Source organism: Camellia sinensis, chromosome 2 (assembly GCF_055761805.1).
Source record: "Camellia sinensis isolate YWXY chromosome 2, ASM5576180v1, whole genome shotgun sequence".
Lineage (NCBI taxonomy): Eukaryota > Viridiplantae > Streptophyta > Magnoliopsida > Ericales > Theaceae > Camellia > Camellia sinensis.
Genome location: NC_138962.1, coordinates 36,846,418 through 36,918,506, shown reverse-complemented (window position 1 = coordinate 36,918,506; position 72,089 = coordinate 36,846,418). Strand labels below are relative to the sequence as shown.

Sequence of the window (72,089 nt, the reverse complement as noted above, 5' to 3'; positions counted from 1 at the left end):
CGACCATCTAGTTGAAGGGGGCGAAGCAGTTGAGTACTTATTCCCAGATGAGGCCATTTTGCATATCGACGATAAAACTTGGACGATGTACTTTGACGGAGCGTCAAACGAGTACGGGTATGGGATAGGGGTGTTACTGATAGCACCCGACAATTCCCGTATCCCTCTATCCTTCAAACTCCGGTTCAAAGTCTCAAACAACAAAGCAGAATATGAGGCATGCATTGCCGGTCTAGAAGCAGCCCTAGAACTAGGGGCAAAACGGTTGGACGTCATTGGGGACTTGAACCTTGTTGTATCTCAAGCAAAAGGAGATTGGAAAGTCAAGGAAGAAAAGATGATAATGTACCACCAGACCTTGGACCTGCTGATTCCTCGGTTTGAGAAGCTAAACCTCACTCACCTACTAAGAGAGAACAACAGGTTCGCAGATTCATTAGCAACCCTATCTTCCATGATAGACATCCCGTTTGGAATCTGGATGCGTCCAGTCATCATTGACCAGAAGTTTGTGCCGGCATACGAATCAATTGCTGCCATAGATGAGGTTCAAGACGAGAACCCCTAGTATTACGATATTTGGAATTTCTTAGAAAATGAAGCATATCCACTGGGGGTAAATGCCAAGGATAAAAGAGCAATCAGAAGAATGGCCGTTCAGTTCATCATCTGCGGAGGTAAATTGTATAAGAGAGGTCATCTGGGAATGCATAAGCTGTGCGTTGAAGCTGAAGAATCAAAACGCCTGATGGAGGCCATCTATGGAGGGGAATGCGGTGCGCATATGAACGGGGTAATGCTGGCACGGAAAATCCTCAGACAGGGTTACTACTGGTCCACCATGGAGGAGGATTGTCTCAGCTTTGTTCGGCGATGCCACAAATGTCAGATCCATGCAAACCGCATGAATATCCCGTCGTCGAAGCTATACAATATGACTTCGCCATGGCCATTTTCAATTTGGAGAATCGATGTGATCGGGGCTATTACCCCGAAGGGGTCTAATGGGCATGAGTTCATCCTGGTCGCGATAGATTATTTCACGAAGTGGGTTGAGGCCCAATCCTATGCGGTGTTGAAGGCGTCACATGTTGCAAAGTTTATCAGAAACAACATCATATGTCGTTATGGGGTCCCAAACGAGGTCATTTCAGATAATGGTTCCCACTTCAAGAAGGAAGTGATTGACTTGTTGGAAAAATACAACGTGACTTTTCATAAGTCATCCACATACCGGATGCAAACTAATGGAGCGGTTGAGGCCGCCAACAAGAACATCAAGCACATACTGCAGAAGATGGTGGAAACCTATTGGGATTGGCCAGATAAGCTGCCGTTTGCTCTGTGGAGTTACCGGACATCAATTTGAACTTCCACTAGGGCGACTCCGTATTCATTAGTTTATGGGATGGAGGCCGTTCTACCTATCGAAATTGAAGTTCCGTCTTTGCGAGTACTGGCTGAGTGTTAGATAGCCGAAGCAGATTGGCGGCAGAGCAGATTTGAGGAACTCATGCTCTTTGATGAAAGAAGACTGAAAGCACTGTACCATGTTCAAGGTTATCAGCGCAGAATCACCTGGGCTTTCAACAAGAAGGTTAAGTCTAGGAATCTAAATGAAGGAGATTTGGTGCTCAAGGACAACCGAGCTCTCATCCACGACCCTAGGGGCAAGTTCAGACCCAATTGGACTGGCCCTTACGTCATTAAATCTATCTGGTCAGGTGGAGCTGTGGTTCTGATGGACCTAGATGGCCTAGAGTTCTCGCAGTCGATCAACATGGACAAGTTGAAGAAATATTACCCCTGAGAGGCTTGCTAGGCCGAAAACCTGAAAGGGCGACCTAGGCAAAAGTTAGAGCATAGAAAATTTGAATTTACAAAAACTGAGCTCGCAAGGTTGAAAACCCCCAATGGGCGGCCTTGGCAAAAGTTAGAGTGTAAAAGGAGAGTGAAAATACTCGAGTGAACCCGAGCCTGAACTACGTAAGGCTTGATTCCCATCTTTGGGATACGTAGGCAACTTCGTCCTGAAGTTCAGCCATAAACTTTTCCCCGATCAACTTTGTCCATTTGATCATCTCGGCCATCTTTATCTATTCAGCATTCAAGAGTTCAGTTATGATCTCCGGTGCAGTGCTTTTCAAACTAGGGGCAACTTTCCGTTGCTGTGCAGTGCCGCGGTATTATTCAGACTAGGGGCAACTTTCCAGTTGCTAGGATCCGAAGTTGTGCATCTCAGTGACAAATCTCAGGCGTGTCCAGTTCTGATCCATCCCGAAAACGATTTTGAAAAGTTTTGATAAAAGTTGACTTTGTTCAAATTAATCTTTTTACAACTTAGACCATTTTTGGACCAAAGCAAAAAAATTTCAGTACCCACAACCTTCAATTTCATTGATTTCAATACAGAGTTCTCCTACTCTTGCATACAAATTGAAGTTGCTTTTTTACAATCATAAAGAAAACTTGAAAGTACTAATAAAGCAATAAATCCGGGGCATAGATGAGTCAGGTGCTCCTGCGCCCCCTCCCAGAGCTAGTCGAAGCCTCTGATGCCAAAGTGGGCCCTTCCTGTGCCTCTTCATTAAGCCAATCCAAGCACTCATCAGACAAAGTGCAACTGAAAGTGGGTGCGGGGGCCAGGAGTTCTCTCGTCCTCCATGCTGTGGCATATCGGGCAAGCTGTACGCCTCGGACTGGGAATGCAGCTGAGTACTCTATCCCCTCTGGCGGGCAAGTCTGATCATGGCCAAACTGGCGTTGGAACCGGAACGAAAAATAGAAGACACAGTGTGTCATGCCAATCAGTTGAATCCCAGGCTGGCGGGTCATGTTGTAACTCATTGCCGACAGATTGAGCCAAGGACAACGCCAAACAATGCGCTCTACGGACGACTTGCACATCCAGTCGAACCACCATCCCTCATCAAGGGCATCGACCAGGCGTTGTCGGAAAAAGTAGCCGCGAGCTGAGTATGCTAGGCAAGACTCCACAATCTGTAACTTGTCCATCAACCACACCTGGGGAGGGATGAAAAAAATGAGAGAATAAAGAATAGAGAGATGTACGAGGAGGGAAAAGAAAGAAAAGGGGTTTTGTGAAAAAAACCGAGCCTGAGGGCCGAGTGATGTGAGTAATACATATATGGGATTGGGTGGGAAACATTACCTGTAATAGTAGTGGGCTCCCTGCAAGCCTAGCCGTCTCCCGGCGATGAAAAGCGTCTAAGCCCATCAATGTCTCGGCCAATGTCATGGCAATACAGCTCTTGCCCTCCTTCAAACCTTGGGCCACCTCGATCAACCGGACACTGAACCCTCCGGAACCTGAGGCAACCAAGAAATGGGATAGCAAGCATAGGCAAAGCGCGTGTTGCCGATAACCTTGCCAATGATGGTCGCCGCGGTCACCAGCATCAGAAAACCGGCAAACCAAGCTTGGGATGTCCACCCCCCCGTCATGAATCAATGATCGAGCATCATGCAAGGTAAGGCCACACATTTGTCCTAGGGCTTGGACATGTCCAAACCGGAGTTGAGGCAGGATCTCCTCACTACGCCCGGATTCCATCAAAACTTGGAAATCCTCGAAAGTAGGACACATCTCTTTCCCGCTAAAGCTAAAGACGTGTGTTACCGGATTCCAAAACCTTGCCGCGACATGGAGGAAAGGAAGATGCAGCGAAGTACGGCCCAGCGTGAATAGTGCATTCAAGCCGAAGCCCCGGAAGTTCAACTTTTCCGAGCCATCTAGAGAAGCAATCCAAGCTGTGAGATTTTGGATGAGAAACGCCTCCATTTTGGTACAAAACTGAGATGAAATGAATGAACCACGAAGCTAGGACCTTTATAGAGGATAAGGCACTGTTCGGGGGACACGTGTCAAAAATTTGGTGGCTGCCAAGCTAGGTGGTCGGCCGGCCACCTTTTCTGGCAGGCCAACCACCCCTCTCCCCTCCAATGCAAAAAGCTGGTCGGCCAGCTCCCTTAGGTGGTCGGCCATAAGGAGGGAGGTGGCTTTGGTCTTGTCCTAGCTTCTAGAAGAAGATTCCTAGCATTTCCATGCATCGGAAGTGTTGAAGGTGCGAGCTTTCCTCAGTTTTGGATGCGTTCCGTCACCCAGATTGTCCGAAATGCATTTTGCTTATCAAGTTGTTGTTAAGTCTTGCTTATCGAGTTATTGTTTTGCTTATCGAGTTGTTGTTTCGTTTGTCGAGTTGTCAAGTTCATCGAGTTGTTAAGTTTTGTCGAGCCATTGAGTTTTGAGTTGTTACTTTTTCAACATTGTTGTATCTTGTTTATCGAGTTGTAAACTTGCTAAGGTTTTGTTGTTTCTTAGTAAGTTAGGTTGTTTAGTTTGTTGCGTCGGTTCACTACCTGACTTGGCAATTTTCAAATGCACGATTCCATTCAATCTCATTTTGTGTAAAATGATACGATGCGATGCAAGAACATAAAATACAACACTTTTCCAAAAAGCTGTTTCATTCTATCATGCTTCCTTTGTTACAACATTTTATAACAAGGGTACAAGTTTTACAGAAAATAAAACTGCCTAATAAGGTACAAATGTGCTATAACTACTAGTAAAAACGGCAAATAAAGCAGAAACACCTGTGCTCTCAAGCGCAAGAGAAAGAGGCCCTCTTTGTCCTCTTCTGCGAAACAGCCTCAGCACCATCATCGCCATCTAAGTCAGAGCTATCATCCTCAGGATCCTCCTCAGCATCACCTCCGCCCTCGGAACCGGACTCAGAGTCATCCTCTCTGCCGGCGGATGTCTTTGACTGAGGATGCGCGGACTCCTCCTCCTCGCTGGACTCCTCCTCTATGACATGCGCTCTGCGTCTAGCTCGTCTGCGAGACGACTCCCCTCGTCCAGCTCCTCGAGAAGGCCTAGATGGCCCAGCTCCTCGGGAAGGCCTGGATGGCCCAGCCTGTGGTCCAGTATGCAGCGGAGGCATCTGAAAAGGAAGAGTGCAATACATCAGCCAAAGTATGTATATCAGATGCAGATGCAAGAAAACTACATGAAGCGGGTGCATGCAGATACAGTACATGAATGTGGTGTGTGTCAGATGTGCTCTACACATACAGTCAATCAATGCAGTAAGATGTTCAAGTTCGACATGTCCTCAAGAGTATGATACATGCGAGAAAACTAAAGAGTACCTGGAAACCCATGACAGACAGCTGCGCCTCTCTCCGCAAGACCATGTCCTCGAGCGAGGCCACCAATTCGAGCATCCCCTCCATATACTCTCTGGGTGGCTGCAGATACAAGCTCAAATCATCAATGAATAAATAAGTGCCTGAGTATCCGAGTGATAAATGAAAAGTAGTGGGGCATACCGGTGGTGAGTCAGGATCACTGATATATCGGTGGTCGGGCATGGGGGGCTCTATCGGAATCGGGTAGGAGCTCCCGTATCGCCAACCCGTCAATTCAGTCAGAATGTCAGGCCATCCGGCATGATGATAAGTCAGAGGAATCGGGGGGACCAGTCCACCCCCACCTCTCGACGTACCGACTCTGCTAGTGGAAGGGGCACCTGCAGCCCGGGCTAGACTCGAAGACGGTATATCAGCAGACCTCCTCGTGGGAGTACGGACCCCTGCCAATGGAGGCATCAAGTATGTATGACGGTAGGTCGCGTACTCCCCGTCCTCCAAGTATAGCAATGCATCGGTGCCCAACCTGGCGTCAATGACACCCTGGGAAGTGAGCCTATCAGCGGACCGCATACCGTCCGGGGGTGCTTCAGGGACACTCTGCTCGGGGTAGCCCATAGTCTGGCGAAGGAAGCGTTCCCCCAGGAACCAAGCCTTACCGGCCGGCCCCTCAAACAGGACCCTATACCGAGAGGCGGCCCATCCTCTGGCAAGCTGAAATCGGAGGTCCCCGCCTAAACGCACCTAGGGCTGCCAGGTGATCTGCAGATAACCAATGCATAGGCTGATCAGAAATTGTAGATGTACAGAATAAATCAAAGATGAAAACATGGGGAACTGAGAGTTCTAAATTACCTCTGACGACCGCACTGTGTCGAAGTACTGCCGTAAATAGGGGAGAGTCTCTCGGGACTGCGGCCGGTACTGGCCCTCGAAAACGAGTGAGTAGGGGGTCATGAGGGGCACCTCCACCTCGAGCTCTGGCGCTAGTGTGGGAAAGTATGCAAAAACCCATAACTGTGGAAAACATGGCAATAGCCATCAGAATACAGAATCTGAATACAGAATGCCGAGTGCAGAATGTGAGTAGAGAATGTAAAGTGTGCCGTGCGCGCAAGGTACAGATAATGAAAAGCAGAAATGTAAATCAAGAGGACAGAAAGTACCTCCCAAGCTCTCCAGTAGCCGCCAACTATGTTCCCCCGCCCGCGGGAGGTCGCGCTCATGTAGCAATAGAGGGTAGCCAAGCTGGCGCCACCCCAGTCATACTGGCCAACCTGCGTGAGGTCTACCAGGGCACTCAGCAAATATAGCCCAACGGTGTTCCCCCTATCGGCGAACAGAGTGGTCCCGAAGAGGAACATCAAAAACCCTCGAGCGTACTGTGTAATCTCCTCAAGAGTCTCGGGCTCAGTATGCCTGAAACGTGAAGAAAACCAAGTGTACCGGACTCGGCCCGAGGATCGATCGACCGGTAGGCGAGCTCCCAACAAGTAAATCCAGGCGGCCTCCCACTCGCCCATGTCCTCATCATAAGGGATCGCCCTGCCTCCCACATCGAGGCCCGTCAACACGACAAAGTCAAATGGGGTCATGGTCATATCCCCGGCAGCTGAGAAATGGAAGGAGTTGATGGTGTCCCACCATCTCTCCACCAGGGCGCCCATCAATGTCCTGCTAGCTGGATAGCGAGATATCCCGGTACAAAAGGTCCCGAATCCTGCCAGATCAACCCAATCACGAACAGCCTCTGGGAGCTCTGTATACCACTCCCTCGCAGCAATGGAACCATATCCCCGTGAAACACGGGAAGACACTTGCATTCATGGTGAATACAAGTATTCAGTTTCAGAATGAAATGAATAAGCTGCGTGTAAATGAAATGTATGAGCTGTGTGCAAATCAAATCAAATACGATGCTGAGAACTGCGTGTTCAATATGGGCTGTGTGTTCGAAGTTAAAAAACTGCTGTCTTATGAGCCGTGTGTTCAGATCGAGCAATGTGTATGTGGGCTGCGTGTCCAGACTTCAAGATCAGTGGGCTGTGTGTTCATCTCAAAGTTTAAGCCGTGTGTTTAACATCAAGCATTTGAGCTGTGTGTTCAGATTTCAAGATCAGTGGGCTGTGTGTTCATCTTAAAGTTTGAGCTGTGTGTTCGACGTCAAGTATTTGGGATGTGTGTTCAGATTTCAAAATCAGTGAACCGTGTGTTCATCTTAAAGTTCGAGCTATGTGTTCAGAATCGAAGTGTTTAAGCTGTGTGTTCAGATTTCAAAATTAGTGGGCCGTGTGTTCATCTCAAAGTTCGAGCCGTGTGTTCAACATCAAGTATTTGGGCTGTGTGTTCAAATTTCAACATCAGTGGGCTGTGTGTTCACCTCAAAGTTTGGGCCGTGTGTTCAAACATCAAGTATTTGGGCTGTGTGTTCAGATTTCAAGATCAGTGGGCTGCATGTTCACCTCAAAGTTTGAACCGTGTGTTCAACGTCAAGTACTTGGGCTGTGGGTTCAGATTTCAAGAGCATTGGGCTGCGTGTTCTACTCTCAACAAGTGTGTGCTGTGCGTTCACAATCAATTTATGGGCTGTGTGTTCAGAAATTCAAGTGATTAAGCTGTGTGTTCAAAATACAAACAGAATGTTTGTGTCATAGGCTAAAGTATTTAGAACAAGCTGCGTGCTAAGATAAGCTGAAATATGGTGCGCGAATGTGTTCGGAACGAGCAGATAAGCATGCATAGTGAAAGCATGAGACGCACGGAAAATACAGAATATTTTGCAGGAAATGTAAAAAAAAAAAAGAAGTGAAGTACATACCTCCCGTGCCTGATGGGAGAGGTGAGACTCCGGCTCCCGCAATAAAAGATCCACCGGTGCTCGATCATCGAAATCAGTAAAATGATAGAAAACTGCCTGAGGGAGGACATGTGTCGGAGGGTCATACCTCTCAGGAATAAATGGTCGAACCCTCGGAGGCAGAGCCATAACATCTGGATCATCTCCAACGCCTGGAAGACCTCCACCCTGAGGAAATTGACCCGCCATTTCAAGATATCTGCGAAAATGAGCAAAATGAGCCAAAATTGGAAAAAGTCAACAAAAGTCAACTCTCGGAAATGAAAAAGTCAACAAAAGTCAACTCCTGAGAAAATTTTCCAAATGTTGAGACAAACTTACCTCAAGTGGTGAAAATGAGAAAAGAAGCTCCGAAATAAAAAATTAATCGGTTCAAAGTGAAGAGAACTGAAAGTTTTCGCGAAACAACTTTGCGTAGGGCGTTGGAAAACGCGTATAGAGCGCAGATCTGAGAGAGAAAATGGTCTAGGAAGGAGGAAGAGGCAATTTCATATATGAAAATATGAGGAAAAGAGCTTTGGCTTTGTGTATTTAAAGAAATGAGAGCAAAAAGACCAAACTGCCCCGGATTTGGGCTATGTGGTCGGCCGGCCACATTTTCTGGTAGGCCGACCACCCCCTACACTCAAACCTGGTCGGTGGCCTCCCCCTGGGACCAAACCTGGTCGGTGGTGTTCCCAAGGTGGTCTCCAAGGTCTCTGCAAATTTTGGTGATGATTGGAGTCCCCGGGACCCGAGAAAATATAAGGAAAGTGCACTTTTCGTCGCGAAATCCCTCCGCAAGAACTTCAACTCCAACTTTCGATGCGTGTCTCATCGTCACTCGTCAAGAGCAAAATGTATCCTTTTTTAGCATGTTGTGACCCTTTCGGGAGGTAAACCGGAGATCGTGATTGAGTCGCACTCGTCGAAACTAGCATTTCTTTGCTCGTTGTTTCACGTCAAACATGCATTCAAATTTGCACTTATCCCGCGTTGTTATGCATATCACTTACATTCTCATGCATACCACTTGCACTGTTGTGCACATTTCATTGGTATTGTCATGCCTCCATGCTTAACTAGCGTTGTCACGCACGTTTCTTCTCGCATTGCGGTGCACTTTCTCATCGGAATCATGTTTGTCTGCGTTCGATATAGCATTGAGCATATGTTGCTAACTATGTTGTGCTTGTTAAGTCCCTCTCTCTTGCAGGGACAATATTGTATGTATGGTTCATTTGAAGCTGGTGCGACCAGACGAGCCGCACAGGTATTGTATCTTCTCCGTGTGAGACGTGGCGAGGATTGAATAATTCTCCATATTCTTAAACTGCATGAAATGTAGTTGTCGCTCTGCATTCTTGCTTAAAACTGTTGCATCTATTGTGAATACTTGCTTCATTACAGCTTGCTGCTTTGCATGATCATGAGTTGCGTCCGACTTTGTGCATATCATTTTGCATTTTGCCCCTGCCTGCGGGCATGCCTGCGGGCACATCTTTGTTATCTTGCATGTTTGTCTAAGTCTTCAGCCTTGTCAAAAATGGGTTGTCTCTGGGCTTTGACATTCACTCCCGTCAATTATGACTTCCGAGTTCTGTCAAAGAGGGGCAACTGTAGACACCCCATTTTTGACCGACCTTAAGACTCAGACGTCACCGATTGAGCGCTCGATGATGGTGCATATTGTGCTCGTTCTGAGGTTTCAGAGTCTCGGCTGCGAGCCTTGCCTCCGGACTTCGGGGCTCTTTCGTGCTTTGCCTCGATTTATGAACCAGGTCCTGTTTTCTCTTCCCAAAGGGAGGGAGAGGTCTCGTAGACCATCTCTCAGTGGCCGTAGGCTACGTTTCGTGGTCGTAGGCCATTTTTCCCGTTTGGAGCCCAGTTTCCGGTTTTCGGAGCCGTCAGCCGTGCGCCTCGGTTCGGGATCGCTTAACTACCTCCGTTTGCTCCGGTTTTTGGCACACACCTTGCTTCCTCCCTTTGGAGGAACACTGTGGCCCAAGAGACCACCTTCGTGGTCATACGCCACTTCCGGTGCCTAACAGCCTGTTTTCGGGGCCCTAGACTGTGCGTTTTGGCCCCCGAACCTTCGTTTTGCATCCGTCTTGGTCCATTTTTGGTAGGGACCCTATTTTCACTATTAGGGAGGTGGTGGGATGGTGGCCGGCCACCTTTTCCCCTGAAAAGCCAGTTTTCTCATTTTCTCTCTCCAAAAGCCGATTTTTCTTATAGAAAGCTAGTTTTTCTCACTTTTGAGCCACATTTTCTGGCTTTTCATACCAGCATTGTGTTGTACTCACCTGGGAGGCCACCAATATGGGTAGGCCGACCAGTAATTCTTCTTGACCCTTTTGAACCCCTCTAAAAAGCTAGTTTTCTTTCTCCTGGATCACTTTTTCTGGTTTTTCTCCACAGGGTTGTGTTGTGCTCATCTGGGAGGCCACCTTTCTGGGTAGGCCGACCAGCAATTTTGCTTGACCCTTTTGACCCCTGGTCGGCCGACCAGGGGGAGTGGCCGGCCGGCCACCTCAACTGGCCAGCCTTCTTCCTGCTTTTTGCTCTCTCTAAATGCATCACAGCTGTGCCAGCTGTGAGACAATTAGACCATCCTCCATACACGTGTATGGAGGATATGTGAGGCCTCTTGAAGTACTTTAAGGCCTCTCCTCTATAAAGGAGAGGTTTGGGCTTCATTTACAAGGGTTAGACATTTTGGCCAAGGCTTACACCCTTCTCCCTCCATATTCACTATTCCAAGCTCCAAAACCCTAGCTTTCTTGGCCATTTTACACCACAACCCATAGTCTACCACCTCCATCATCCATTCCAGCCCCTTGGAGGTCATTTGCAGAGGTTGAAAGCTTACCAACTTGGTCCAAAAGCTGCTGGAGGTCGGCTCTACAAGGGTAAGCTTCTATATTTCCCATTTTTGCATCATTTTGCTCTATATCTTAGCTCCTTTTTCTTGCCTTTTTGGGCTTCAACCTAAACTAAAAATAGTCTTATTTTGAGCTCATCTTCATGTTTGATCAAGAACTTTTTCTATTTGAAGTCTTCTACTTCCCCCTTGTGCCTTATTTCTCTTTTAGGGCTTATCTTGAATGATATATTAGCCTTATTTGTGGAAATTTCCGGGCTTCGAGCCAAACTGTAAAGTATCTTATTTTGAGCCCCTCTTCAACTTTGTTGAAGGGCTCTTTGCTGTTTGGGGTCTTCTACTACCCCTTGCCCTCTATCTCTCTTTTAGGGCTATTTTTGCATCATGTTTTAGCCCTACTTGTGAATACTTTCGCGGTTTGATATAAACTGGAAAGAGTCTTGTTTTGACCTTCTCTTTGAGTTTGTTTATGGTCTCTTCCCTGTTTGGGATCATCTTACCCCTATGCATGCTTCATCTCTCCATGATTAGGGCTATGCATTAGAACACTTGCATTGGCCATGGTTTGGCCTCTTAGCCACTGAAATCCAGTGGATTTTCAGTGTCTTTGGTGTATTTGTGAGGGCCAAAATTAGAGGGGGGTGACCCCCTCTCTCCTTGTCTTGTTTGGTGGTCTTTTGGGCCCCCCAAAGGGACCCTATTTTGCATGCATCGAAGTCACTTTCCAGGCCTCATTCTATGAGATTTGAGGTCTACCTTGGTGCTGTCCAAGGCCCTTTTGGCCATATTTTATGTCTACAATGCATGTGTAGAGCAATCTCATCCAAGGCCTTTCAAAGGAGCCTTTCTTTGCATGTTCCCTAGACCCATTTCAGAGCCAATTTGGTGAGTTTTAGGGCTGTCATATTTGATTTCTAGAGTTGGTTTTTCCATGCTAAGTGTCTATCTTGTATGTGCTTAACAACCCCTTGCAAGGCCCTTCAAAGAAGCCCCTCATTTTTGCATGCATTGGCTGCATTTCAGTGATTATTTGGGCATATTTTGGCAGGTTTTATTCACTGTTTTTGGTTGGTTTGATGAGTTCTCATTTGCTTCACATACATGCCATGTAAACCATGCTTGCTACCCAATGTTGCATGCTATTTTGGTCCATCATGTTAGCATCTTTTGGCCATGCTCTAAACTAGAAATGTGCATGTTTTGGGACTGCCTTGGCTCTGTCTTTTGACTTCATGATCAAATAATGCTTGCTTTGTATACTTGTGGTTCAATACATGTGCCTAGTTTTGAGTTTCGGGGCTTATTCCATGCATCGGGTGCCATATTTCCATCTTTCGGGACCATTTAGCATCATGTTTTAGTGCTGGAAATTACGTGTTCATAAGTCATCTTTCATCCCTTGCCATGCTTTGGTAGAGTGGTATTTGATGCCTTAGGTTCGGTCCTCGGTATGCGTGCATGTATGCATGCATTTCGGTTGTCTCATTTTCATCTAATGGCTACTGATATGAATTTGGCTGAGGTCCACTCATGTTGGTGTAAGTCCATTATGCATTGTGTATGCCATTTCATAGCATTGCGTATGCTAGGTTGTATGTTAGAGCATTGTGTATGTCATGTTGCATCGTGCATTGTGTATGCCATTTCATAGCATTGCGTATGCTAGGTTGTATGTTAGTCGCATTGTGTATGCCATCTCATTTGCATTGTGTTTGGGATAGGAGTTAGCCCAAGCACGGGAAACGAGGGACGTTTCGTACTCCGAGTGACGGAACGTGTCTCAATTCTCGGTCGCCGACACTCCAGATTACCCATGATGGAGTTTAGGTCTTGTTGTGTTTTCATGTGCATTCATTTCACATTGAGTCGTGCAATTCGACTCCTCGACTATCATGCATCGAGATGCGTGATTGGTGGTACGAGGATCAAGGACTACACTCCCTGAAGAGTAGTCATGCATACATATGTGAAAATACATTGCCATGCCCCTTTGTTGCTCTCTATTGCAGTAAATCAGAAATCAGCGGCCTTCTAGAGCATTGCGCGATATTCCAAGAACAATTGCAAACAGAGGCAAACCAGGGCATCACAATGGATTTCCACGCCAGGCATCTCAAGCATGCATCATTCCATCATTCGGAACAGAGCTGAGGCAGCCTATAGGCTTGCATGCTAGTTTAATGCTTTCCTAGTTAAATTGTTAATTAATTAGGATTTTGTACTTATTCGGACTGTATTATTTATTCGGACCCTCCGAGCGAGGGCAATTGTGTAATAAGTGTGCGTGTGTGTGATGTATGTCTTCCAACCCCACGTCTTTCTCCCTTTTATTTACCAGCTTATGATGGTTAGATTAGGGCATGTTTTAATTAGCATACAGTATGATAGCATGTTTGCATTCATTCATCCGTCTTGTATGCACTGGGCTCGGCGCATCATACTAACTGCATTATATTTCAATTCCGAGTTGAATACGTGCTAGTTGTAGCATTTCACATGCCATTATAGAATAGCCGAGCCTATCGTAGTAACATTTTGCATGTGTTGCATTAGGCATTCCAGCATAGTTAGGATCATGCATGGATCTCTAACATAGCTTTTGTTTTGGCTTGGAGTACTCGGTAAGTTTTATGCTTTAGCATCCTTACATGCGTGTGAGTGACTGCCATGATAGCATGCTTACCATGAGGCTAATTGCTTATGTGATATAACTGCCTGAATGCTTATGGGTGAAGGTTGGGTTATTTGGATTGGAACAATTCATCAATTGTGAGTTTTAAGCCCACTAAATAGTGGCAAAATCATGTTTTCTAAGCCCACCTAAGGGTGGCAAATCCACATTTTCGCCTACTTGCGAGTAGCAAACCGTTTTCAAAACAAACATGAGATGTTTCGTTCCAATTCAGGCGATCCAGTCTATACTTGTATGCTGCGCGCATCACATAGTAAATCTAAGCTAATAACCGGAATAAGAACACATAATGTTTTCAAAACTAGATATCATAGTTAGTAGAGGCCGATCTTTGATCGGGCGAGCGGGGGTGCTCACGAAGTGACCTTCCCCAATCGTACCCAAGTTCCCGAGCCGAGGCAACTTTGGTGATGGCGGACACGTGGCCTTAGGCAACGAGTCAGGGTTTCCTAAATTTCCCCCAAAATAAAATATTTAGGTGGTGACTCTGTATTTGGCAAAGCAATCCATGTTTGGCACTTCTTTCTTAAAAATCAGTTTTCTAAAATAATTTGCCAGATTTGGACTCTTTGACGATTCATCGGTCTTGCATTGTACTCTGCGTGATTAGATACAAGACCGTGACTTTGAGTCCTGAATTGTAGTGAGCCTCAAATGAACAAAATGGGATTTCCCTCCCGGGACGTTCGGGGACGTCTACACCGACGTGCCACTTTTGTAATCTGAATAATTATCCTTCAATGTCAGGTCGAAGTGCCTTCTTTCCTTATTTGAATCCAAGTCTTCTTTTTTGACTAAGTCCTTGAATGCTTGTCTTTTTTTTATTGTCTTGTATGATTCCATACTTAGAATATTCTGCATGTCTTCAAAGTATACCTTAGCTATGCAATTTCCTCGGGGTAAAATACTTCGGGTATAACTGTTGACTGTTTATCTCGGCTATGGCTTAATACTTGAAAACATTTGTAAAAATATTTTCATAAATGTTTATCAAGACTTCTGTCTTCCACTATTTTCCAAGTCTTGGCAACATGGTAATCTCGGCAAGTACATAGGTACTTCTTTCAACATAATTTTGGCATAACTTCGACTTGTAAATTTTTTCTTAAAATTTCAACAAGTGTTAAACCAATCTTCCTTTAGCATGACCTCGGCTTAACTCCAACTTGTAAATTTAAAATTTCAACAAGTGTTAAACCAGTCTTTAGCTTGTAAATTCCAACTCCCAAGCATCATTCTTTCAGCCCTCTGCCCCCTAATGTGAACTTAAGTTCCACTTGGGTTCTCATTAAGCATGTGGCTTTGACCTCATCGTCGAGGTTAGATTCAAACAAAGACTGGCCGAGGTTACTAACCTTGGTCTCTCTGTTAATCTATATACTTAGTTTTAATCTGTGTTTGACTCTGCCAATATGGCAAGTCCAGGTTAATTTCAACTTAGTTCAACTCTATTATATGCAAGTATAATTCAACTCTGTCATATAATAAGTCTAATTTATTCGTCATGTTTCAATCAGAAACATCGCCAACTTAGTTCAACTCTATTTTATGCAAGTATAATTTAACACTGTCATATAATAAGTCTAAGTTATTTGTCATGTTTCAATCAGAAACATCACCAACTTAGTTCAACTCTATTATATGCAAGTATAATTCAACTTTGTCATATAATAAGTGTAAGTTATTTGTCATGTTTCAATCAGAAATATCGCCAACTTAATTCAACTTTATTATATGCAAGTATAATTTAACTTTGCCATATAATAAGTCTAAGTTATTCGTCATGTTTCAATCAGAAACATCGCAAACTTAGTTCAACTCTGTTATATGCAAGTATAATTCAACTCTGCCATATAATAAGTCTAAGTTATTCGTCATGTTTCAATTAGAAACATCGCCAACTTAGTTCAACTCTATTATATGCAAGTATAATTCAACTCTGCCATATAATAAGTCTAAGTTATTCGTCATGTTTCAATCAGAAATATCGCCAACTTAGTTCAACTCTATTATATGCAAGTATAATTCAACTCTGCCATATAATAAGTCTAAGTTATTTGTCATGTCTCAGTCAGAAACATTGCCAAGTGACTGGTCAGTCATACTACACAAGATTTAAAAATCAAGCTAAGACTTTATTATTACTTCGGCTAATAATAAGAAACTTAAAAAACAAGAAATCTAATGATAAAAAAACTTCAGATTGCAAGTATTCCAGGGTCTTGGCAACTCTTTGCCTTCACTATCTTCAAGCCGATATGCACCATTGCCCAAGACCGAGATGATTCTATAAGGTCCCTCCCAATTTGGGCCAAGCTTGCCCTCTCTGGGATCCTTCTTGTTACCAACGACCTTTCTTAGGACGAGGTCCCCAACTTGGAACTCTCGTGGGTTAACCTTTTTATTATAAGCCCTGGCAAGCTGCTGCTGGTATGACCCCAGCTGAATTGTTGCCTTCTCCTTTCTTTCTTCCAGTAGGTCCAAATCTTGGGCTAAGAATGCATCATTAGTCCCGTTCTCCACTCCCTAAGTTCTGATCCCTAGGATGCCGACCTCTAATGGGATTACTGCCTCTATGCTAAAAGCCATAGCAAATAGGGATTCCCCAGTTGATCTTCTCGGCGTAGTCCGATATGCCCAGAGTACACTGGGTAACTCATCCACCCACCTTCCCTTAGCTGCTTCCAGCCTGTTCTTGATCCCATCCAAGATGACCTTATTGGATGCTTCTGCTAGACCATTGCTTTAAGGGAAGCTTGGAGTAGAGTAATAATTCTTGATCTTGTACTTTGCACAGAAGCTCTTGATTAGCTTACTGTCAAACTGTGTACCATTGTCTGCTATTATTGCCCTTGGGATTCCAAACCTGGTGATGATGTTCTTTTAAATGAAGCTCTTCATATCAATATCTTGAATCTTTGCGAGGGGTTTAGCTTACACCCACTTGGTGCAGTAATTTGTTGCCACTAGTAGGTATTTCCTTTGTCCAGTTGCTTGAGGCAATTGTCCAACAAGATCCATGCCCCATTAGGCAAATGGCCAAGGGCTGGACACTGGGTTCAAGTCCGCTGCTGGTTGGTGTATCAAAGGTGCAAACCTCTGGCACTTCTCACACTTCTTAACATAAGCTTCAGCATCTTTCTGCATGTAAGGCCACCAGTACCCCTGAGTAATGGCCCTATAAGCAAGTGACATGCCCCCTACGTGGCTTCTACATACTCCTTTGTGTATCTCATACAAGAAATCTTCAACTTGTGAAGGATGTACACACCTCAAAAAGGGTCTAGTAAAAGATCTTCTGTAGAGATGTCCTTCTACTGTCAGGTTGAATCTTGCCGACTTTAGTCTGATCTTGTGTGCTTCTTTATGATCATCTAGCAGTTTTCCCTCTTTAAGGAATACTATTATTGCATCCATCTAGCTTGGTCCCATTTCCACATACATTGTTTCATGCTCTATGTTCAGTGGTTCTATGCTTGGACCAAACAAGTAGTCCACCATTATCGTCCTTGCCTCTCCAGGTTTTATTGCACTGGCCAGGTTGGCCAGAGCATCAGCATGGCTGTTGTCATCTCGGCTAACTTTTTGTAGTCGGCAATTTTGGAATAAGGCTACCAGTCTGCCCACCTCCTTTACATAGGCCGACATCTTTTCATCTCAGGCTGTGTATTCGCCTGTTGCCTAGTTGGCGATAAGCTCGGAGTCATAGAAGACTTTTACCTCGTCAACTTCCATTGCTACTACCAGCTTTAATCCTGTGATCAGTGCTTCATACTCTGCTTCGTTGTTTAAGGCTTTAAACCCCAAACAAATGGATTGTTCCAGTATCTGCCCATTTGGAGATACTAGCACTACTCCTGTCCACGCTCCTTGTCGGTTTGAACTCCCATCAACAAACAGCCGGAAGGAGTCACCGATGTAAATACTACATGGCCTGAGTTTCTTTTCCTCCCTTTGTTCTGCTCTCCCTAGCTAGGTTTCTCCTTGTTCACTTGGACATCGTATACCTCAGCTCAACGGAGCCCGATGTATGATGGCGCCTGGTGTGAACTCGGCCACAAAGTCGGCCAAAACTTGGCCTTTGATTGCTGTTCTGGGTCTGAATTCTAGGTCATATTGGCCCAACACCACTGCCCATCTGGCTATTCTGCCTGTCAGATCTCCCTACTGCAACAAGGACTTCAAGGGATGCTTAGTTAACACCACAATTTTGTAGGCTTGAAAGTAATGATTCAGCTTCTTGGAAGCCATTACTAAGGCCAGTGTTAGCTTCTCCAAGGGTAGGTATGTGGTCTCAGCATCAGCTAGGGTTTTACTCACGTAGTAAACTGCCCTTTGCTCTCCATTTTCTTCTCTGATTACTACTGCACTCATTGCATGCTCTAAAACTACCAAGTATAAGAACAGCTCCTCTCGAAGTACTGGATTTGAGAGAACTGGAGCTGTGGTCAAATACTTCTTCAAGTCGGCCAAGGTAACTTCGCACTCTTCTATCCATAAGAAGTCCGTGGCTTTCTTCACTAACCTGAAGAAAGGTTTAAATTTGTCAGAGCTTCTACTTATGAATTTATTCAGGGCTGCAGCCTTTCCAGTCAACATCTGCACTTGCTTTGCCGATGTTGGGCTCTCCAACTCCAAAATGGCCTTGATTTGATCGGGGCTAGCCTCGATGCCCCTTCTGGTAACCAAGTATCCTAAGAACTTACCAGACCCAACTCCAAATGTGTACTTCGATGCATTACATCGGAGTCGATATGTTCTAAGGATGTCAAAAACTGCCTTTAAGTCTTCCAGATGATCCTCAGGTTCCTTGGTGTTCACGACCATGTCATCTATGTATACCTCCACTGTTTTACCTATTAGATGCCTGAACATCTTGGTCACCAATCTTTGGTAAGTTGCTCCTGTATTTTTCAACCCAAACGGCATCACTCTGTAGCAATACATCCCTTTTGGGGTGATAAATGCAGTCTTCTCCTCATTTTTGGGGTACATAGCTATCTGGTGGTACCCCCTGTATGCATCTAGGAAGCTCATCCTTCCATACCCTAAAGTGGCATCCACCAATTGGTCAATCTTGGGTAGTAGGAAACTATCATTAGGACAAGCCTTGTTTAGGCTGGTGAAGTCCACACAGACCCTCCACTTCCCATTCTTTTTCTTTACAACCACCATGTTTGATAACCATGTCAGGTAATTTACCTCTTGAATGGCCCTGGCCTCCAGAAGTTTATCCACTTCCTCTTCTACTGCCTCGACATGCATCAATGTCGACCTTCTTGCTTGTTGGATGACAGGTTTGGCCGACCTATCCACATTCAGTCTATAACAAGTGACCTTGGGGTTAACGCCAGACATCTCATACGGCGTCCAGGCAAACACCTCAATGTTTACTCTCAAGAACGCCTCTAGCTCTTTTTCCTCTTCCTCGGCCAAGCCCGAGCCGAAGAAGAAGAAGCACTCTTCATCCCATTGCTGGACAAGGATTTTCTTCAGGGCTTCTTCACTCTTCTCGGCTGGCTCTTTGCCGACGTCATCTAGGACTTCCATGTCCTCATCTTCAATCTCTGTGGCTTCTGTTTCTCGTATGTTGCAGGTGGAATCCAGGGTGCCATGAAGCAATTTTTTGCCTGCACTTGATCCCCTCTGACCTCCTCAATTCCGTGCTTTATTGGGAACCACAACAGCTGGTGCAACGTTGAGGGAACAGTCTCCATTGCATGCAGCCATGGCCTTCCCAGGATAGCATTATAAGGGGAGGGAATGTCAATTACTATGAACTTAGTTTTTACCTTCTTGGTCCCAGCCTGCACCACCAAACTTACTGCCCCCAGGGGCCACGTCGACATTCCATTGAACCCAACCATTAGACCATTGGATTGTTCCAGATCATCTTGGTGAAGGCCAAGCTCCTTGTAACACCTGACATACATGATGTCACAAGAGCTGCCCTGGTCAATTAAGATGCGCTTCACTTGGCATTCTCCAATCTGGAGGGATATTACCAAGTCATTGTTGTGTGGATGCTGTACCATCTCTAAGTTGTCTTCAGTAAAGGACACCACTGGTCCCTGGCATTCGTCTGCCCTAGGTCTTTTCTGCCGGACCTGGTACACATGCTGCAAGTGTTTTACCTTCTGAGTCTCCCCTCGTATTTCATTCTCATTGACCTTCGAGTGAATCACATTGATCACTCGAGGTCCGCCTGCCTGTGGTTGTGGTGCTGGACTAGGCGGTGCTACCGGTGCCTGAGGCAGTCTTGCTTGCTCTTCCCTTGTCCTGGCCTCGTCTACAAGGTCCCTTAAATGACCTTGTCTTACTAGGTCTTCCAGATGTGCTTTCAGCGCTTTGCACCCTTGAGTCAGATGCCCATATTCATTATGGTAAGCACAGTGCTTGCCAAGGCTTCTTCCCATAAATTTGCCCGGAACCCTTACAGGTGCTCTGTAATAAGGCTGATTTTGAATTTTTTTCCAAGACTTTGTAAACCGGGATTTGGAATACGGTTGTGACTGCCTGCGCAGCCCTTAATCTTGTTTCTGACTTATTGTATCCGCCATTACCTCAGCCTCGCTTCGACCAGCCATTTCCCTTCTCTGGTTTCGACGCTTTTGTCCCCAGCGTGTCTTTCTCGGCCCTCGCATACTTCTCAATTCTGGCCATCAGTTCCTCCATACTTTTTGGCAGTGTCTTTGCCAATGATTTTCAAAACAAACAATTATCTTTCAGACCATTCTTAAAAGACACGACTGCCACCTCTTGGTTGCATCCTGGTATCCGGTTGAATACCTCATAGTACCTCTTGGCATAATTCCTAAGGCTTTCATCCTCACTGATTCTCAGAGCCATCAGGGAGTCCACCCTTAATGGCTGTAGCTTGTTTATCACAAACCTGGCCACGAACATCTCGGCCAGGCCTTCTCAGGTTTTCACAGTTCCTTTCGGCAACTTGTGAAACCAGTCCGATGCAATTTCCCTGAAGGACGAGGGGAACACCTTACAAAGCAATGGCTCGTTCCCGGTGTATAGTGCCATCGAGTTCAAGTACAAGCTGACGTAAAAGTTGGGGTCGACTTACCGTCATATATCTGGAATCTCGGCATACTGAACCTTTTTGAGGCCTCAAATTTGTCCAACTCTACCGAGAACGGCATTCTCGGCTTAACCGGGGAGGTTACCTTGGCATCCTGTCGCTTCCTTTGAAGGTAATCCCTCAGATCCTCCTTGGTCCGTCCAGGAGCTCGGCTATCACTGAATTTCAGCCTCTTTGGTACGCTACTTCCAGTGTCATTATGAGTCCTTTTGGACCTCCCTCCATTGGTTGTGTCAAAACAGAGTTCCTTCCCTTGAACATCCCGATGTTCTTTGGCGCATGCTTCTTTGGTTCGACTTGTCTTTTGGGATTCTCTTCTCGTTGATTCTCCATGTCTGTTCTCCCGTGAAGGCCGGTGAGACTGCCCCTTGGTCCTGTGGTGCTATGGAACTGTAGGAACTGTTTTCTGCCCCCCTTTACAGGCATCCTTCTTGGCCGCTGGAATCGGCGTATCTTGTAACGGGAACGGTGGCTGCATGACGTTGTTCTGCATTATGAAATTGACGACCGTTTGCAGGTCCGCCAATTTGTCTCCATTTCCTTCATCTCTTCGTCCCTCCACAGGCATCTATCTTTCTATACCTGGAGGTCGTCCTCGTTATAATACCCGCTTCGGTCTGATTTCTTTGGTACGTCGCCTTCCTTGCCGACGTTTTTCTTTCCGGGATTCGGATCCTAAGTTTCTTCGTTGCAATTATCTTCCTCGCCGTCAAGGTCAACATGTTTACCACTCCCAGTAGGGATGTCATCCCAACCTTTTCTTTCCGTCTGTCGTTGGCCATCTATTCTTCTTTCGTTCCCACAGACGGCGCCAAAATGTGTGTGTCAATTTCCGACCACACTGCCAAACCGGTACTCAGCTGGAGAGCACCGGCAGAATAGATTAAGCCCGAACAACTTGTCACAGAAATGTAAGATTTTGGCAGTGGTTCATCCACCAGGCGGCACTCCGACGATCAAGTTAATTATCTCTCAAAGATAGAAAAAGTGTTTAACTCACTATTTAGAATACAAAAAGTGTACCTTAGACCCACGAGGGTGCCTTACTTTTATAACTAGCATAGACCTAATCCCAATAGAAGCCTTGCTTCAATGGACTCTGGCTCAATACTAATCCTAGACTCCCAGTTAGATTAGGATAAACTTTCGAAGAGTCTTATCTTTATCCAAACTGAAGTCCTCTCTTATTCTAGGACTCTTGTCCCTTATCCGCTTATCTCGGACTCCAGTATCTCCGCAGGTAACCCCAACCTAGCCGAGATCACCTCGGCGTCATGACCAGGACAAGTGGCACCTCGGCTGGCACTTCGGTGCCACCTCGGCCATGTGTTGCTGCCCAAAAAATATGTCCCCATAATGATGATGATGATGATGATGTGTTGTGATTGTTGGTTGTTGTTGATGTGGATGCTCTCTCTCTTTCTCTCTCTCGGTTCCCCAGCACCCTATTTTCTCTTTCTTCGTTTTTTTTTTCTTTATCTTCTTCATCTTCAAAAAATAAATAAATAAATAAATTCCAAAACGACGTCGTTTTGGAATTCGAGCCAGTCGGGCTAAAGGCATTTCGAGCTACCTATTTTATATAATACTCGTGACCATGGGACCTAAGTGGGAACTGGCCCAACTGACTTCGTTTTGGAATTTTTTTTATTTTTTCTCTCTTTTCTCTCTAGAGAAAATGAAGAAGATAAAAATGAAGAAGAGAGAGAGAGCGTATCAACATCAACAACACCACATCATTATCATCATCATCATCATTAACACCAGATGATTCATCATCAACAAAGCAACCTAAGATCATTATCATCAACATCAAATCATCATCATCATCATCAACACCGAATGATGCATATTTCCTAATCTACAAGACATCATCATTAGCATCATCAACAACACATCATCATCAACACTAGATCTGTGTGTATACACAGATCTATACACACATCTATATATACTAGCAGCCAGGCACACACGATGCGTGTGCAAACTCATTTGGAAACTCAATTGATAAAAATTTTAATACATCCTCATTCAATTTTTTTTTTAATTTATATATTCAATTGCATAATTTTTTTTTTTTTTGAATTTAATATGATATATATGCACACATTCTCATATATTTTTGCATTATCTATATATATATATAAGAGAGAGAGAGAGAGAGAGAGAGAGAGAGAGAGCCACCCACCCGCGCCACTTTGGGTATTCAAGCCACTTCGGGCCAATTTTTTTTGAGCTACGAAATATTATTTTTTTTTGCTAAAATTATAAAAACCAAATATAAAATTTCACACCATTAGAAAGATCATTAATATAATTAATCCTACTTATATTATTTTAGATATTCACAATACTGGAAGGGAATGAGAAGAAAGGAAACGGTCCAAGTAGTTGACGGAGAGAAACGCCGTTACGGGTCTGAAACGATAATGTCCACGCGCCTGTATTCACCAACATCATCAATACAGATCGAAAAAAATGTATCTATACACACAATCATAGAGAAACTGTATTGGATTTTAAGCATTTAATTTTACTCTGAGGATCCAGTGGATGGAGTCTTGGCAAGTGGTTAGATCAATCGAACGGTCTGTGCAGCAGCGGAGATAGTTAAGTTGGGGCATGTGATGGTGTTCGGAATCGATGAATCGTTTGATCAAACTTTCATTAGGCAGTGGAAAGTGATCGGATGGTTGCAAATCGGAGATCCTGATGTCAGCATCGGAGACATCACCACCAGCGTAGAAGTTAGAGGTGGAGTGATCAGGAGAGTAAGACATTGCGGCGGCGGAGATCGAACAGGGATACGGTGATTAACGGTGGAGTAACGGCGGCGACATTGTGAATACCAAGAATCGCCTTTGGTAGGGAGGTGAGATTGGTGGAGAAAGAACCCATGCCGCTTATGGTTTGGGCAGAAACATATTTTTAGCGCTTTTCTCCCTCTCTCTACTACACTCTGATTTCTCACAGTGTGTCTGCATCAATTAATATATTAATTAACACTAGTTATGATATTATTAATCCTACTCATTAATCATATTACCAATACCAAAAATCTCTTAAATTATGTCATATTATCAATTGGTACACTAGTTAGTATACTAATTGGTGTATATAGCATTATTCGATTTCTCCACACTCTCTCAGTAAATTGCCTCACTCTAAAGAGAGAACACATGGAGGACGTTGTAGCGTGGGCTCAGAGATGGGGGATATGGACGGTTGTGATCTGCCTGTTGTGATTCATCTGATCACCACCGCTCTGTGTGGAGTATGTATGATTGATGATTGATGATGCCTATGATTATTCATGTTTCTTTTTTCGGTTGCGCTATGTAGCTCGAAAACGAGCCCCCCGAATTGCCCGAAATTGATAAAGGTGGTTTTTGTAATGTTTGGCCCAGTTACAACATATTCAATTGACACCACACGCGTTTATAAAGAAAGAAATACATAGAAGTAGAGAGAGGAGAGAGAGAGAGAGAGAGAGAGAGGAACCAGTTGAAGAAGAAGAGCTGCGATTTAATTGGTTTACAAACCCGTATCATTCGGATCTCTCATTCGGAGCTACGATTCAAGGACTCAAAACTGGATTTGCGATTAGTTAATGAGTGTTTTTATCTACTGGGTTGGGCCATTAGTAGAGGCAGTGAAGGGATTGCAGAACATTTTCATGAACTTATTCCTAATATGGCACTTGAATTTCCTTTTGAACTGGATAAATTCCAAAAGGAGGTATTGATTGTTGCAAAATTTACATTGCCATATGTTTGCACTAGTATGTTAGTTATCATTGGGTTGGAGTAGGTGATTGGAACATAGAACAATAAATTTGCATCTAGTTTTAAAGCACTGTAAAATACACTTATTGTTTAATCTAAGACATGTTTTTTGGGACTTCCTCTGTTTATGTAGATTAATTAGCTGAACTCCACGGTTATGAAGATTGAAAACACAAAATCAAAAAAAGATGGAATACAGAAAATAATTGAGTTTTTAGAAGAAAAAAAGTTGTGAATAAAATTAAAATTAAAATTATTTTCCCCACTGTTCATTTCGGTAAAACTTAGTGTTGTGTTTCTAATTTCATTACATCAACAAGAACAAACATAGATTCAGTTTCATTCTTAACCACTACATTACATTTCACATATATATAGCACAAATGGAGAGTTGAGAGAGAAGAGAGAGTGTTGGGAATGAAATACATATAGAGAAACAAAAGATAGAGAGAGATCGTGTAAGAGGAGAGAGAGAGTTGGGAATGAGATAAATATATAGAGAAAGAAAAGATAGAGAGCGAGCGTGTACCGTTTTCGGGTCATTCGGGGGGACACAATTCAAGCTAAAAATCATTTTCCTTCTTTTTTTTTACATATATATTTCGATCTTCGGGAGGAACAACTGTCTTTAGCCACTGTTCACGGGATGGGAAAATTATTCTCAGTTACTCATTAATTGACTTGAGTTTGCCTTGCTTTGCTCCATCTTGTTTTGCACATATTTGCTGTGTTTGGTAGAATTTTGTAAAATTAACTCTATTTTTACACTCTAATGTTATGTTTGTTTTGAGTTTTTAAATTATAATTCTAAAATAATTTTAAAATATATTTTGAAAATATATTTAGTAAAGCAGACAATTTTTAAATTTTTGGTTTATCCGGTCGTCCACCCGGATATCCGACCGGTTGACCGGAACAGTACTTTTTTTTTTCAATAGCCAATCACCACCTATTATTTGGGAAAAAAAAATTTATATTTATTTTTGATATTTTTTAAATATATAAATTATTTTTTTAGACCAAAGTGATTTTTTTTTTTTTTTGAATTGAATTTTAAAAAGAATTTGGTTATGAGTTTTGAATAAAATTTTTAATAGAGTTTTGAGCTGTGTGTTTAGTTATGAGTTATAAATATTTCAATTAAGTTTTGAAAACCCTTTTCAAAACTCATAACCAAACAAATTTTCTCATTTCATATGTCATATCAAAAATTCAAAACTCTTTTTAAAACTCATAACCAAATAAATTTTCTCTTTTTAAATCATAATTCCAAAACTCACAAACTCAAAATATAATATTCTATTATCAAATCATAATTCTAAAATTCTACTAAACACTACCTTTGATTTTCTTAATAATTACATTTGGGTGCCGAAATCACAAAATAAGTTGTTTATGGAGAGGTGATATTTTGGGAGTATTTAATAAATTTTTATTATTTCTTGGTTTATTTGAATTATATTATTTTTTTTTATTTTTTTTCACGTCTTTTTGTAATAGGTAAAAAAATAAAATAAGTTATACTCTTTTCGTCTCAAAATATTAGTTTTTTATTCTATTTTAATAAAATGCTTAAGACATTTAATTTATTATCCCTAAAAATTACACCTAATGATATGTCTGACAAGTGTCAAATTTTGATTTGTTAAAGATTCTATCATGTGGGGTCTAACCTTAATGTCAACTACATATTTGGCTAAGGCCTCATTTGGCAACTACATGATTTAGTAAAAAAATCAAAAAATCACTATAAGTTTTCACATCACTCTCTTTATTTTTATGCACATCTTTTTGTAAAAAATTATAAAATTATTAAAATAATTTGTTCTCAAACGAGGCTTAAGTGTACACTGAAAATTTTTCTATGCACATTGTATTAGTAGATTTTATCATTTATGCGTAATTAAATTCATTTATATCTATTTATTTTTGGTGTAAAAATGCGTACCAGCTCTACTCATTAATTATTAGGGTTGTTTTGGGAAATGTAAAAAATTAATTTTTTTTTGCTTATTATAAAAAGACACACAAAATTAGAAGGATGATATGACTCAAATAAGTCAAAAAGTCAATAAACTGGCTTTTTTTGCACTGTTAGCTTGGCTCAATGGCATTACTATATCGAGCTGGCCATTTTAATTTGAGAGAGTTTGAGATTGATAGGCCCATTTGTGGACATCATGCCTTTTTAGGTATAAGGCGTGTTTCCACCCAATATTGTACCAACTTACTTTCAAAAGTCGCCACTTAAGCCTATTTTGGGAAGCGGGTTAAAAACTACTTCTCAGTTTTTAACCCATTTTCTCTCTCACATAAAAAAATCAAAAAAATAAAAAGTCAACTTTTAATCATCTTTCCAAAATACCCCTTAATTTTTAAAGAAAACTAAGAAACCTTTAACAATAAAAACTAAACAAAAGACCAGTCTGTCACAACCAAATAATCAAGATTCGAAAACTTAGATACGAGAATGGAAGGTCATTACATGATGAACGACTTCTTGCTCAATCACATGATTGGCCTCTACTCATTTCTTATCTTATGAGATTAAAATAATTAATTATTCTACAAAATTGATAATTAACCCTAATCATCTACTAAACCTAATCAACTAGATAATTTGAATAATATAAACACCACTTAATTTAGATTAATAAATGAATATAGCCATATCTTTTTCATAAACTCATGATTTTCCAACAAAAAGAGAGTTTTTAAATCATATGGCTATAAACACAACCAAACTAAGCAATATTCATGACAAAGCATCCAAAACAACAAACTGAGCACAGAAAGCACTTAACTTGCATTATTTAAAATAACAATGCAAATACACAAGCAATATGCTATAAAGATCAAGAAATTTACCCGGATTCCACCGCAAAGTGTCCAACATGCAAGATATGAATAAATAAAATACAATGATCTTAGACATGCTACTAAACACACTGATGCAAACCTAAATCCAGTTTAATGGCTACTAACATGATTTAATGCAAACAAGGCAATTAACACATAAAAATAAATATGTAGAATATTAGACTGGGTATTATGCATGATCACATCATGAATAAACTAACCTAAACATGCAACAAGTGTACATCTAACTAGAACATGCAAAGCAAAAGCGAAAAACATGCAAAACTATTAACCTACATAATGCTCCATGATTACTAACACACTAACCATGATCTAATAATAAAAACACGATTAAAATTAAAATACATAAAAAGAATAACTTACTTGCTGGTCTGATTATCAAACTGAAGAGCAACCAAAAAGGCGAGAAATCTTGCTTGAAAGCTTCCCTGAGGCTTAGGCTTTTGATTTAATTCACTTTCATCAAAACCCTAGCTCTACTTCCCTGAGGCTTAGGCTTTTGATTTAATTCACTTTCATCAAAACCCTAGCTCTACTTTTAGTTGTAGAGCTGTTGTATTGAAGTTGTATGATGTATTTTTGGTTTTGAGGTTGGGGGTAGAGAGAAGACACTCCAAACTCACTTAAAACACTTTAAAATTATCTAACAGCTTGGTCCCTCAAGTACGGGGTAGGGGTCTTATTTATAAGCATTGAGGAAGGTTATGGAACACCCTAGGGTTCCTAGGATTTCTCCATTGCTTTCTCCTTGCACCTCCCAATCAATTCACATCCAAAATTCACTCTACACTGTCGATAGGTTGTGCGGCCGCACAACCTACTCGCTTAACTTGTGTAGCTGCGCGACCCATGTGCGGCCCGGCGTACGGCCAAGTCACTCCTCCATGCATGCATTTTATAAATATGTGGTTTTAGTCTTTTGGACCCTCCTACTGCCTAAGTAGGTCTGTGTAGCTCTCAATTGACATTTTTGCACAAAATTGGTCAATATTTTTAAAAAATTCATCAATTTGAATTCATCCTGACTCCTTACCTCTAAGTGAGATCAAAAAGTTAGGTTTGGGATAAAAATGAGTTCAGGAACAAAATGGTCATTTTTGCAAAAAAAAATATTTTTGGCTAAAACAAGGTAATACAGCAGCTCATATCAATTTTAAGCATCTCTAAGAAAGAAATAATCACCATTTCATCACCGAAAAGTCTTCAAACACCAAAATCTTAAGGTCAGTCAAAAATGGGGTATCAACACCATTTTAGAACTGATTTTGGTGATCCGAATCATTCACTCTTTAGTACTCGTTAAGTAGAAATATTCGTGCAAAAAATCAAAATTATCGGGCATTGATAACTGTATATTTTAATCAAATTTGTATTACAAAAAATGAATGGTTATTCTTAAAATTATATTTGTCGTTTATTTTTTAAAAAAATCAATATTATTCAAACATATAGTTACTAATGTCCAATTATCTTATTTTTTGCATAAATATTATGCTCAATGAATTCTAAAAAGTGAACGATTTGGATTACCAAAATCAGTTTCAAAATAGACTTATCAAGCCCAAACTTTCTCTCAAATTGAAATGAGAACTTAAGAAAAGCTAAATCCTTAATTATTATATACATGTATGACTATTATTTATGTATATATTATAATTGAGTGAAACTTTTTTTAAGATCAAACTCAGTTTCTATTAATCAAGTTGTAATTTATACTCTAAGAAGCTCAGTTAGAATATAGAAACGTAACGTTAAAAAAAGAATATAGTAACATACAAGTTATTAGTTAAATTATTCATGAATAATTCTATTCATTTGTAGCACTGCCATAGTGATTTAATGAAAAAAATCTTGATTTTGTTAGGAAAAATCCGAGATTCCCCACAAGTAAATCAATCAATGGGAATAAAAACTAATGCGGAAAAATTAAATCAAAGGCAACACAAGAATTTTTACGTGGTTCCCTCAATGTGAGGTACGTCCACGGGATCGAAATCCGATTCCACTATCAACCAAATAATTCCAAACGATTACAAACGAGACACTAATGGTCTCACAAAACACCCTTAGGTGAATTCCAAATAATCACAAATAAACAAAGAGGAAAGACCTCACCAAATAGAAGAACCAAAATCTTCTGAACCAAAGTTGAAGAAGATCCAAAATAATAACCCAAACCAGCTTTACCAAAGCTCCCAAACAAAGATGCACCAACTTGAATATACACCCAAGAATGAAAGGAACCAAGTACATCAATGTTGCTGTAGCTTCGTTCAACTTCGGGAAAAACCAAATTAATGATCACGATTTGCTGCCTTCGGAAAACTAAATAAGGAGGCAGCCCTCTGTCCTTTTTTTCTCTTGGGAAAAATAATACACCAACAAAATTGTGAATCTAGGATTTTGTAATCAAACCCTAATTATATCCAAATTGAATTGGGTCTTCTCAAATATAATATATAAAAATATATTATACTAAACCAAGCCAAATTAAAACTCTTTTAATAAATCAATTGGGTCCCACACTCCAATAAGGAGGTATACCCAACAATTCTCCCCCTACCGACTTAGGTGGAGACATCAACCATACCCGCCAAAGTTCGACACTTTAAATGTTTGTCCATCGACAAAGTCTTCGTCAACATATCTGAAATATTATCATCTGTGTGAACCTTTTCGAGTTGTAACAATTTCGAATCTAACACATCACGAATCCAATGGTATCTCACATCAATGTGTTTCGATCTCGAATGAAAAGTAGAATTTTTACTCAAGTGAATAGCACTTTGACTATCACAATAAAGCACATACTTTTCTTGCTTCAAACCCAACTCTTGCAAAAATTTCTTTAACCATAACTCTTCTTTGCAAGCTTCTGTAATAGCAATAAATTCAGCTTCGGTAGTTGAGAGAGCAACACATTTTTGTAATTTAGATTGCCATGCCACAGCTCCCCCTGCAAAAGTCATCAAATACCCCGAAGTAGATTTCCTAGAATCAACATCACCAGCCATGTCAGAATCTGTGAACCCATCAAGCATCGGTTTACCATCCCCAAAACACAAACATACCTTCGAAGTCCCTCGAAGATACCTTAGAATCCATTTTACCGCTGCCCAATGTTCTTTACCCGGATTAGAGAGAAAATGACTCACCACACCAACGGCGTGAGCAATATCCGGCCTTGTACAAACCATGGCGTACATCAAAGAACCAACTGCTGAAGCATAAGGAACTTTCTGCATCTCTTCCTTGTCTTTCTCACTTGTAGGACATTGATTCGAACTAAGCTTGAAGTGACCCGCAAGTGGACAACCAACCGGCTTTGCTTTATCCATGTTGAACCTCTCAAGAATTTTCTAAATGTAGCTTTCTTGAGATAACCAAATCAGCCCCTCTTTGCGATCACGAACAATTTTCATACCAAGAATTTGCTTTGCCGGTCCCAAATCTTTCATAGCAAAAGACTTGCTTAACTCCAATTTCAACCTGTTTATCATGGTAGAATCTTGACCCACAATTAACATGTCATCAACATAAAGCAAAAGAATAATAAATTTACCATCTGGAAAATTTTTCACAAACACACAATGGTCCGAAGTGGTTTTAGAAAAACCATTATTCATCATGAAAGAGTCGAATTTTTTGTACCATTGCCGCGGGGCTTGCTTGAGGCCATACAAACTTTTCTTCAATTTGCAAACAAATTTCTCATTCCCTTTTTCCACAAATCCTTCCGGTTGCTCCATGTAAATTTCTTCTTCAAGGTCACCATGAAGAAATGCGGTCTTCACATCAAGTTGCTCAACTTCAAGGTTCATACTTGCAGCCATGCCAAGTACAACCCGAATAGAAGACATCTTTACAACCGGTGAGAAAATTTCATCAAAATCAATACCTTTCTTTTGCCCAAAGCCTTTCACAACAAGACGTGCCTTGTACCTCAGATTCTTGCCATCATTCTTCAATTTGAAGACCCACTTATTTTTCAGAATTTTCCTCCCTTTAGGCAACTTCACTAAATCATAAGTGTGATTTTCAACTAAGGAATTCATCTCCTCTTCCATGGCCTTTTTCCAATCACCTTTCTTTGCATGCTCAATTGCTTCTTGGTAGCTCTCAGGCTCCCCTTGATCAGAAATCAACACAAATTCATTGGGAGGATACTTTCTTGAAGGTTGTCGGTCCCTTGTAGATTTCCTCAACTCAAGTTGTGGTGACGATACTTGAGTTGGATGCTCTTCCTCAATTTCTGGCTCAACTTCATTAGGATTAGCATCATCCTCCACATCTTCAATAGGTGACTGCACATCTCCCCCGTTTTCATCATCAACTGAAGATGAAGGAGATGAATCCATGTCAATGAGATCACTAGTTTTTGGTTCCGGTTGATCACCTTTGCCAAACTCTTCAATTGTTTGGTCTTCAAGAAACACAACATCACGGCTTCGAATGACTTTCTTGTCGACCGGATCCCACAATCTATACCCGAATTCATCACGCCTATAGCCAAGAAAAATACATTGTCTTGACTTGCTATCAAGCTTGGACCTCTCGTCTTTTGGAATGTGAACAAAGGCTCGGCAACCAAACACTCTCAAGTGCTCATAAGACACATCTTTGCCGGTCCAAACTCTTTCTGGAACATCACCATTCAAAGGATAGGAGGGTGACAAATTGATCACGTCAACCGCTGTCTTCAATGCCTCACCCCAAAAGGATCTTGGCAATTTAGCTTGTGAAAGCAAACACCTTGTTCTTTCCACAATGGTGCGGTTCATCCTCTCGGCAACTCCATTTTGTTGAGGAGTCTTCTTAACTGTCTTTTGATGCCGAATACCTTGGCTACGACAATACTCATCAAATGGCCCAATGTATTCACCACCATTGTCTGATCGGATGCACTTCAATTTCTGCCCTGTTTCTCTTTCAACCATGGCCTGAAAATGCTTAAATACTTCTAGAACTTGATCTTTAGTTTTTAGTAGAAAAGCCCAAACTTTCCTTGAATAATCATCAATGAAAGTAACAAAATAAAGTGCACCACCATGTGTTCTAACTTTTAAAGGACCACAAACATCCGAATGAATCAACTCCAAAACATTTTCTTTTCTAGAAGCAACATTTTTATGAAAAGAAACTCTATGTTGTTTACCCGCCAAACAATGAACACAAGTTTTAAGATGTGTACCTTTCAAACCGGGTAGAAGCTCTTTCTCGAACAAAACTTGCAGCCCTTTTTCACTCATGTGGCCAAGCCGTTTGTGCCACAATTTGGTAGAAGTATCATCTTGAAGTGCATTGACAACACCTTTACAAATTTTTCCTTGCATCGAATAAAGTGTATGTGTCTTCTTACACTTAGCTACCACCAAAGAACCCTTTGTGAGCTTCCATATTCCATCACCAAATTTGTTGTTGAAGCCTTCATCATCTAGCTTCCCAGTAGAGATCAAATTGAGGCGAATGTCGGGAACATGCCTCACATCTTTAAGCAACAACTTGCAACCCAAATTTGTTTCCAAGCAAACATCACCCATACCAATAATCTTGGACAAACCTTCATTACCCATTCGAACAGAACCATAATCTCCTGCAGTGTAGGTAGTGAAGAAATCAACTCGAGAAGTCACATGAAAAGAAGCACCAGAATCAATCACCCAATTGCTCTCTTGGCCCACAAAATTGATACAATCATCTTCACAAACGACCATGAGATCAGCATTGGTAGTAACTGCCGTTGTGTCTTCTTGCTTCTTGTCCACACTTTTGTCACGCCTTTTCTCCTTATTCTTGAGCTTTCGGCATTCCCGCTTCATGTGCCCTTTCTCATGGCAATAATAGCACTCAATATCTTTCTTTGAAAAAGAACCATCTTTTATCTTTTGACTTGTCACGGCTTTGATCACGACCATGAGGAGTCTTACTTCTCCCCCTTGTTTTGCTTCGGCCTCTCACAACGAATGCTTCCGAATGAGAGGAACCCGCTGATTTTCTTCTAGTTTCTTCATTCAACAGGCTACTAGTGACTTGGCCCATTGTGACAACTCCATCGGGTGCTGAATTACTGACGGTCACAACCAAAGTCTCCCAACTTTCGGGCAAAGAACTAAGTAGCATCAAAGCCTGCAACTCATCATCAAAAACAATTTTCATAGAAGCAAGTTGGTTAACAATACTCTTTATTTCATTCAGATGTTCCGGAATAGGGCTGCCCTCTTTATATTTTAAATTAACCAACTTACGAAACAGAAAAGCTTTATTTGTGGCTGATTTCCTATCATAAAGGCCCTCTAATTTTTTCCATAAATCATGTGCTGAAGTTTCAGTAGCAACATGATGAAACACACTGTCATCAATCTATTGACGGATAACACCAACGGCTTTTCGATTAAGCCTATTCCATTCATCATCTTTCATACCCTCGGGTTTGCCAGAATCACCCTCAATGGGTCCATATAAATCTTTACAAAATAATAGGTCCTCCATTTTAGTTTTCCAAGTTACCCAATTACTTCCATTGAAGCTAGACATACGACCCACATTCCCCTCCATTGATTAACACAAATAAATAAATCCAAATAAACCGTAAGCTCTGATACCAGTTGTTAGGGAAAATCCGAGATTCCCCACAAGTAAATCAATCAATGGGAATAAAAACTAATGCGGAAAAATTAAATCAAAGGCAACACAAGAATTTTTACGTGGTTCCCTCAATGTGAGGTACGTCCACGGGATCGAAATCCGATTCCACTATCAACCAAATAATTCCAAACGATTACAAATGAGACACTAATGGTCTCACAAAACACCCTTAGGTGAATTCCAAATAATCACAAATAAACAAAGAGGAAAGACCTCACCAAATAGAAGAACCAAAATCTTCTGAACCAAAGTTGAAGAAGATCCAAAATAATAACCCAAACCAGCTTTACCAAAGCTCCCAAACAAAGATGCACCAACTTGAATATACACCCAAGAATGAAAGGAACCAAGTACATCAATGTTGCTGTAGCTTCATTCAACTTCGGGAAAAACCAAATTAATGATCACGATTTGCTGCCTTCGGAAAACTAAATAAGGAGGCAGCCCTCTGTCCTTTTTTTCTCTTGGGAAAAATAATACACCAACAAAATTGTGAATCTAGGATTTTGTAATCAAACCCTAATTATATCCAAATTGAATTGGGTCTTCTCAAATATAATATATAAAAATATATTATACTAAACCAAGCCAAATTAAAACTCTTTTAATAAATCAATTAGGTCCCACACTCCAATAAGGAGGTATACCCAACAGATTTGTCATAGGCAATGCTACTATGATAGCACTTCCAACACATAGTAGAACTACAATGCTTAAAAGTCCAGTCTCATCAATCAAATTACCACAAAAGAAACTCTCATCGATGCAAACAACCTTGTATGTTTTTGGGAGCAGTGTTATTGAAGCCAATACTGAACTTGAAATAAATTGCCGTGTCTAGTACTGATTGATTAGTGCTAAAGTGTGCACATAGCTTTGAACAATCAATGCTCAACACATCAATTAGTTTCTGGGTTCAATAACACTGCTCCCAAACACATATTGTGAAACTGGGTTGCCCAAACACATCATTGAGCAATCAATGACGTGTTGAGCAATCAATGATGGGCAATGAACAATCAATGCTCAAGCACATAGCCAAAAGTAAGCATATATATCATTTTTCATTTGTTCAAATTCAACTAAGCGAGAACCCAATTCATATATTCTCTTTATTCTAATCTCTATGAATGTTCAACTAATAGGGCACAGATCCATCAGGTAATGTTATTAACTTCTGTTTCATTCACTTAAACATAGCATTCCAAATTCCATCATCCGGGCACACTTACAATGACCAAACCCCACTTGTGATTTAGAGCATTTGAAAGCATAAAACCAATTACAAAAGAAAATTGGAACAATATCACCAAATAGAATGATACACAGCATTAAATTCATTCATATAACTTTGTCCAGAACTTCATCGTTTACATAGAAAACCTAATTACTATCATCAGAAGTTGAGAACTCATTTTAGACCACCGTATCTTAAAAGGTTGTCAATACACAGAATTTGTATCCAAGATCAAGTAGGTTTCTCACTCTCTCCACTCCTATATGTATATGTCGATATACTTTTCATTTCTTGATTTTCTTCCTGGTATTGAGAGTTCAATGGAAGAATGAATTTTAGTAATATCTTCTGTTTTTTTCAACAAAAAGAACTCCAGATGCTAGATAGATGGGAAGTACTTTGTAAGGCCCCCAGGTAGCGAATAAAATTCTTTGGTCCTGGGATCCGTAGCGAAATACCTGAACTTCTCCCACCAGTGCCTGCCACTGTCTGCTCGAGTTGAGCCATGCTTATGAGCAACAGTGCGGTCCAAGAACACAGCGATTATAGCTGCCACTGTGGCCGGGGATGTGAAAACCACTTGCATAGTTTTGTTCAACTGAAAATCATGTTTAAAAAAAAAAAAAATCAGATTTAGTTTCTCCAAACATAAAACTCTCCCAGTAACTACAAAAAACCAATTAATCAGACGAAGCTAAATTTCATCTATATACCCATGCTGAACCAGAGTGAACAGGACCGCGGCCAGAAGTTACCACGTACTCATTGAAGTACTGTGGCACTGAGAGACCCATGAAGATTGAAAAACCAATTATGAACTTTGTTCTGAAGCTGTTGAGGTTGCAGAATTGAAGCAAACCAAGACCAGCAGAAGCTGCACCACCATGGATACCATATTAATTTCCAAATTTGTATTAACAATTAATTATTTGCATATACAATTTTTTTTCAAAAAAAAATGCAATTAAAAAATTCTAATAATGGCCAGAAGGACATTAAAAAAGGCATAAAACTTGTCAAATGCAATACAAGGTTGCATAACAATTTTAAATTGTTCTGAGCAACAGAATTGATGATCAATTATCACTCAAGAAATCAGTACCAACAAGACAGTTTCAGTGCAATAATCAAGTTTCTGACTCCAGCTACAACATTCTAAATCTTTAGCACCCAATGATTTTCTCTCAATTCCGGCAACACAGTTCTTTCTTTTTGATCTGCCTCCCCTCGTATGTCATATCCAGAGGACTGTAATGCTGTGTTTGGTTGGAGGATTTGGAGAAGGATTTGGAAAGGGAAAGGGAAAAGGTGTGTGAAACTAGGTGAAATATAGGTATATTTTATTCACATTTCACCTAACTTTTCTCTTTTCCTTCCAAATCACTGCTCAAATTCTCTAACCAAACACAGCGTAAGGGATTATCCTGGTTGTTCTACATCATCTTTGAAGCACTCTGAAAAGTTGTTGACTAGAAATTGCAAATTATCATAATGATGACCAACTGGAAAGTTTATGTTTGGCCAATTAAATAGCTCATCTTTCAGAAAAGCCCAGTGCAGTAGGAGCATGCTTGTCATACTTTATTCAGTGATAAAAATTTTGGTAGTTGATTGAGGGTGTGAAGCAACATAAATTCAAAGTAATACATTTATTTTTCCTACATGCCATATGATGTTTGTGTCTCTTTATCTTAATGTGTGGATTGGAATAAGAATATTCTATTAGTGTCCAGTTCACGCTACGAGTATATTATTATGTCTGTCTGGTTAGAATGCATGATTAGGGGAAAAACGACAATGCTACGTAGCTTAAATTTTATGGCTCAAAAGTGGCTCAAATGGCCAAAACGATGTCGTTTTGAGTACAAAACAACATAAAAATAGCTAAAACGACGTCGTTTTGGCCATTTGAGCCACTTTTGAGCCACAAAATTTGAGCTACGAGACATTTTCCGGGGAAAAAACTATGGTGGTGGTTTGTGGCGGAGCCAGAAAATTAAATCAGGAGAGGTACTTATTAATTACAGCTTTATTTATTTATTTATTTATTTATTCATAACTAACAATAAGAAAATAATAATAATTTTTGAATTAATATTAAGTACAAAAAATTAAATAAATTGTTACAAAAGTATTTCACATAAAATTTTACAATTAATTTCGAGTAAAATCGAAAAGAAAGTATTACGTATAACTAGTGTATCATGGACAATGTAAAAAAGTCATATTTAAGTCCTAAAATAAATTATATAATGGTAAGATAAATTAAATTTTTACAAAATTTGAGTAAAATTTTCATATAATAGTGTTATCACGTCATTATTGAAATATGATATCACCAACCAATAGTAAAACAACATATGAAGGGTGAACTCCACATGTAAAAATAACTAACACTCTAGTAATTTTTACGTATATAAATATATATAGTGAGATTAATTATATTTGCATATCAATAATGATAGATATTATCTTTATATTGAGATTTTTTCACAAAATTTTTATACATAAAAATATATTGTGTTGTAGTCACTTCATTTTCAATAAAACAATCACTATTGTTTTCTTAAATTTAAAAATGACCTTAATATTTTATTCTAAATATTATTTTTGTTTAAAATTTTATTTATATACATATGTAAAAAAAATAAAAAATAAAAAATCTAAAGGGGGCACGTGGCCCCCTAGTCCCCATGTGGCTCCACTGCTGGTGGTGGTAGTTTTGTTTGAATTAGTCAAACCCAGTAAATTTGTGTTAGCTTGAAACATGTGATTTCTACTGATCAGGTTTGATTGCCTACTGATGAATTGAGCCAAAAAACATGAAAACGCTCAATAATTTCACCAATGGAGGAAAATAAAATTTGGTTTCCTGATGACTAGGACTCATTTGGCAATGGTTCCAAGTCTTCATTTTCATTCCACAAATAGATTGTAGCACTGGATTATTTAAACATTTATTCTTTCTATTTTCTGGAAGTATTCAAATGTTCTCCGTTGAAAATCGGAAATGCTTCTTTGTCAAAATCCCTTGTTAGATCATAAAAGGTATGCATTAAATTATGACCAAACATAAAAATTAGCAAAAAGAAATTTCAGTAGTATTATCTCCTAAAAAGAGAAAGGAAACATACACATGTAGGCAAACAAGATGCAGTACATAGCTCCAAAAATTGGCAATGGTATAGACGCTAGAATAGCCCCAAATTTTCCTGGTTATGGACAAAAGAATGACACGAATAAGCCCAACCAACAAATACCCAATTTTTCGTGGTTATTAAGGATGCTAGAAGATTGATTTAAACACACCTAATACAGAAAAGAAAAGCATGAATACTGCTGATATTTGAATCACTCTTCGGCTTCCAACTCGTGTTAGTGCCAAAAGACCTACATTTTCACTAAAGACATTGCAAAATATAATATGATCCGGTAAATAGACAAAGGAAAATGTTTAAGACCGCTAAAAATCCTCCCCTAATTTGACCCACAATGACATGGCATGTCAACTTTTGATTTGTCACAAACTCAACCATATAATGCCCAACTCCTTTGCCACGTCATTGTGAGTCTCTAGCATTTTTGGACAGGCAAAATAGATACTTGGATCGGGACATCTACTCATAAGTGGACCCAGCTGTGAGATTCATCTAAAGATTTGTCAGAGTAAATTTCTACTTCACAAACCAATTAATCCAGATGATCTACACATGGGCATCCCACCTGTCTTTTATTTTTTGAAAATCCGTTGCGTATGAAAAAGTTGAGTAAACTAGATATTAGAGTAACAGATGTCTTCATCTAAGTAACCTCCAGTGCAAGCGATGTTCAGTCTTCTCAGTTCAAAGATTAAACTTCTTACACTGATGCAGTGGAACCACTTGCAGCACCAAACAAACCATCCAGCAAAAATCCGATTCCCTAACTCACAAAAAAAAGGAGTGGTGAGTCAGATTTGTGGAACATATGACATCTAGAAACAAAAAATAATAATCTATCGAAGGATCCGTTGTTACCAGCCACCCTGCACCACGGCTGAGAACAGAAGGCGGTGGAGGTGTGGCACTCCCATATCTTGATGCTGCTTTAAATGTGCCGGTAGACTGCAATAACAATAATCAAAGAAATAAAAAAAAAAAAAATAGCATTTATTGAAATAAGTTCAATATGAATCCCAAATTCATCTCCAAAAGTAAAGGAACAACAATCATATCACATGGACAGAACATGAGGAAATAGTATGGGGGTAACTCATTAAGGAGTCCTAACATTAGAATCCAGCTCATCCGTTATATAAATACACAACAAAGATAAGAAATTTATCTATGCTATTTATTAAACGCTTGCACCCTCATTCTACTTCCAGAAAAATATAAAAATCAAGACACCAGCTATATATAAAATCAAAAGACTTCAAAAATTCACTAGAATAAATCAACCTCAACAAGAGCAATCATAGCTGCAGCAATCATTATAAAAGCATCCGTAGCATTTACAGTGGGAGTCCCCCATTGCCATAGATGTGGAAACCTTATCCTGCATGTTGAGAAGTAACAGAAGCCCTTATAACAAGTGAAGCATAAAACCAAAGTTGGCAGGGGAAAATCATTTGCAGTGCTTAAATAATGTTCATGTCCCCCAAGAGCATGATATGAAACAAACAATTCATCTTTTGACGTCAGAATTATGTATGTAAAACCTTGACCAAATGTAGAATGAAGAAAAATATTGGAAGTTAAATAAAGGGACACTTAGGTGCCGTTTGGTAACACTTACGCTTTCAGTTTTCTGTTTATATTTACAAAAATTTAAAAAACTCAAATAAAAACTTATTTGGTAAAATTTTTGATTTATAAATCAGTGGCCTTAGTTTATAAATTTGACCAAAAAATGTGTTTTCATTTTGAGTTTTCAGTTTTTTTTTTTTTTAACCACCCAACACTAGCCACCACCTGCCACCATTTTCCACCACCGTCTTCCGCCACCACCACCCACCCCCCACCTGCCACCACCACCTGCCACCACCACCTGCCACCACTACTCACCACCCACTTGCCACCACCACCCACCTGCAACCACCACCCACCAGCCATCCATTCGCCACCACCACCCACCCACCCCTTGCCACCACCACCACCACCACTAACACCCACCATCCACCTGCCATCCACCACCCACCACCCGCCACTACCATCCACCGTCCGCCACCACCACCCGCCATCTACTTGCCATCACCACTCACTACCCACCTGTCACCACCATCCACCACCAGCTACCCACCACCACCACCACCACCATCACCCACCACCCACCCGCCACCTACTTGCTACCACCACCCACCACCACCACTCACTCGCTACCACCTACCACCCGCCACCGTCACCCACTCACCCACCCACCACCTGCCACCCACTTGCCACCACCACCAACCACCCGCCGCCACCACCACCCACCACCACCCGCCATCCACCACCCACTTGCCACCACCACCACCACCACCACCCGCCATCCGCCACTCACGTGCCACCACCATCCACCACCCGCCACCACCACCACCACCCACTCGCCACCACCCACCACCCGCCATTGTCATCCACCCATCCACTACCAGCACCCGCCACCTACCCGCCATCCGCCACCCACCTGCCACCACCACCCGCCATCGCCGCCATCACCACCACACACTCGCTACCACCCACCACCCGTCACCGTCACCCACCCACCTGCCACCACCCACCACCACCAGGTACCCACCACCCACCGTCACCATTTTCCACCACCCGCCACCGCCACAACTAGGGGTGTTCGCGGTTCGGATTTGGACGGTTTGCGGATCGGTTTGGACCCGCCCGCATTTATGCGGTTTGGGGAAAAGACAACCCGCAACCGCCCGCAGTGCGGTTTGCGGTTTGTGCGGGTAGGGTTCACGGATGTGCGGGCGGTTGCGGGCGGTTTGCGGATTGGACTTTTTGCTTCAAAAAATTATTTTTGAGCCTTATTTTTTTCTCATTTTGTAAATATTTATTTTGGGTCATTTTCTCCCCATTTTCTAAAATGCTCCAACATTAATAATTAATGAATTAAAACTTATAAAATTAAAAATACAACAAAATCAATTTGTAATACAAACAAATCATTCAAAATCTTAAATCAATTCATAAACTAACACAAGCATATATTTCAAAATCCTAAACTATAACTCCATATTCATTAAGGAATTTAAAATTTCAAATCACACTTCATCCGGGACAAGTTCAGTTATATAACAATAATAATATGATTAGTATTTATTCAGTTTCAGTTGATATAATATTATTAGCAAATATAATGCTAGAGTAAGTTTAAAAAATAAAGGGTGTTTTGTTTTGGACAAAAATATTTAGGTGGGATATAAAAATGAAAACAATAGTTAAGATAAAAAAATAAATAAATAAATAAATAAAGTGCGGGCGGTTTCTTGCGGGTGCGGGTTAAACCCGCAACCCGCCCGCAACCCGCAAAAATGTCATATTTCAAACCGCATCCGCCCGCATTGTATTTGCGAAACCGCCCATTTGTGTGCGGATTGGGCGGGTTGGGCGGTTTTTGCGGATCGGATAAACCGTTGCCCACCCCTAGCCACAACTACCACCCACTCGCTACCACCCGCCACTGTCACCCACCCACCCGCCACCACCCACCACCACCAGCTACCTACCATCCACCGTCTTTCGCTGCCACTTGCCACCATCGTCTTTCGCCGTCACTTGTCACTACTTGCCATTTTTCATTCTTTTTTATATTTTTTAAATTTTGCAAACATTTTGTCAATTACCAAACGCATTTGTAGTTTATATTTTTTTGAAAATAAACAAAAAATAAACAAAAAGCAGTTTATAAAATTTTTGTAAATATAAATTGAAAACGTAAACGTTACCAAACACACCCTTACCAATCAATCCTATTTACTGGACTTATTTACCTACAAGTCCTTGCAGATAAATTTATCACTTTAAATTTATCAATAGAAATTAATGGGTAATTATTCCCAAAAGTAGGACCTATTGGTAAATTATCATTAAATATATTAGAAAGTAAGAAATCAAGAATATCGTGCTTCAAATTTCAAAATTTAAGACTAACTTAAGGTGTTCTAGTACTAAAAGAAGAGGGAGAAGAACGGAGAGGCAGAGAGAGAGAGAGCACTTTCCGACATTTAGGCCTCGTTTGGGAACAGTCTAATTTAGTAACTTTTTGGCTATTTGGCTAAAATATGAGCTAAAAAAAATTAATATGTTTGGGATGACTTTTTGGCTTTTTACGAAAAGATGTACAAAAAGTAGAGAGAAAAGAGAATTTTTGACTTTTTGGTATGAGCTGTTGGCTTTTTGGCTAATTTAGTAACTTTTTTACTTTTTAGCTAAAATGAAGGGTTCCCAAACGAGGCCTTAATGCTAGTTCGGCAATTATCATATTCATAACATAACTTTAGCCAACAAGTTAATTTTCAGCCAAATCTTATTTGATCATAATAGAAGTAGATACATAGACTGAACAGCACAGCCAATGCCCCTAGTAACGGCGTTTCTACCCTATATTAGTATTGGTACCATCACTCCTGCTCCAATTGTCCCCTTTTTTTTTTCAATTTGGAGTATCTTAGATGCATGGAGGAAAAATTAACAACAAACAAAAAATTTTAATAAACCACACACAACAACAAAAACACACAAAAAGAAGGAAATTATTCAATTTTATTCCTTCACACATTTGGTTACTGCAGCAAATGACAGATCAGTACAGAGTTTATTATTTTTTGAAAAACGCAAGTCTTGAATTTGCTAAATGTTAGATTCCTAGTGCCCACATTGCAAAACAATTTAACATGAAATTCATCAACACATGCCTAGATATCCCTGATTCATAGAACTGAATGAGCATTTTAAGTTTTTAGTAGCCAAGCAAAGTCAACTAGAATAACTGAAAATACTTCATAGCATACGCCCATGCCATAACATATTGTGAAACTGGGTTTTAGGAAGCAAAATACCAAACTGAATAATGCACGAGGCCTAAGATTAAAAGAGTGACTAAGTGAAATGCAAGTTTAGGAATGATCATACCAAGAAGCGCCTTCAATGAGCCGAGAGCGGTCAACACGGCAACTAGACTGAGTATTTGGGGGTCTATTTGTATATGCACCTGCTGCAGTCAGAAGTGCTGCATATGGCCATATAATTGCTATCGATAAGAGGACTGCATATCGTTCGAAAAAACGCTCATATATGGCTCCTTTGGTTTTAAACCAATGAGGAATATACTGCAAAAGTTTTGGTCACCCAAATCAAATATAACCTCAAGAAATTCACGTTGAAGTCTATCTTAAGAAACAAAGAATTAAAATAAATCAGCAATTTTATAACCAAAAACCAAATCAGATCCCTTACAAAAATGGGTTAAATCATGGGAGAACTTATTCCAATCACTAAACTGAAAAGTGCAGCGAGAATTGAGCACGGGAGCGGATTTTGAAAGCCAATCTATACTACATACAGCTCAATAGTTCCTGGTGAAACAAAATCCATCCATGACTATAACTATTCCAATCTTTCTTCAGGGTTTTGCTCAAAAGATAAACCAAACTGAATGATCATTAACCTCAAGTCCATTGGCATTTTGTTAATATGTTTCACTTTCCTTCTAAAAATTGATTGATCAAACTTCCTTTGTAAAGTGAAAAAGTAAAAATAGAAACTTCCATAGTGTGCTTCGTCCAAGGCCCCTGTTCATGCAGCATTGCTTTCTGGACACAAATTTCAATCGACTAGGAAAGCAAATAGAACCATCCACACATAACATAGCATTCGGATAAATAAATACATGTGTAAATATGTCATGGCATCTCAAACTACGGGAAATTAAATAGTAGTCGGATGAAATAAATTAGTAATCAAGAACCAGCTCACCTCAGCTAAAATAATTAGTACAATCAACTCTGGAAGCCCAATCTCGACACAATGCGCCAGCTACAACCATCAGCAAAAACGAAAAGCACAGAGTAAACATATGAATGCCTTTATGAAACAGAATACATTATAAAAAATGTTATTTAAGTAACAGCAGCAAACAAATAGCATCGAGTTCAAGGCATTACAACATGTGGCATAATATACTCCAAGCCAACTTGCAGTAAACTTGCACTGACAGCCCAACCAGTAAAGGCTCCTGCTTATGGATTTTTGGGCCTAACTATTCAATTAAATAGATGACCTGAGGTTCTATATCATTTTGGCCAGCTTGAAAGTTTAAGGTCAATGAGACGGCTATCATGATGTTAACTACTACAAATCGAGTTGAATAGAATAACCAGCAATACAAAATAGGTGGTTCGTAATTGATGGAAAACCCTCTTCCATGGTTCACACTTTCACTACTACACCCCTATCTGTATGCAACAAGACTAAAATATCTTTGATCAGTTAGAAACTAAGAGTTCAATCCTTGGGCTGGCCAACTATTTTTGTGGAGACATCTGCAACTGTTCCTCCCAATAAGATCTAGCCATGACCAGTTTCATTATTCTCAACCGAAGGAATGGATCATCAGATTTCCTTTGGACTAGCAATGAATAGTACTTCTAGGAGACAAGGTTTCCCTAATTGCAACAACTATGATGGTTAGGTCCAATTCTAAGGTTTTACATGAAATATCCCGTCTCATCAGCGTGATTACAGTGCTCAAATCAGTCTAGCTGACTAGGAGACAACCACAAAACTATCATTAAAACATAAATAGAACAACTTGTTGAATTAAATAACCACCATCCATATTTTGTGACAATATAATGAAGGCTTAAGAATTCCTACCTGTGGGAAACCATGCGTATAGAGCCCAAGACCAACTAGCGTAATAAGGGGAACCGAAGAAAGAGGAGAGAGTAACCTATAGCATTATCAGACAATTGAAAGTGTAGTCATTAAAGTGAATTAAACATTGAACAATAATTTGCTCTTTCACCACGCCATTTCTGCAAAATCCTACCTCACAAAGATTCTCCAGACACCCAGAAAACCAGCTAATATAGGGAGAATGGATGCAATCATGAGAGCTCCTTGTATTCCTCGCATAGAACTTTTAAACCTCTGAAGAAATTAATCACACACCCAATGTAAGGACAAGAATGAACAATTATTGAAATACAATCAGAACTCAAAAGAAGGGGAATGAGAATGACTAGACTCACATCATGAGGATCGACATATACGCTATACCTATCAGCTAACACAACAGAAAGTATAGGAAAAACAAATGTGTACGAAGCCCCTATCACCACTGGAAGCCGAGTTCCAAACAAAGTCTGTAATAAAGTGTTCACTCCCGAAACAAATAGCAAAGTTTGTATCACTTCAGCCTTCTCTCGCTGCCACAAAGAAAAGAAGAGAAGAACCTTAAATTGAAACCATGGAAATACTCCAAGAGGAGAAAAGAAAGTGAAAAAATGCAAGTGTACAATGAAGTGTCACAAAGTTATTACATAGCCACCACCCATCTGAGGAACGATGCTTGAGGGAATGATAACAGTAGTCCCAAGCATTACCACATAGTGCTGAAAACCCAGAAGTATGGCCACAGCTGCATTAAGTTAGAAGATGTTAGAATCCAAAATTTTCCGCTACTGGACTTCGATAAAAGCTCATAAAACATATACATCCACTCAAAATGAATTGACAAAACTAATTCACACAAATTAGAGGTAGATATAGTAAGGCTTGTGTTACTAGATCTAGAAAACACTAATCCCTAGCAAGTTACGTTTGGGAATGTATGTTGTAAAACATGATATACTTTCATTTTAAAAAGTTAAATTTAGTGATTCAAAGCTGTCCTAAAAGTTGGTTCTAATATATTTTCCCGAGGCGGTATTTAATTCATGAATTTGAAAAAAAAAATTGAAAAGACAAAAAGAAAAGGTATACTTTTTCTTTTTTCTCTCTCTTTTCAAATTCTTACCCAAATTTATAAACTAAATACAGCGTAAATATTTCGTTACGAGGGGAAGAAATCAAATATGATGAACCAAAATCTAAAATTAGTTAAGTTTTGATAGGAAAAAAAAAAGGGTCTTAATGCTCGTAAAAATATTTTGCTACATGACAAATTTGAAGAAAAATAAATAAATAAAAATACATTTAATTCGATGTCTAATTGTTAAAAACAATTACTTTAGAATTACATTAAATATGTAATCAATATTTTGAAAATTGAGTTTTTTGTTTTTCGTATTTTTTTATTTTTAGTAAATATTTTTAAAATTTTAAGCATTTTTTTTACTTTTTTAGATGCATCTTACTTAGATGTGTCTATATCTAAAAAGTAAAATATTTGTGAAAAAATATTTTAAAAAATTAATAAATACACAAAATATAAAAAATGTATTGAATTTTAGTGTGCAGTGGGGAGAGAGAGAGAGAGAGAGGGGCATAAATTTGGAATTTGGACATGGAGATTTGTTCATCCTTGTCTTGCTTGCTTGAGAGATGGATTTGCCTAATTTCTTAATATTTCTATTAAATTAATACAACTCTCATTAAAAAATAATAAATAATAAAACTAATCGCTCATATGATATTATGCAGTTTTGTCATCCCTTTTGGTGCTTATAATTTTTTTTCTAAATTAATGGTGTTTATTTTTTTTCCTTTTAGAATTGAGTCTCTCCCGATTCAATTATTCGAATCATTTATTTTGTAAATCTCTTTGTCTATTAGTCATGAAAAAAATTTAATTTAATTTAATAATTGTAGTTTTTTATTTTATTTCGTTTGTCTCCAACAAAAAAAAATATATATATCTATTTTCAAAAGAGAAATTTAGCCGAAACCCCTCCATTAGACCTTTATTTGGTGAAAAAGGCATTCCAATTTATTTATTTTTTATAAACTCACTAAGGAGAAAATACATAATTGAGTAAAGATAAATAAAATATATTTTTTTCTTTCTTTCTTGGACAAATTGCTAGAGTGTTACTGTCAAATTGAATAATTGTCAAATAGAGTAACATGTTATTGTTACGATTTACATCAATTTCAACAGTAATAATTTTTTTTTAAAAAAGAATTTTATAGTCAACATAGATCTTATTTGATAGATCATGATAAGAAAATTCTAAAAATATTAATTTTATTAAAAATCGATGTTTACATCAAAAATTATATTATTTTAAAATTTAATATTTTGATAATAGTGATATTTGTTGGACTTTTCAAGGAAAACTTTTTGTGCTTGTCCTTAATGCATTAAAATTTTATTACGAGAGGGTTTTGATCAAATCCCATGAAAAAATACATTTGTCGTTTTTTTTTCAAAGATAAATATGATAAAATACAAATGATATAATTATCGAATCGATTTAATTTTTTTCATAAATAATATATATAGAAGACCTTACAAAATAAACAGTTAAGATCATCAAAACACATCCGTAGTGAGCCTTATGAGCCCAAACAATCCCAACTTTTTTTTTTAAATTGAAACTTATAAATGGATTAAAATTTTATTTAAAAAAAATAAATGTTGGATCAAAACGGACATTCACATAGAAAATAATTTTCACCATATTTAAAAAATAATGTGACTCGTCAAGATACATGAAAAATCACATGGGAGGCAATTATTTCAGTGCAATATTCTCATAATAAAAAACAATAATCGATTCACAATGTGAAAAATAATTTTAAATTTATGAATAAGTCATTGATCGTCCAATCTAAGTGAAAATTGGCCTATTTTAGAAAATAGATTATAAGTCAATTTTTTATTTTTTGAAAAAATGTAAAAAAAAAAAAAGTAGAAAAGTGATATAACCCAAAAAAACTAAAAAAGCTAATAAATTGATTTTTAACCTAATTGCCAAAAGAGGCGGTTGTCATTTGCAACATAATTCGTATTACCTTGTATTTTAATAAATTTGTAATTATTTTTTATTTTCATTAATTTGTAATTTTTTTATTATTGTATTGTTAATTGATTTGGTAGGAACATTTGTAACTTTGATTGTAATAACTTCGAACATGCACCTGGGATTATGAGTTCAAATATTCATCAAGAATCAAATAACGTTAAAAAGAATTAAAATTTTAATGTGTATTTTTCATGTATTTTTTTAATTTTAAAAAATATTTGAATATATATTTTTCAATTGTTATATCGTACATACCTCTCAAAAAATATAAACTATATACACCTTATAATTAAAGAATAAAATGACATAATTTCATATTTTTTAAGTCATAATTAAAAAAAAAATATTCATAACTAAACAATATATGATATATAATAAAAAATTTCATGAGTCATAATTAAAATAAAATTATAATTAAAAAAAATTAGTTATAAATAAAATTATAAAAAAAAAAAAAAAAAACATACCTTAAAGATACCTATGATGTAAAATGTGGAGTGAGCATCTCCAACCCACTTGGCATATAATGCTTGTTAGTCAAAATGCCTATTGTGACTCACTTTTTTTAACTCTAATGCACTAGGCATATAATTAAACATTTTGGCTCAACTCACATTCACTAGCTACATATAGCTAACTTTCAAGGCTAGACAAAATGTATTTATTAGGATCATTTTCCTTCATCTTTGTTGCTGACATAGTATTCTATAAAGTTAATAGTATTTAGATAAATAGCTAAAATAAATAGCATAATTGGAGTAGAAATATGAAACATGTGATAGACAAAATAAAATATATAGTTTATAGTAATATTTAGATAAGTAAAATGCCTACTACTGTTGGAGATGTTTGTCAAATATTTTATCAAATATTTCACATAAGTGTGGGATCCACATAAAACTTACATGATGTAAGTCCCACACCATATAAGATATTTAATAAAACATCTGAAATTCTTAGTCTTTGTTTGACATTGGCTTTTTTGTGTTGACATGTCTTTTTTAGCTTCATTTAGTTTGGTTTTTTTAACTTTTGTGAGGAAAAAAAAGTGTAATAATTATGGTTTGGATGTGATATTTTATCTTATTAACTTATATAACTAATTTTTTCTTTTTATACTTTTTTAGCCAAAAATCTTTAGCCAAACATAACCTTAATATTTTTTTAAAATGTGTATAATAAAATTTTAATAATCAAATAATTACCGTCCTCCCTTTTCAAAAAAGAATAATGATTGAGACTTCTATCTTCATAAGACCCTCACAAGACTTTATTAAATCTAAATTATTTATGATGTGAAATCCAAACATATATGAGTGAATCTCATATAAACATAAGAGTAATGCTACGTAGCACGAAATCAGCCCCCCGAATCCCCTTAATTTAAAAAACGACGTCGTTTTTTCATTTTTTTTTTTTTTTTTGTTGAATCAGAAACGAAGAAGAAAAGGGAAGGGAGAACTGGACAGGAGAGGGCATAAACCAGGGGAGGAGGTGCGGCGGAGGCCGAGCTACTACGACGATCGGCGATCGGCCGACGATCGGCCGAGCTTCTCTCCCTCTCTCTCTCTCTCTTTACCTCTCTCCTCTCCTCTCTCTTTCTCCCTCTCTCTCTCTCTTGCATTCACCCTCTTTTCTCCCTCTTTTTTCTCTGTTTCTCTCTGCTTCCATTTTCGGAAGATTGAGCTCCCAAGCTTTATCCTAAACATAAACAGTCAAGATTACTTAGAGAATGTGAGGAGCATTCCCGAAAGCGTCTCAAACATTTCTCTTCAAAAAAATAGCTAATCCAAAGTCTTCGTTGGTCATTTTGGCTTAAAAACCTGTCAAGATTCTCTAAGATTAGACATATGATTTGTCTGGAAATAACAGAGATTCACTGTATTTTGACAATGATTAGAGTTGTTTTAAATTTTGTTTTTTTTAAAAAACAAAATACATGTTACGTTTGCTAGAGTTTTGTAATTATAATTTGAAAGTATGAATTGTATTTTAAATTTATGAGGTTTGAAATTATAATTTGAGTGTGAAAATTTTGTTTTGAAAATAGTTTTGATTTGAGTGTAGAATTATTGATGTGACATTTGATAGTTAATACAAAAATTTACAACTCATAATCAAACATATAACTCAAAATTATTTTAAAGCACATAAACAAATTTAAAAATTTCAGAAAATATTTTTTGAAAAAAAAAAAAAATCACTATTCCGATCAACCGGCCGGACAACCGGTTAGGCAAAATTTGCAAAAAAAAATTTTTGCAAAGCGTGCCTAAGACAGAGTTCTCTGCAGAGTTTTGGAAACGTGATTCCAAAACTCCTACCAAACATCATACTCACATGTAGGTGTGGAATCACGTTTACAAAACAAAACCAAACGGAGCCACAATCTTGAGATTTGTTTAAAATATTAATTACCTTTTATGATTTAAAAAATTATAAATATTCCCTTATTAAAAAATTTTATTTAACAAAATTAACTAAAAAAATGAAATTCATAATTGTTTTCTTATACAATAATAAAATTACCTAAATTATTAATTGAAATATATTTTTAACATCATTAAAAACTGTTAATTGACTAGATGATTTATTAATAAAAGAGACAGTTTGTTATGAAATTATAAATTTCAAGGGTGGAATGTAATTTTTAAAACGGAAAATGCATTTTACCCCCAGCTGGGAGTGACACCCAGTGAGGTGTCAGCTGGGGGTTGGTCCGAAAAAAACAGTTTTTCTTTTTTTTTTCTTTTTTTTTTGATTTTCGACCAGTGGGGGCGCGCCACGTCACTGGGGGCGCGACCCCCACTGGGTGTATGAAGCAAAACCGTTTTAAAACTATAAGGAATGATTTGCGTTTTAATCAAATCTCAAGAAATATATTTGTAATTTACCCTCTTTTTTTTTTTTTTTTTTTTGAGTTTTTTTGTCTTTGAAATTGTAATGAACGATCAAAACACAATCTCAGACCACACCACACCACACCACACAAATTGTACAAATATATTTCTATAGATTTATTTTAAATATGAAATATTTTATGTAATTTTAAAAATTAAAAATAATTTTTTATTTAACAAAATTAATGAAAATGAAATAAAATTTTTAAGTACTATCTTCCACAGTTATAAAATTATTTGAATTGTTAATTAAACTATATTTCTTTCTTCTTCTTTTTTTTGTTACTAATTAAAATATACATTTGATATCATTAAAAATTATCAATTAACTTAATAATCTTTTAATGAAATGAGTCAAACTTGAAAGGGAATGATGTAATTTTTAAAATTACATAGAATAATCTATATTTTAAGTAAATCAAAAAATGTATTTATGATGAAGCCAAAAACAAAAAAGTTAATGCATAATAATTTTAACATGAACTTAGTTACAAGTATTTAATAATATTTTTTTAATGTGATATGAATTGTATAGAAATTCAGGCACATATTAATGAATGTCTTGAGACATTGGTTAATATTAGGATTGAGCTAAGAAAACATTTTGAAAATAGGTAAAAATATTAGAAAAAATGTATTAATTTTAATAAAAAAATACTTTAAATTCAATGAAAAATATATCATCATGCTCTTTATTTTTTTTATTTGTGCTTTTTTTGTACTCTATAAATACTTGCTAGCAAAACCTATAAAGTTAATAAGTTATGATTAGTTATAGATTTGATGATGTTGAATTTCATTGATGATTCTCCCCTTAGTTAAGTGGTTAGATATTATGAGTAACTTCATAAATATCACAATTGGATTGAAATTCTCTTCATTATAATAGGAAAAATAAGCACTTCAAAAAGATATTAAACTTTTTTTTATTTAAGTTGAACCCACAACTTCATACTATAACGTTAGTTAATTTTGAACCAAATCATGGTCAAGGAAATAAAATAAAATAAAAAAATTGGATACAGCTTACTTACAATTGGAAACTAATTGGATTAACTCAGTTAGTTATGGCTATACACTCTATCTAAAAATTCAACTTATTAAAGACAAAGATTGATAATTCTTCTCCTATTATGAAACTTTGTTCAACTGGTTTTTTCCCCCCTTCTATTATGGTGCTAATTATTGGACTGATGTATATATAATTATTTGATTGTAATTTTTTATATTATAAAATACCATTACCAAGTGCTAAAAGAGAAGTAATTGAATAGTGAAGTCTTTATCAATAGAATATCTGTTAAACAAGTCATTTTTGACTAGTTCAGCCGTTAATACAACAAAACTCACATGAGTAGAAAATTTTTGAACCACTAATCTTCTAATGAGATACATGAGTTGTAACTAGTTTCACATATCACGCCAATTTAACCTCCCACATATTAATATATAATTATTTCTACCTAATAAATTAATAATAAACAACTTTTATTTCTTAATATTTTCACCCTTTTGCTTAATAGATAAATAAATTATTGAAGGCGACTTATTAGCTAACTCGAGGGACTTTTTCACTTGTTAGTCCTTGTTCCCTTTTTCATATACCTATATTAATATAGATCTTGAATTAAGGGAAATAGAATAAAAAAAAGGAAAAAAAAAAAGTTTAGAAAATAAAGTGGACTATGCCATTTTTTTTTTTTTTTTAAAGTTAGAAAAATAAAAAGAAAATGAATAGAGATTTGTAATAATAATGAAAATAATAATTTATCCGATTACCATAAAAAAGATAAAAATTGATGAATATGTATATGGGTCTTTTTACTTTTATTTCATTTCTTTTTTGGAAAATAAATATTACAATATGTTAAAAATATGGACATTTATTCATAAATTCCTCTTCACATACTTATATTTCACTTAATTTAAATTATTTTCTTATGTTCTAATAAGTTTTATGAGTGACATAATTATCAAACTATTTCTAATAATAATATTCATATTAACAATGTGTCAATGTCAAAAATCACACATCAATATTCACACTATAAAATATGAATGTTTACATCATCAAATTGCTAAGCGTTTAAAAAAATATTTGTAAATGTAAAATTATCTATAAAATATCTGAAATATGAGAATTACGATTTATTGAATTAAATATCTAAATAATAGGCTTAAAAAAGAGCATATTAGGACTTGCAAATGAAGGCTATTGCAGGATAGTTAACAAAAGCATATTTGGGATTACCTTTGTGCTTATGGGTGACGTGGAATTACACAATCTAGAACAAGTTGAAAGAGCAAGAGTAATGCTAGAATGATAAGCAGAAGTAGAGAGTTTTTAAAATATATAAAATAAATAAATAAAAAATAACAAAAAAAGTTTTCTTAAAGTAGATTATTCCATAATTTGACAAACAAAAAATAAGATGATTGTTACTTTCTCTTCTCTTTTTGACTAGTCTTCCTCTTAATAAGTTAAAAGTTGATTTTTTAATTTTTTTTTGTAAAAATGTATAAAAAATAAAAGAAGTGATATAACTCAAAAAAATGACTTTTAGTCGAGTAGCCAAACAAGCCATAAAATGACTTATTTCAGTACAGAAGAATCATCCAATGAAATCACTTTAAGCACTTGCAATAATATAGAGGGTGCAACCATGTAGCCATTTTCTAATACTATATAAATTAATAAATTTTATTAAAAAATTATTATTTGTTAATGTGATACTTATTACATTATTGAAGTGGGTAATGTTTTATATTTTAAATTTTTTTTATTGCATGATACATTGGTTACTAACAAAAAAATTATAAAATTTATTAATTTGCATAACAACTGTGTTACTTACACCTAACACAACTGTATTATTTTTAAACTCTACATTCATTTTTTTTCACTTTGAGATTGAAAATTATGTTTCATATTTAACTAATTTTAAATAATTTTATTATTGGTATTATAAAATTTTTTTATTACACAATTTCAACCATACATGTCTTTTTAAAAGTTATACAGGAGTAAAAAGAGAGAATGTGTGTGCCTGCGCCCGATTTGATAGAGAAAAAGTGTGATGAGAAGAACATAAAACCAAAAAGGGTAAAAAAGGTCCATTAAACAAAGAATGATGTAGATTTTACCGCCAAAGCAATATGTACAATGGGGTCTTTTGAGAATAATGATAAAAAGTCAATTTTTTAATTTTTTAATTTTTTTAATCAAAAAAATTCAGTTTTTTTATTCAAAACAACTCAGTTTTTTGTTAAAAAAGTTATCAAAAAAATCAAAAAATTAACTTTTTACTAACTTCTCAAAACACCATAATATAACCATTTTAATACATAGTTTTTACATGCCATTACTAATAGAATTTCAAAAAGGTTTTGGATCTATAATTTGTGAGCTCTAATAGCTCTAATGTATATATAGGATCCATCTAATGTAATGTTTTGACTTTAATTTTTTTTTTTTTTTTTGACTTTTCATCTCACTAGAGCTCAATTAGAACTCTAGTTTTAAAGGGATATATCATTGTTGTTAGAATTTTGTGAAAGTTACCATTAACTTCCCCATATTCTACTGAACAATAAATTCTCCTTTAAAATAAAGTTGATCTATTATCGCCAAAACAATAGGCATAATATAACATTGTCAATGCATTAATAGTGATACATTACTTTAACAAATAATGTTAGGATACCAAATTTTCTATCAAATAAATGATCAAAAGTAGACCCCACACTCATGTGAGACATTTGATCATTTGTTTGGTAGAAAATTTAAAATCTATAATATTTTTCTTACTTTAACAACTGCTATAAGTACCTGAAAATGGACTCAATCCTTAAAATACATAATACCATTTAAGTAATATACATTTAGCTAGCTTGTTTCTTTTCCTTCCATGATTCATCAACCTTTTTTTTTTATTTTTTATTTTTATTTTTTTAATGGAGTAAAAATGTGGTATCCCTAGCTAGCGTGTTGATTCTAAGTCAAGCGATACAACATGAGCCGCAAATCTACAATGGGTCCATTTGGGAAGGGAGATTTGAGACTTTTTTTTTTTTTTTTTTTGACTAAAACAGTTACAAAAAAATAAAATGAGATTTTTAACTTAATAAGACAAAACATCACATCCAATTCATGATCATTACATTCTTTCTCTTACAAAAAATTAAAAAAGCCAACTCACTTTCCAAACTAAGCTTTTTAGCCTAAGACTAAAATAGTCAAAAAAATCAAAATACTAGAAAATCAACCTACTTTCCAAACGAAGCCTATATATATACAGGGTCGGCCCTAGCCTAAGGCCAGTAAGGCCTATGCCTTAGGCCCCAAAATTTTGGCTCAAAAATAGGGCCTCCAAGTTTAATAAAATGTTATAGGCCTAATTTTTTTTTTTTTTTTTAGGATCAATTTAAAGGGTCCAAAATATTTTATTAGGTTCCCAAAATATTTTATTGGGTCCATGTATATTTTAACCCATATTTATTTATAAGTGTAGTTTGGCCCATATTTATTAAAATGAAAATATATATTAAAAAAAATATGTTTTGACCCAAGAAGAACAATACGTAAAATATATGAGCCCTAATTTATTTATTTATTTTTATCCTCGTGGAATAAATAATTTTGCCCTAATTTTTTTACCTAGGTTTTCATCAGTTCTAATTGAATAATTTTTTCCTAATTTTGTTTCATTAAATTGTTTGTTTATAATTTTAATAATTATATGTGCAAGTAAATTTTTTTTTGGCTACAAACAAATAAAAAAATTGTAACTTATCGTTTTATCTATGTAAATTTTTTTTTTAATGTAAGAGGGGCCTCTATTTTCAAAATTCGCCTTAGGCCCCTAAATCTAAGGGTGCAACTCGGGCAGGTTTGGTCGGGTTGGGAGGTTGTCCAAGCCTAGCCCAAGTTGTGCTGAGACCTGCCTAGGCCGGCCCAAACCCGAATTGTAACCTGAGGTTTTCTGTCCAAGCCTGACCCGAGTTAAACCCGAATTACTCGATTTGCCTGAATTGTAAATGAATTTCAATTGTGTGTGTGAGAGAGAGAGAGTGCGCGCGCATACGCAACTGCTTTATTAAATTATTAAAATTTGACTTTATCTACATTTTTTTTATATAGAAAATCATTAATACCATCAAAACAAATAATTTTTATAATGTAAAAAAGATGCCGCTATAATAGTTCTTGCAATTTATGAGTGAAAATAAATTTTAAAAAAAAAGAGTAAGATTTTATGTTATTTGTATATATAATATATATTCAATATGATTTAATAATTTAATTTACTTTAATATCATGTAATGACTAATAATTTATATGTATATTTAATATTTTTATATATCTATATATGTATAATTTGAGTTTCGGGTTGCTCGAGTTATTCGACATTTTTGTCTAAACCCACCCAAATTTAATTCGGCCTTCTAAATTTTTGCCTAAGTCCGTATCAAATTTAAAAATATCTTGTCAAAGCCTTAAAAAAATTCGAACTATGTTTGAATTGCTTAGGTTCAACTCACTTAAGTTGCACCCCTACCCGAATCTCAGGGCCGGCCCTGTATGTATATACATTTACATGTGTGTACAAATGCCCTTGAATATACCGAAAATGCAACATTAACATGATCAGCAGATAGACAAAGGGCAATGAGAACAGAATAATAGTTCCAAAAAAAAAAAAAAAAAAAAAAAAAAAAAAAAAAAGAGAAATGCTTAGAAGAATCTGCTATGTTTGGTTTGTGTGATTTGGAGGGAGAAAAAAAAAAAAGAAACAGAGAGATATATATATTTTTTATTTGTTTGGATAACTTAAGTGAAGAGAAATGGAGAGAAACGGAAAGAAACTTATTTCTCATATAACCATTATTTTCAATCTTTTCAAAAATGGAGAGATTGGGAGAGAAAAAAAATTAATATTTTTATAATATCAATTTTGTTTTTGTAAAAATAAAAGAAATAAAATGATTGAAAATATAAAAAGGTTATTTTGGTAATCTAACATAAAATAATTTCTTTTTTTTTCTCTTATGAAATTTAACCAAACAAGAAGGAGAAATCATAATCATTTCTTTTATTTTATTTCTTAAGGCTCGTTTGGGAAATGGGTTGGCATTTTGACTTAGGCTCCGTTTGGCAAGAGCTAAACGGGGCTTTTTTTGCTATTTTAGCCATAAAAGACAAAATAGGCTATTTTAGCCACAAAAAATAAAATATCACATCCAATTCATAATCATTACATTCTTCTCTCACAAAAAAAATCAAAAAAGTTAAAAAGCCAAAAAGTCCTTTCCAAACCAAACTTTTTAACCCAGGCTAAAATAGTCAAAAAAAAGCCAAAAAGCCAACCCACTTCCCAAACGGAGGCTTATTGACTATTTTAATTTGGGGCTAAAAAATCTCGGTTGGGAAAGATTTTTTTAATTTTTTTTGTGAAAGAAAGAATGTAATAATTATGAGTTAAATGTGATGTTTTGTCTTATTAGGTTAAAATAGTATATTTTATCTTATATGACTATTTTAGTCCCAACCTATCTTCCCAAACAAATCCTTAGTTATATAAACAAAAATGAGAGAAATTATAATCACTGTGTTTGGTTTGAGTTTTCTGCATTAAGTTTTTTGAAAACTAAGGCTCTGTTTGTTTGTATTCCCAAATCAATTTTCTACGTGTGTTTTGGAGCATCATGTTTGGTTACGTTTTCAAATCAATTTTCTACACTCTCTGCAGAGAACTCTGCGCACACAGGCGTGTTTTCTGTCCACCGGATGACCACCCGGTAGACCACCCGGATGACCACCCGGTAGACCACCCGGATGTCCACCCGGATGTCCGGCTGATTTCCAGATTTTTTTTTTTTTTTTTTTTTTTTTTTGCAATTGATTTACATAATCGGGACAAATATTTTCTGAAAATTTTTAAATTTTTTATGTGCTTTAAAATAATTTTGAATTGTATATTTAGTTATGAGTTGTAAATTTTTGTATCACATATCAAATGTCACATCAATAATTCCCCACTCAAATCAAACCTCTTTTCCAAAACTATTTTCAAAACTCTTTACCAAACAAATTTTCTACACTCAAATCATAATTCCACAACACACAAACTCAAAATATAACTCATACTCTCAAATCACATTTACAAAACTCTACCAAACGCTACCTAAATTTTTTGATTTTTGTGTTTTTTTATTTTTAGTGAATATTTTTAAAATTTTAAACATTTTTTTTTACTTTTTTAGATGCACCTTACTTAGATGCGTCTAAAAAGTAAAAAAAAATTGTGAAAAAAATATTTTAAAAAATTAAGAAATACATAAAAATATAAAAAATATACTAAATTATTGTATTTTTTTTATATTTTTGGTATTTAGTAAATTTTTAAAAGATTTTTTTTACAATTTTTTTACTTTTTAGGTGTATTTATGTTAGGTGTGTTTAAAAAGTAAAAAAATTACATAAAATATTTAAAAAATTCAATAAAAATAAAAAAACACGAAAAATAATAGTGTAGAATTTTCTAAAAACTGTTTTTAAAAAATAGGAACCAAGCAAAATAAATATATATTTTTTTTCTTTTTCCCTCTTAGTTCCCAAACATAGTGTAAGATGTATAGAATATATATATATAGAGAGAGAGAGAGAGAGAGAGACGCACGCCATGAGGGATTGCTGTTAACACAGTAGTCGACACCAGGAAGTTGTTCCTTGAAGGGTGTGGAACAAATATATCTCCCCCTCCCCCCCTCCTCCACCCCACGACCCACCCCCCCAGGATCCACCCTCTCCTCCCCCACCCCAGGGCCCACCCTCTCCTCCTCCACCCCAGGATCCACCCTCTCCTCCCCCACCCCAGGATCCACCCTCTCCTCTCCCACCCGAGGACCCACCTCCTCCTCCACCCCGGGACCCACCCCCCCAGGACCCACCCCTCCAGGACGCCCCCCAGTATCCACCCTCTCCAAATGATCGATAATAGCGTTCAAAAGATCGCGAATAGAGACCAAAAGACCGCGAAAAGCCACTGTCCCTCCCCCACGATACAAAAGATTGGTAATAGAGTGCAAAAGCTTGAAAATGGGGTACAAAATAGCGTCAGACCCTAGCCCACGAATAGTGTCTAACGCACGACCCACAAGATCGCGAATACCGTCTGGCATATCTGTTAGCAGAAGGGGAGAGAGAGAGAGAGAGAGAGAGAGATATGAACGAATATATTTGGAAATGATGGAGATGATATATATAGAGACAGAGGGAGAGAGAGAGAGGGGGGAGGTGATGATGATGATGATGGAGATGTGTAAATGGAAGATTAGGCGAGGGACGTTGGGACTAAAAGAAGCTCCCCGACGACCACTTATATTTTGTTTTCTAAGCAGTTGGGAAGTCTAATATCTTTGCGAGTGGGTCTCTCTCTGTACATTCTTCGGAAAGCAACCTAACATCAGCAATAAACGTGACTTCCTCACCCCAACACAAATACAGGTTTTTGTGTGAAACTAGCAACAAACTTCTCTTCTTTCTCTCTCTCTCTCTCTCTGTTGCACATGATTGATGTAACACTAGTGTATATTTCCATCTCTGTAGTGTGCAGTTGCACTTGATTAATGTAACACTAGTGTATATTTCCATCTCTGTAGTGTGGAGTGGAGAGAGAGAGAGAGAGAGAGCACAGGCATAAATTTGGAATTTGGACGTGGAGATTTGTCTTGCTTGAGATATGGATTTGCCAAATTTCTTAATATTTCTATTAAATTAAATACAACTCTCATTAAAAAAATAAATAATAAAACCCATCGCTCATATGATATTATCCAGTTTTGTCATGCCTTTTGGTGCTTATAATTTTTTTTTTCCTAGTTTAATGTGTTTATGTTTTTTTTCTTTTTGAATTGAGTCCCTCCCAGTTTAATTATTCGAATAATTTATTTTGTATATCCCTTATTCATGAAAAAAAATTAATTTAATTTAATAATTGTGGTTTTTAATTTTATTTCGTTTGTCTCCAACAAAAAAAAATGTCTATTTTAAAAAATATATTTGCCGCCTTTTTTTTCAAAGATAAGCATGATAAAATAAAAATGATACGATTATTGAATCGATTTAATTTTTTTCTATAACTGATGTATATAGAAGACCTTACACAATAAACAGTTAATATCATTGAAACGGATCCGTAGTGAGCCCCATGAGCCCAAACAACCCCAACCTTTTTTTTTAAAATTGGAACTTATAAATGGATTAAAATTTTATTTTAAAAAAATAAAAAAGTTGGATCAAAATGGACATTCACATAGAAAATAATTTTCACCATATTTAAAAAATAATGTGACTCGTTAAGATACATGAAAAATCACATGGGAGGCAATTATTTCAGTGCAATATTCTCATAATAAAGAAACAATAATCGATTCACAATGTGAAAAATAATTTTAAGGTCTCGTTTGGGAATATGATTTTTTAGTAATTTTTTTAGTTTTTTGACTAAAATATTATGTAAAAAAAATTAGTATATTTGGGATGACTTTTTGACTTTTTATGAAAAGATGTGTAAAAAATAAATAGAAAAGAAAATTTTTGACTTTTTAGTATAAATTGTTGATTTTTTAACTTTTTTTAATAACTTTTTGACTAAAAAAATCACATATAAACAAGGCCTAATGCCAAGTTTGGGAAGACTAAATAAGTGCACTTTTTATCTTTTTAGACTAAAAAGTTGAGGTTGAAAATATGAATGTTTGGGTTAACTTTTTGACTTTTTATGGAAAAATGTGTAATAAAAAATTGTAAAAATTAGTTTGTAAGAGAAAATTAGAATTGGAAATTGTGTAGCCGTAATTGTTGACTTTTGGTGAATAGTAATGACTTTTTAACTTTTTGAGTAACTTTTTGACTTTTTGACTTTTTTTAAACTACCCAAACTTGGCCTAAATATATAAATAAGTAAGTGATCGTCCTATCCAGGCAAAAATCCACCTATTTTCGAAAATGAACTAAAAGTCGATTTTGAAATTTTATTTTTATTTTTTTAAAAAAATATATAAAAAATAATATGACTTAAAAAACTAAAAAATTAATAAACTGACTTCCAACTTTTAATTGCAAAAAGAGGTGGTCATCATTTGCAACATAGTGCCATTTTGGGAACATGATAAAAAGCCACGTTTTTGGACAAAATGTCCAAAAACGTGGCTGCCAAAAACGCCAAAAAAGTCATTTGGCAAATGCCAAAAACGCAGCCCTAAAATTACAAATTAGGGCCTATGAAAAATAAATAAAAAAATAACTCTCTTATGTTGGGTAAGGTTATTTTGGTCATTTTAATTTGATTTGACACCATAAATAAATATTAAACTAAAAAATAAAAAGCCAACTTTTTACCAACTTCCCAAATCACTTCCAAAAAAGCCAAAAAACTTGATAAAACGCTAAAAGCCAACTTTTTACCAACTTCCCAAAACAACCTCTAATAAAATAGCTAATCCAATAATCACCGCCCTCTCTTTTCCAAAAAAAAAAAAAAAAAAAAAAGCTACTCCAATGTCTTGTTGGTCATTTTGGCTTAAAAAACTGTCAAGATTCTCTAAGATTAGACATATGATTTGTCTGGAAATAACAGACATTCACTGTATTTTGACAATGATTAGCCATCAGGGTCAGCAGCATAGAGTTTTTTTTTTTTTTTATATATATTTTATTTACGGTAATGACACATCCCACTAAAAGTGGTACTTTAAAGCACCACTAATTAGTTGGCAAACACTTTAAATAAATAAAAAAAAAAGAAATAAACAGTAGGCCCCATCTACTGCCACATCACTAGTGGTGCTTTTAGAGCATCACTTTTAGTCATCTTAAGCATTATTGTTTTTTTTTTTTTGTGAGCGTTTTTGCCTTGAGGCGTGCTATGTAACTCGACAAAAAAGCTCGAATGACCCGAATTCCCCCCCTCCCTTTTTCCTTTCCTTTCCTTTCCTTGCCTTCTACGTAGTTTCCTATCTCTCTCTCTCTCTCTCAAAAAGAATTCCATAATCTAAAATCAATCCCAAAATCAAAATTAGAAGATGAAAAGAGAAGAAAGAGAGAAGAGGAAGAGAGAGAGAGAGAGAGAGAGAGCATTAACATTAACAACAACACATCATCATCAACATATTTGTTCTTGCTCTGTTTATTTTTTCTTTTTTTCTTCCATAACTTAGAACAGAGAGAGAGAGAGATACACACAGAGAGAGAGAGAGAGATCTATACAGAGAGAAAGAGAGAGAGGTATATAGATCTGTGTATACACACAGACGATAGCGGTGCCTGTGATGGTGGCACCGGTGATGGGTGTTCTCTCTCTCGCTTCCCCCTCCTCTTCTCTCTTCTCTCCCTTTCTCTTCCTTAGCGATATAAGAAGAAAAAAAAAAACTGTTCCAAACGACGTCGTTTTGGGCAGTCGAGCCATACGGGCCAAAAGGAATTTCGAGCTACGAAGGATTATTCTTTTGGCTTTGAAATTGTATTGAACAACCAAAATACAATTGCAGAATTTTCACACGACACGATACGACACAAATCGTACAAATATATTTCTATAGAATTTTTTTTTTAAATACGAATTATTTTATATGATTTTAGAACTTATAAATAATATTTTGCTATAATTTTTTATTTTAAAAAATTAATAAAAATAAAATAAAAATTTTAACTATTATCTGGCACAGTAATAAAATTATTTGAATTGTTAATTAAACTATATTTCGTTTTTTTTTTGTTACTAATTAAAATAAATTTATGATATCATTAAAAATTATTAATTGATTTAATAATTTTTTAATACAATGAGTCAAACTTGAAAGAGCGAAATGTAATTTTTAAAATTATATAAAATAATTTGTATTTTAAATAAATCACAAAAAGTATATTTACAATGTAACCAAAAAAAAAAAGTTAATGCGTAATAATTGTAACATGATCTCAATTACAAGTATTTAATAATATTTTTTAATGTGATATGAATTGTATAGAGGGCACATATTAATGAGTGTCTTGAGACATTGGTAAATATTAGGATTGAGCTAAGAAATATTTTGAAAATAGGTAAAATTATTAGAAAAAAATGTATTAATTTTAATAAAAAAAATATATTAAATTCAGTGAAAAATATCTCATCATGTTCTTTATTTTTTTTATTTGTGCTTTTTTTTGTACTCTAGAAATACATGCTAGCAAAACCAATAAAAGTTAATAAGTTATGATTAGTTATAAATTTGACGGAGTTGAATTTCATTGATGATTCTCCCCTTAGTTAAGTGGTTATATATTATGAGACAAATGTTTATATTTAACTTCATAAATATTACAATTGGATTGAAATTCTCTTCATTATAATAGAAAAAATAAGTACTTCAAAAAGATATTAAACTCTTTTTTATTTGAGTTAAACCCACGACTTCATACTACAACGTCAGTTAATTTTGGACTAAATTTTGGTCAAGGAAATAAAAAAAAATTAGTTTTCTATTTGGATACAACTAACTTCTAATAGGAAACTAATTTTAACTCAGTTAGTTATGGTTGTACACTTCTATCTAAAAATTCTACTTATTAAAAACAAAGATTGATAATTCTTCTCCTATTATGAAACTTTTTTCAACTGCTTTTTTTCCTTCCTTATTATGGTGCTAATTATTGGAATGATGTATATGTAATTATTTGATTGTAATTTTTTATATTATAAATACTTTTACCAAGTGCTAAAAGAGAAGTAATTGAATAGTGAAGTCTTTGTCAATAGAATATTTGTTAAACAAGTCATTTTTTACTAGTTCAGTCATGTGCTGGGCCTTTTTCTAGAATTTTACCTCTGTTTTGCATATAGGCCTATTCAACTATTCCACATATCTTGCTTCTTCTTTTTTTATAATCTGTTTCATTCATAAATATAACAATAATTAATACAACAAAACACACACGCCGGTGGAAAATTTTAAACCATTAACCACCCAATGAGATCACTACAAGAAAGTACACATTTGATGATTACTTTTGCCAATTAAAAATATTTTGGTTGTCAAAAGTTATAGAATTGGCAACCAAAAATTATGTTAGTCAGTAAAAGTACAATATTTAGCTACTAAATTTTTTAAGTCCGGATATATTAATTTTTGGTGACTGAAAAACAATTTAGTCTCTAAAAATCTCAAAATTGGCGACTAAAAAAATATTTTACTCGCTGTATAGATAGTTTTGGCAACTAAAGTAATTTAGTCTGTGAAAGAAAAATAAAAATTTACTTTTTATCTTCGGTGACCAAAATTTTGGTCGGCCAAAAATGTAATTTCAACGATTAAAAAATGTTTTAGTCTCTATATAGATAGTTTTGGCAACTAAAACAATTTAGTCGCTGAATGAAAAATAAAAATTTACTTGTTATCTTTGGTGACCAAAATTTTGGTGGGCAAAAATTTAATTTCAGCAACTAAAAAATATTTTAGTCGATGTATAGATAGTTTTGGCAACTAAAATAATTTAGTCGCTGAATGAAAAATAAAAATTTACTTTCTATCTTTGGCGACAAAAATTTTTGGTTGGAAAAAATTTAATTTCAGCGACTAAAAAATATTTTGGTCGCTGTATATATAGTTTTGGCAACTAAAATAATTTAGTCGCTGAAAGAAAAATAAAAATTTACTTTTTATCTTTGGCGACCAAAATTTTAAACGGCAAAAATTTAATTTCAACGATTAAAAAATATTTTAGTCGTTGTATAGATAGTTTTAGCAACTAAAATAATTTAATCGCTGCAAGAAAAATAAAAAATTACTTTTTATCTTTGGCGATCAAAATTTTGGTTGGCAAAAATGTAATTTCAGCGACTAAAATATTTTTTAGTCGCTGTATAAATAGTTTTGACAACTAAAATAACTTAGTCGCTGAATGAAAAATAAATATTAATTTTTTGTCTTTCGCGACCAAAAGTGTAGTCGGCAAAAATTTAATTTCAACAACTAAAAAATATTTTGGTCGCTATATATATAGTTTTGGCAACTAAAATAACTTAGTCGCTGACAGAAAAATAATAATTTACTTTTTATCTTTGGCGTCCAAAATTTTGGTTGGCAAAAATTTAATTTCAGCGACTAAAAAACATTTTAGTCGCTGTATAGATAGTTTTGGTAAATAAAATAATTTAGTCGCTGAATGAAAAATAAAAATTCACTTTTTATCTTTGGCGACCAAAATTTTTGTCGGCAAAAATTTAATTTCAGCGACTAAAAAATATTTTAGTCGCTGTATAGATAGTTTTGGCAACTAAAATAATTTAGTCGCTGAATGAAAAATAAAAATTCACTTTTTATCTTTGGCGACCAAAATTTTTGTCGGCAAAAATTTAATTTCAGCGACTAAAAAATATTTTAGTCGTTGTATAGATAGTTTTGGCAACTAAAATAATTTAGTCGCTGAATAAAAAATAAAAATTCACTTTTTATCTTTGGCGACCAAAATTTTTGTTGGCAAAAATTTAATTTCAGCGACTAAAAAATATTTTAGTCGGTGTAGAGATAGTTTTGGCAACTAAAATAATTTAGTCGCTGAATGAAAAATAAAAATTTATTTTTTATCTTTGGCGACCAAAAGTTTGGTCGGCAAAAATTTAATTTCAGCGAATAAAAAAAAATTTAGTCGCTGTATAGATAGTTTTGGCAGCTAAAATAATTTAGTCACTGAAAGAAAAATAAAAATTTACTTTTTATCTTTGGCGACCAAAATTTTGGTCGGCAAAAATTTAATTTCAACGACTAAAAAATATTTTAGTCACTGTATTGATATTTTTGGCAACTAAAATAATTTAGTCCCTGAATAAAAAATAAAAATTCACTGTTTATCTTTGGCGACCAAAAGTTTGGTCGACAAAAATTTAATTTAAGTGATTAAAAAAAATTTTAGTCGATATATAAATAGTTTTGGCAACTAAAATAATTTAGTCGCTGAAAGAAAAATAAAAATTTACTTTTTATCTTTGGCAACCAAAATTTTGGTTGGCAAAAATTTAATTTCAACGACTAAAAAATATTTTAGTCGCTGTATATATATTTTTGGCAACTAAAATAATTTAGTCCCTGAATGAAAAATAAAAATTCACTGTTTATCTTTGGCGACCAAAATTTTGGTCCGCAAAAATTTAATTTCAACAACTAAAAAATATTTTAGTCGTTGTATAGATAGTTTTGGCAACTAAAATAATTTAGTCGCTGAATGAAAAATAAAAATTCACTTTTTATCTTCGGCGACCAAAATTTTGGTAGGCAAAAATTTAATTTCAGCGACTAAAAAATATTTTAGTTGCTGTATAGATAGTTTTGGCAACTAAAATAATTTAGTTACTGAATGAAAAATAAAAATTCATTTTTTATCTTTGGCGACCAAAAGTTTGGTCGGCAAAAATTTAATTTCAGCAACTAAAAAATATTTTGGTCGCTATATATATAGTTTTGGCAACTAAAATAATTTAGTGGCTGAATGAAAAATAAAAATTTACTTTTTAACTTTGGCGACCAAGATTTTGGTCGGCAAAAATTTAATTTCAGCAACTAAAAAATATTTTGGTCGCTGTATAGATAGTTTTGGCAACTAAAATAATTTAGTCGCTGAATGAAAAATAAAAATTTATTTTTTATCTTTGGCGACCAAAAGTGTAGTCGGCAAAAATTTAATTTCAACGACTAAAAAATATTTTGGTCGCTGTATATATAGTTTTGGCAACTAAAATAATTTAGTCGCTGAAAGAAAAATAAAAATTTACTTTTACTCATCACTTTTTCTCTCTCTTTTTGTCTGTCTCTTTCTCTCTGTGTCTCTGTCTTTGTCTCTCTTCTCTTTCTCTCTCTCACTTATCACTCTTCTCTGTCTATCTGTCTCTCTCTTTCTCTCTGTGTCTCTATTTTTGTCTCTGTCTCTCTTCTCTTTCTCTCTCTCACTCATCACTCTTCTCTGTCTGTCTGTCTGTCTGTCTGTCTGTTTGTCTCTCTCTCTCTCTGTGTCTCTCGCTCATCTCTCTTCTCTTTATCTCTCTCATCTCTCTTCTCTCTTTGTCTCTCTTCTCTCTCGTTCATCTCTCTATGTCTCTCTCTCGTTTATCTCTTGTCGCTCTTTTTTTTTTTTCTCTCTCTCTCTCTCTCTCTCTCTTTGTCTTTCTCTTTTCACCCATTCTCTCTCTTCTATTTCTCTCTCTTACTCATCACTCTTCTCTGTCTGTCTGTCTATCTGTCTCTCTCTCTCTGTGTGTTTCTCACTTATCTATATCTTCTCTCATCTTTCTCTGTCTCTTTTGTTTATCTCTCTTCTCTCTATCTCTCTTGCTCATCTTTTTTCTCTCCATCTCTCTCATCTCTCTTCTCTCCCTGTCTCTCTCGCTCATCTCTCTTCTCTCTATCTCTCTCTCTGTCTCTCTCGTTCATCTCTCTTCTCTCTATGTCTCTCTCGCCCATCCCTCTTCTCTCTATCTCTCTCTCTGTCTCTCTCGTTCATCTCTCCTCTCTCTTTGTCTCTTTTTTATCTCTCACTCTCTTTCTCTTTTTCTCTCTCTCTCTCTCTTCTTTTTATCTCTCTCACTCATCACTCTTCTCTGTCTGTCTTTGTCTCTCGCTCACCTCTCTTCTCTTTGTCTCTCGCTCACCTCTCTTCTCTCTATGGCTCTCATCTTTTTTCTTTCTTTATCTCTATCTCTCTCACTCATCTCTCTTCTCTCTCTGTCTCTCTTGCTCATCTCTCTTCTCTCTATCTCTCTTTCTGTCTCTCTCGTTCATCTCTCTTATCTCTATGTCTCTCTCGCTTATCTCTCTCTCTGTCTCTCTCGTTCATCTCTCTTCTCTCTATCTCTTTCTCTGTCTCTCTCGTTCATCTCTCCTCTCTCTTTGTCACTTTTTCTGTCTCTCACTCTCTATCTCTTTCTCTCGTTGTCTCTCTCTCTCTCTCTCTTTGTCTCTCTCACTCATCACTCTTCTCTGTCTATCTGTCTTTGTCTCTGTCTCTGTCTCTTTTTCTCTGTCTCTCGCTCATCTCTTTTCTCTCTATCTCTCTCATCTTTTTTCTTTCTCTATCTCTCTCACTCATCTCTCTTCTCTCTATCTCTCTCTCTCTGTCTCTCTCGCTCATCTTTCTTCTCTCTATCTCTCTCTTTTTCTATATTTTTTTCTCGATCATCTCTTTTCACTTTCTTTCTTTCTCTCTTTGTCTATCTCTCACTCATCTCTTGTTTCTCTCTGTCTCTGTCTCTATCTCTTTCTCTCTCTGTCTCTCTATCTCTCTCTCACTCATCACTCTTCTCTCTCTTTTTCTCTCTCTATGTCTGTCTGTCTCTCACTCTTCTCTCTCTCTTTCTCTCTGTGTGTCTGTTCGTCTGTCTGTTTCCCTCTCCCATTGTGTTCACCTTGCTCACTCTCTTTCTCCGCCCTTTTCTATTTACCGAGCTCTTCACTACAAGAAAATGTACTTTTAGCGACCACTTTGTCTCTCTCTCGCTCGCTCATCACTCTGTATTTGTCTCTCTCTCTCTCACTATCTCTCTTCTTTATCTGTCTCTCACTCGTCTCTCTCTCACCACCCATCTCCTCTACCACATTCATTACTACTGCAAATGTCATTCCACTACCATCATTATTACCATTGTTGTCACTCCACCTCTACGACTACTATTACTACCACCATCGTTACCACTCCACTACTACTACCACCATTACTACTATTACCTCTCATCTACCACCGCCACTTCATCTCCTCTACCACTACCACAACTTCACCACTAATCTCCTTCGCCGCCGTCACCACCACCACCACCACCATCACCTCTTATCCACCACCTTCACCACTACTGTCGCTCCCTCTCCACTACCCCAAAAAATTAGTTCTTGATTTTTAGTAACAAAAAAAAAATGGGCCACAAAAAAATATTTTTCATTGACCATAAAAAAATTAATTTTATTTTAACGAAAAATATTTTTCATTAAAATATTACCCCTACTTCTACCAAATTAAAAAAAAAATTCATTAAAATAAAAATGAAAAAAAATTTCCCCCTTCTTTCACTGACCCGCCTGCCCAAACTTAATTTCCCCTATTTTTTCCCTCTGTCTTTCCCCTCCTTTTTTCATTTCCTTTCAGGTTTGCAGAGCCCAAAGTTTCGAAACAACACTGTCTCTCTCTCTCTCTCTCCCTCTCTCATGGAAGCGAGCGAAGAACGGCGAATTTTGGTTTAGACGAGCGACTAGCAGGACCATGATTCTCGACAAGGGTAAGCTTCTCGAAATCGAGCAAATGTTCCGCGACGCTGGTGAGCAGTGGCCTGTTATTATCCCTGAGGAGGAAATCCGCCAAGCAGCCCCTGGTACTAAGGTAACAGTTTCTGATCAAATCTCGGCATTTTTTGATTTATACATTTGATCGAACAGTTGGTGGGTCTTGATTATTCTTTCTTCATTGTTGTTGTGGGTTTGATTTTCTGTTATATGAATTTGATGGGTTTTTTGTTTCATTCAAATTTTATTTTCTATATATATATATATATATTATGAGCAATTGGTGGATTCTTCAATCATGCATCTTTATGAAACTTGTGAGAGATATTTGGTTCAAAGTTAGAAAAATTTTCACATCAGATTTATGGGTCGAATTGCTTGACATTGGTAGGTATACCCATAAAAAGTGGTGAATATTTCAAAAAAGATATGCCAAAATATTTAAAAAAAATACTCATGGGCGATGTATTTTCCTTGAAATAGATATGCCAAATTTAGAAATTTGACTTAGCATTATCATAATCGAATGATAAGGAGGCATGTGTTTGATTCGGTCCTAAATTAAAATTATATATTAATAAAAGTAGGAAAATTGTCAATGGATAGGAAAATTGTAATATGAACATGCAAATTAACTAGTAATATAAAAGTGGTTGCTTAAGATGAATCTCTGGTTTTGATTACACTATGATTGGTTTTCAGTCAACAGGGTCATTCTTCCATGAGAAGTGCATAACTCTTCGGAGCTTATTGGGTCTCATTCTGTAACTCTGTTGAAGGCAACCAATACATGGTACACCTATTGGTTATGTTACTCTTTGATCTAGCTTTATAATTTCAAGTCACCAAATAGCCTTTGAACTGTTTGTTAAAATGTCTGACCCAGAAATGTTTATTTTGAAATGATAAAGAATTAAAAATGCTATATGCTGATCAAGTCACCTATTGGTTATGTTACTCTTGGTTTGTTTTCTAACTCTAATGTTTAGGACAATTGATATGGTGATTACGCCTGGGTTTATTGACAATTGGATTGGGAACAAAACTACAGGAGCCTCTATAGCTTGTAAATACCAATGTAATTCTTTTTCTAGTTTTCTATTTAAGAATTCTTATTCTAGAAGTCAAAGTCAAGTCTCTAAAAGTCTAGTTTTCATTTTGCATTTCAAGAGGGTGATTCTATTTCTTCCAAGTTTCTGTCAGGTGGGTTTTGTGTTTTTTTTTTTTCCTTTTTCTTTTTATTTATTTATTTATTTATTTTTTAAGTTACAGAAATCTATTTATAGATTCTGTAAGTGTTTGATGCCATGTCTTTATGTCTGTTTTATTTTATTTTATTTTTGTTTCTTTTGATATTATTCGTTTTGTGGAGTACCAAAGACTCATGTGTGCTGGTGTGGATGACCACTGAGCTTGCATGTGATTATTCTCCTAATCATCATAGAAGCTTTGATGGAACTAGTAACTCTATGGTAAGTTACTACAAATATTTTCTTTCATATGAATAATTTCGATAAAAAAAAATATAAATATATATTTGCAGTGCTGGTCATGGGTAGAGGATATTCTTGAGAGAGAGAGAGTAGTTGATGATGATCCAGCGACAAAAGGGGCTGTTGTACAAGCTGTCCGGGTATGATTCAATTCCTTTCATAGTGTGGATGATGGAAACAGTCCTGTTTTCATTTGCATATAGGAGCTCATTTGTTTTCTTTGTGTACTTTGTTGGTTATGAAAGCTTGAAAAAGTCTAATTACACATTCACATGCAAAGTGTTTAAAACAAAAACCAACAGCCATGTCAAGGCTTAATTAACATCTAAAAAAAAACCAACAATATTTTTGCTGCAATATCTAAACATTGAAATGGCTCCTCATTCCCTACCACTTTGGAAAATTCTACCGAACTTTCTTTTGTAGGAGACCCTTACAAGCACCTCATCCAAGGTTGCATTTAATAATATTTTCAATAGATTTGAGATGTGGTAAGGGTTTGTTTTTATTTTTACATCGTAGATAAACAAGCTTCTTCTCTACTATCTCATAGAAATGTAGACTATAGCACTTGGTAAATCAGCTATCAAACATGATTTTAATTTAAGGGAAAATCCTCTTTATCCCTTTAGGGTTTGGCCTTGGAGCACTTGACTACCTGTCAATTAAAAATACCATAGACTCCTCATGTGCTTTTAGACTAAATTGCAACACTAACTACGTAATCTTAATACCTATCTACTTTCTTTTCATTCTCTCTCTTCTGTTATATATAATATATTTTTTTAATTCTAATTACATGTTAACCAAATAAATTATTAGCCTATACACCCTAACATTATAATTTATTTTGTAAGTTATATCTTAATTTATAATTTAATCATATTATACACATATAACATTGTATATATAAATGAACAAGTTTTAGGAAACAATACACAGGAGTTATTCAAATTCGAAGACGTATTTTCGGTATTGGAATTGATTTTCAGGACTAGAATGTATGATGGTAGTGGGTGCTATTGGGTTTGTATAGAATGGTGGGTGAAGGGTGAGGGAATGCAAGGCTAGTGGGTGAGGGGAGACGGGGTGGGCTAAGTTGGGGAGAGGGGTTGACAGGAGATGGTTAGGGAAGTGAAAAAGGATTATAGGGGTGGTAGGTGAGCAATTTACTTCTGTTTTGCAATTTCAATTCTAGTTGCATTTACCTTTTAGTTTATGCCAGTTCA

The 72,089-nt window shown here is 36.5% G+C and overlaps 1 protein-coding gene across 1 annotated transcript; it reads right to left on the bottom strand.

Moving 5' to 3' along the window:
- Positions 1-35,304: 35,304 nt before the first annotated feature.
- LOC114299390 (nucleobase-ascorbate transporter 4) lies at positions 35,305-59,248 on the bottom strand. The gene is made up of 14 exons (XM_082908283.1): positions 58,747-59,248; positions 45,741-45,838; positions 45,450-45,626; positions 45,248-45,348; positions 45,073-45,148; positions 44,173-44,232; positions 43,330-43,526; positions 39,667-39,763; positions 39,244-39,330; positions 39,090-39,148; positions 38,537-38,628; positions 38,362-38,439; positions 35,941-36,101; positions 35,305-35,825 (listed from the first exon to the last, which is right to left on the bottom strand). The coding sequence occupies exons 1-14, from the start codon at positions 59,246-59,248 to the stop codon at positions 35,607-35,609; spliced, it is 2,004 nt and encodes a 667-aa protein (XP_082764409.1). The 3' UTR covers positions 35,305-35,606.
- Between the last annotated feature and the right edge of the window lie 12,841 nt (positions 59,249-72,089).

Coding starts and splice junctions, on each gene's coding strand:
- LOC114299390 (XM_082908283.1), bottom strand. CDS start 59,248: ATGCCAGACGGTATTCGCGATCTTGTGGGTCGTGCGTTAGACACTATT. Junction 45,627..45,740: donor CTCAGATGGGTGGTGGCTAT/GTAATAACTTTG, acceptor TCTTTGTGGCAG/CGAGAGAAGGCTGAAGTGAT. Junction 38,440..38,536: donor GCTTTTCTTTTCTGTATTAG/GTGTGTTTAAAT, acceptor GTCCATAACCAG/GAAAATTTGGGGCTATTCTA.